The sequence below is a fragment of the Cervus elaphus genome, chromosome 2 (assembly GCF_910594005.1).
Source record: "Cervus elaphus chromosome 2, mCerEla1.1, whole genome shotgun sequence".
NCBI lineage: Eukaryota > Metazoa > Chordata > Mammalia > Artiodactyla > Cervidae > Cervus > Cervus elaphus.
In genome coordinates, this window is record NC_057816.1 from 9,326,610 (window position 1) to 9,398,698 (window position 72,089).

Below are 72,089 nucleotides of genomic sequence, written 5' to 3' on the forward strand. Positions count from 1 at the left end.
CTTTTCATAGCTTTCTGTCTAAGGAGCAAGCATTTTTAGTATCATGGCTGCAGTCACTGTCCACAATGATTTTGGAGACCAACAACAGAAAATCTGTCACTGCTTCCATTTTTTTCCTCTTGAGTTTGCATGAAGTGATTGGACCAGATGCCATGATCTTAGTTCTTTGAATGTTGAGTTTCAATCCAGCTTTTTAACTCTCCTCTTTTACCCTTATACTGTTCATGGGGTTCTCAAGGCAAGAATACAGAAGTGGTTTGCCATTCCCTTCTCCATAATGTCTACATTTTGTCAGAACACTCCATGATGACCCATCCATCTTGGGTGGCACTACACGACATAACTCATAGTTTCATTGAGTTAGACAAATAGGAAAAGGCTGTATATTGTCACCCTACTTATTTAACTTATATGCAGAGTACATCATGAGAAACGCTGAGCTGGAGGAAGCACAAGCTGGAATCAAGATTGCTGGGAGAAATATCAATAACCTCAGATATGCAGGTGACATGCATATCTGCATGTCACTTTCTGCATATGCATATCCTGCATATCTGCAGGACACTTTCTGCCCTTATGGCAGAAAGTGAAGAAGAACTAAAGAGCCTCTTGATGAAAGTGAAAGAGGAGAGTAAAAAGGTCGGCTTAAAGTTCAGCATTCAGAAAACTAAGATCATGGCATCCAGTCCCATTACTTCATGGCAAATAGATGGAGAAACAGTGGAAAAAGTGGCTGACTTTATTTTGGGGGACTCCAAAGTCACTGCAGATGATGACTGCAGCCATGAAACTAAAAGACACTTACTCCTTGGAAGAAAAGTTATGATCAACCTAGACAGCATATTAAAAAACAGAGACATTACTTTGCCAACAAAGGTCTGTCTAGTCAAGGCTATGGTTTTTCCAGTAGTCATGCATGGAAGTGAAAGTTGGACTATGTAGAAAGCTGAGTGCTTTTGAACTGTGGTGTCGGAGAAGACTCTTGAGAGTCCCTTGGATTGCAAGGAGATCCAAGCAGTCCATCCTAAAGGAAATCAGTCCTGGGTGTTCATTGGAAGGACTGATGCTGAAGCTGAAACTCCAATAGTGTGGTCACCTGATCTGAAGAACTGACTCATTTGAAAAGACCCTGATGCTGAGAAAGATTGAAGGTGGGATGAGAAGGGGACAACAGAGGATGAGATGGTTGGATGGCATCACCGACTCAATGGGCATGAGTTTGAGTAAACTCCGGGAGTTGGTGATGGACAGGGAGGCCTGGCATGCTGCAGTCCATGGAGTCACAAAGAGTCAGAGATGACTGAGCGACTGAAATGAACTGAACTTTTAATCTCATCAAGAGGCTCTTTAGTTCTTCTCCACTATCTGCCATTAGAGTGGTATCATATGCAAATCTGAGGTTGTTGATATTTCTCCCAGCAGTCATGATTCCAGTTCATGATTAATCCAGATTGGCATTTCACATGATGTACTCTGCATATCAGTTAAATAAACAGAGTGACAACATACAGCCTCGTTGTTCACCTTTCCCAACTTTGAACCAGTTAGAAATTGCACCACATGATACTTTAATTAAGAGCAAAGGATTGTATTTTCTTGACTAGTGTGTTGTTACAGCGCAAACAAGAAAAAACTGTTTTCTACTCCTTCCTAGAATAGTCCTTGTGTCTCTCAAGTTTCATTTTTTAGAAATGACTGAAGACTGTGTAGCGGGCTTACTTTAAGGTTATTAAGAGGTCATGTACATGACAAAGTCCTATGCCAGTTTCACAAAATCACAAAGGACAAACAGATTCAGAGAGTAAATCTTTAAACAGATTTAATGTTCATCAGATACAGATATCTTTGGTAAATAATTTTCTCCATAACTTTGCTAAAAAGAAACCAGCCCATGATTTCAAAAGGACTAGGGAAACTGATTCCATTGCTCTGTTACAGTAGTGAGGTGGATTAGACCCAGGCATGAGAAACTGGCATGAGGTCACATAGACTTAGTGTGAATTAAAGAAAACATTTTCTCCCTTTGAACGTCTCTCTGTAAAGTCATTTTGACTCCTCTTGAATATCACCTGTTCGCAATGGCCTTTGAGGAGCTCCTGGATAAAGTTGGTGGCCTGGGGAAATTCCAGATACTTCAGATGGCTTTAATTCTCCCTTCTCTCATGATAGTAGTCTGTCACTCACTGTTGGAGAACTTCACTGCAGCCGTTCCTGGTCATCGCTGCTGGGTCCACATCCTCGACAATGCCACTGTCTCTGATAATGACACTGGGATCCTCAGCCCTGATGTCCTCCTGAGAATCTCCATCCCACTGGATTCAAACTTGAAACCAGAGAAGTGTCGCCGCTTCCTCCACCCCCAGTGGCAGCTCCTTCACCTGAATGGGACTTTCCCCAACATGACTGACCTGGACACGGAGCCCTGTGTGGACGGCTGGGTGTATGACTACAGCTTGTTCTCCTCCACCATTGTGACTGAGGTAAAGACCCCACTTACTTCTTATAAGTTTAGGTGTATGCTCGATCATGTCCTAAGCATACAGTTGTGTCCTGAGTCACATCCAGTTTGAAAGTAAAAGTTACTCAGTCGTGTCTGACTCATTATGACCCCATGGACTGTAGCCCACCAGCTCCTCTGTCCAAGGAATTCTCCAGGCAAGAATACTGGAGTGGGTTGCCATTACCTTCTCCAAGGGATCTTCCCGACCCAGGGATCGAACCCAGTTCTCCCTCATTGCAGGCAGACTCTTTACCAACCGAACCACCAGGGAGTGCTCCTATCCTGTTTAGAGTAACATAAATTAATCGGGGTTCAAGTCTTCAATCATTGAGTAGATAATATAGCCAGCTTCCTTTCATACTTTTTGTATGTAGTGGTTGATTATCTTTTTAATTGCCAAGCACTTTATTCTTTTTAATTTATTTATTTATTTTAATTGGAGGATAATCACTTTACAATATTGTGATGGTTTTTGCCATATATCAGTATGAATTTGCCATAGGTATACATCTGTCCCCTCCATCCTGAAGCCCCCTTCCACCTCCCTCCCCACCCTATCCCACCAGGTTGTCACAGACCACTGGCTTTTCATGCCCTGTGTCATACATCAAACTCACACTGGTTATCTATATTACATATGGTAATAAAAAAAACACAAATATTCAAATGGGACATTAATACACTTAAAAGCTTTTGCACAAAAAAGGAAACTATAAGCAAGGTGAAAAGACAGCCCTCAGAATGGGAGAAAATAATAGCAAATGAAACAACTGACAAAGAATTAATCTCCAAAATACACAAGCAGTTCGCGCAACTCAATACCAGAAAAACAAACAACCCAATCAGAAAGTGGGCAGAGACTGAGAACTAGATGGCAGAGGAGTAGGTGGACATGGAGTACATCTCTCTCCATGGATAGATCAGGAATACACCTTCAGACACAGAAGTGCATGTAGAACACCAGCTGAGAGCAGGCAGGAGTACCTGACCAGTGGAAAAGAATATATAGAACCACACAAAACTTGGTAGAACAAAGGAACCAGGGGGAAAAACAGGAGTGTTAGTAGGACTGGACCTGCCCTCAGTGGGTGGGGGAACTGAAACAGGGGTCCAATCCCCATGGCAGGGCAATTGTCTGAGTCAGAGGAGAAACATTTAAGGCTGAGAGTGAAACAGCTGATCTGTGGCAGCCTAGATGGAATAAGAATCAGACAGTCCTTGCCATAGCCATACATACCCCAGATAGGAACGCTGGTCTTCTGGAAGGTGCAGCAGCTGGGAGTTGGAATTTAGGGATTGTGGAGCAATCCCAGGGCGAGGGCTGCTGTTGACTGTGGAGAGACAGACTGAGGGGATGTGAGGGAGGAGATCGGGGTGGGAAATGCTGGTGGAGGAAAGCCCGGCAGCCGTGGAAGCAAGGCGATACTGCTGAGTCACACGTAGGGGGTGAAGCCATCACCATAGCCTCTCTCTCCCCACATGCCAGCATCAGCAGCTGAACAGTAGACAGCCTGGCCCATCAAATGCCTGACGCACTGAACTAGATTAGGACCCCACCCAGGGTGCTCCTTTCAGTGACTGATATACCGAACTACAGAGTAGAACCCCAGCCAGGGGGGCCCCTCTATGTGCCTGACTCACTGAACAACAGAGAAGGACTCCAGGCAAGGGAGCCCTCTAAGTGCCTGAATGGGCGGAGCAATGGAGAAAGACTGGCCAAAGAGGCCTTCAGATTGCCAGCTACAAGAGTCTGGAAGAAAGACCCTGATATGGCCATAACTCCTGTGACAGAGGCAGTCCGTGTCCCTGCACACTTGGCACCAGCAGGGTCCCCACAAGCCAAGCAGCCTGTGATAACTAACCCTAGGGAATATCAAGTAGTGAGACTTCACTCAATGGAAACCACTTGAATACAAGAACCAGCATCACCCAATCACCAGTAGCACCCCGTGCAGGATGCCTCACCTAAACAACAAACAAGACAAAAATTCAAACCTAATAATCAGCAGACAGGATTATCACCTCACTCAGTATTGCCATCAGAGGAAAGACAAACAAACAAAAACTCAGCACAAATCTCACCCTATACAAAGCTCACACAATTGGTCACACTGGACCAATCTTAGGAGGGCAGAAAGTAAAAGGAAGAAAGAATTCAACCTTCTTCAAGGAAAGAATTCAACTTTCCTTGAGGCCTGGGAAAAGCAGGCCTCAAATACAATAACTTTAGACAAAAATAAAGCCTAAAGACGAATAAACATACAAAATAAATAAATAAAAATAATGAAAAGGAAGAGAAATACTGCACAAATGAAGGAACAAACTAGAAACACAGAAGCCCAAATAAATGAAGAGGAAATAGTCAAAATACCCGAAAAAAGAATTCAGAATAATGATAGTAAAGATGATCAAAAACCTTGAAAACAAAATGGAGAAAATGCAAGAATCAGTTAACAAAGACCTAGAAGAATTAAAGAATAAACATACAGAGACAAACAGCACAATTACTGAAATTAAAAATACTCTAGAAGGAATCAATAGCAGACTATCTGAAGCAGAAGAATGAATCAGGGAGCTGGAAGATAAAATGGTGGAAATAACTTCTGAAGAGCAGGATGAAGTAAAAAGAATAGAAAGAGCTGAGGACAGTCTCAGAGACCTCTAGGACCACATCGAATGCACCAGCATTCCAATTATAGGGCTCCCAGAAGATGAAAAGGAAAAGAAAGGGTATGAGAAAATTTTTGAAGAGATTATAGTTGAAAATTTCCCCAACATGGAAAAGGAAATAGTCAATCAAGTCCAAGAGGCACAGAGTCCCATACAGGATAAACCCAAGGAGAAACATGCCAAGACACATACTAATCAAATTAACAAAGACTAAACACAAAGAATATTAAAAGCAGTGAGGGAGAAGCAACAAGTAACATACAAAGGAAACACCATATGCTCAACAGTTGATCTTTCAGCAGAAACTCTGCAGGCCAGAAGGGAATGGTAGGATATATTTACAGTACTGAAAGAAAAAAATCTACAACCAAGATTACTGTATCCAGCAAGGATCTCATTCAAAATTGATGGAGAAATAAAAAGCTTTTCAGACAGGCAAAAGTTAAGAGAATTCAGTACCACCAAACCAGCTTTACAACAAATGTTAAAGGGACTTATATAGTCAGGAAATGCAAGAGAAGAAAAGAGATCTACAAAATCAACCCCAAACAATTAAGAAAAGGGCAATAGGAACATATATATCAATAATTACTTTACATGTAAATGATTAAGTGCTCCAACCAAAAGACACAGACTGGCTGAATGGACACAAAAACAAGACCCATATATATTCTGTCTACAAGAAACCCACTTCAGACCTCAAGACACATGTAGACTGAAAGTCAGAGGATGGAAAACATATTCCATTCAAATGGGAAGCAAAAGAAAGCTGGAGTAGCAATCCTCATATCAGACAAAATAGGCTGTAAAATAAAGAGGATTACAAGAGATAAGGAAGAACACTACATAATGATCAAGGGATCAATCCAAGAGAAAGACATAACAATTGTAAATATCTATGCACTCAACATAGGAGCACCTCAATACATAAGACAAACACTAACAGACGTAAAAGGAGAAATTGACAGTAACACAATAATAGTAGAAGACTTTAACACTCCACTCACATCAATGGACAGATCATCAAAACAGAAAATAAGGAAACACAAATCTTAAATGATGTATTAGATGAGATGGATCTCATTGATATCTTCAGGACATTCCATCTGAATGCAGAAGAATACACCTTCTTCTCAAGTGCACATGGGACATTCTCCAGGATAGACCACATCTTGGGTCACAAATCAAACCTCAGTAAATTTAAGAAAATTGAAATCGTATCAAGCATTTTCTCTGATGACAGCGCTATGAGACTAGATATCAATTGCAAGAAAAAGAGCGGTAAGAAACACAAACACATGGAGATTAAACAACACATTTCTAAATAACCAACAGGATACTGAAGAAATCAAAAGGGAAATCAAAAGATTTCTAGAAACAAGTGACAATGAAAACATGACAACTCAAAACCTGTGGGATGCAGCAAAAGCACTTCTAAGAGGGGAGTTTATAGCAATACAATCTTACCTCAAGAAACAAGAAAAACATCGAATAGACAACTTAACTTTAGACCTATAACAACTGGAAAAAGAACAAAAACACCCCAAAATTAGTAGAAGGAAAGAAATCATAAGATCTGAGAAGAAATAAATGAAAAAGAAATGATGGAAACAATAGTAAAGAATTATAAAACTAAAAGCTGGTTCTTTGAGAAGATAAAATTGCAAGCCTTTAGCCAGACTCATCAAGAAAAAAACAGAGAAGAATCAAATCAACAAAATTAGAAATGAAAAAGGAGAGGTTGCAACAGACAATGCCTAAATACAAAGGATTATAAGAGACTATTATGAACAACTATATGGCAATAAAATGGATAACCTGGAAGAAATGGACAGATTCTTAGACAAGTTCGATCTTCCAAGACTGAACCAGGAAGAAACAGAAATTATGAACAATTACAAGCACTGGAATTGAAGCTGTGATCAAAAATCTCCCAAAAACCAAAAGCCCAAGACCAGATGGCTTCACAGAAGAATTCTATCAAACATTTAGAGAAGAGCTAATACTATCCTTCTAAAACTCTTTCAAAAAATTGCAGAGGAAGGAACACTTTCAAAGTCATTCTATGAGCCCATCATCACCCTGATACCAAAACCAGACAAAGAGAACACAAAAAAAGAAAACTATAGGCCAATATCACTGATGAACATAAATGCAAAAGTCCTCAACAGAATTTTAGCAAACAGAATTCAGCAATACATCAAAAAGCTCATACACCATGATCAAGTTGGGTTTATTCCAGGAATGCAAGGATTCTTCAACATATGCAAATCAATCAATGTGATACACCATATTAACAAACTGAAAGACAAAAGCCATATGACAGTCTCAATAGATGCAGAAAAAGCCTTTGACAGAATTCAGCACCAATTTTGGAGAAGGAAATGGCAACCCACTCCAGTACAATTTATGATTAAAACTCTTCAAAAAATGGGCATAGAAGAAAGCTACCTCAACATAGTAAAGGCCATATATGATAAACCTACAGCAAACTGTGAGGCGAGCAGAAGTAATGCAGCTTAGATTAGGAGTAGGCCTTCCTACTTGGTAAGATTATCAGGCCACCTGGATATAACCAATTAGCCAATTAGGACCAATTAGCTTTCACTTAATACTGACCACTGGTTGCCAATTAGGAAATTAAGAACGGGGCGGAAACCCCCAGGAAAGTCCCGCACGCGCGAAAGTATTGACCAATGAAATTGCTTTGCAAACATGTAACCAATCAGCTTCTCACCCTATAAATTTGTGTAACAGCTTGGGCTCGGGGCTCTCTGACTTGCACTACTGCGTTGGTTGCGGGCGGAGAGTCCTGGCTCGAGTCAGTAATAAACTTCCCTTCCTGCAAGTTGCATTGTCTTGGAGGCCTTCTCTCTTCCCGCTCGGGGATTCGGACATCGGGCATAACATTTGGGGACTCGTCCGGGATCCCTTTACCGGGGGAAGAGAACACTTCCAGGACAGAGGGGAAGGATAGATAATAGCACCGGTGCTCAGGAAAACTCAGGGGGCCCGAAAACCCAGCGCTGTGTTGTCAGCTGTCTGTGTGTTTGTCTTTGGCTCTCTGTATTTGTGTGTGTGCCAGCATTGTCTCAGGCAGGACAGGAAGTCCAGAGTAATTCCGGGGCCCTGCTGTGAAGCAGGAAGGTATCTGGCACAGGAAGTCCAGAGTAATTCCGGGGCCCTGCTGTGAAGCAGGAAGGTATCTGGCACAGGAAGTCCAGAGTAATTCCAGGGCCCTGCTGTGAAGCAGGAAGGTATCTGGCACAGGAAGTCCAGAGTAATTCCGGGGCCCTGCTGTGAAGCAGGAAGGTATCTGGCACAGGAGAAAGCTTTCTCCAGCTGGCATAAGGCCGAGGCCAGCGAGCATGCTGGAAGGCAGCCGGCTCTGTGGGAAGGAGAGTTCTTCTCCTGATCCCGAGTCTGGTCAGGGGGCCTGAAAACCCAGTGCTGTGTTGTCGGCCGATGTTTGTCTGTCTGTGTGTTTGTCTTCAGCTCTCCGTGTTTGTCCGTGTTTGTGTATGTGCCGGCATTGTCTCTGGTCTCATTCCTACTCTTTTCAGGAGTTTCAGTGAACAGGCGAGCGGTTGTGGGGGCAATTGATGAGTCCCGACCAGGGCTACACTCTGGCGGACTCTGAAGGCCCTACAATAAGTGAACCTCAATAACTAGAGCCCGACCGGGTGAAACTCTCCTTTAAAATTCTTTGTGTGGGCACGGGTCAGGCACTTGAAGGCCATTAGGGTGCCTGCCACTTGAAGACTCCCGTGAGAGGATAAGGGGGTCACGGAAGAAGCTAGAAACCCCTAGGGTGCCCGCCCCTAGCAAGATAAACAGTTACCATTTACCATGGGTCAGGGGGAATCTACCCCACTTTCCCTCATGACTGACCATTTTTCGGATGTCAGGGCCAGGGCCCATAACTTGTCTTCTCTAGTCAAGAAAAGTAAATTAATAACATTTTGCTCTGCAGAGTGGCCCGCCTTCCAGGTTGGATGGCCTCCAGAAGGCACATTTCAACCATCCATCATACAGGCTGTGAAGGAGAAGGTTATGGCTCCGGATCCCTGGGGCCGTCCGGATCAGGTCCCCTATGTCATGGTTTGGCAGGATCTAGTGGAAGATCCGCCTAGGTGGTTAAAACCTTTCGTTCAACCTCCTAGCTCTTCTAACTCACAGGTCCTGGTGATGAAGACCCCCCCAGAGAAAACAAAAAAGAAAGAGGACCCAAAACTAGTCTTTCAGGAATCATCTTGTCCAAACCTGATAGACCTAGAAACGGAGGTGAGGCCTCCGCCATATGCGCCCTCCTTGCAAATCCCTCCGAGGAGAGAAGCTCCTACGGGTGAACCAAGAGGATTAAGAGGGCCAACAGGAACCGACCGTGAGGGGGGACCAGCATTGGGGACCCGGGGGAGAACTAGGGGAGATAGGGGTGGGCAAGATCCTGGGGACCCAGAGTTACCTTCATCCACTGTTCAGGTGCTCCCCGTCCGAGTGGGACCAGCTAACCCGGACGGAGAGTGAACCTATCAGTACTGGCCCTTTTCCACGAGTGACCTGTACAATTGGAAGACCCAAAACCCTCCTTTCTCAGAGAAACCCCAAGGCCTCATTGACCTCTTAGATTCCATTTTGTTCACTCACAACCCCACCTGGGACGATTGTCAGCAGCTGTTGCAGGTGCTCTTCACCACAGAAGAACGGGAGCGAATTCTGGCAGAGGCATGGAAACGGGTCCCGGGGATCGATGGGAGGCCAACCGCCCAGCCTCATCTCGTGGACGAGGGGTTTCCTCTGTTGCGGCCTAACTGGGATTTTGAGCGAGCAGAAGGTAGGGAGCGTCTCCGAGTGTACCGCCAGACTCTGATGGCTGGCCTGCGGGCCGCAGCAAGAAAGCCGACAAATTTGGCAAAGGTAAATTTAGTAAGGCAAGAGCCCACTGAGAGCCCAGCAGCCTTCCTAGAGAGGCTGATGGAAGCTTTCAGGCAATATACACCTATGGACCCCCAGGCTGAGGAGTCACGCGCTGCAGTCCTGTTAGTGTTTGTAAATCAGGCAGCCCCAGATATTAGGAAGAAATTACAAAAGATAGAGGGATTGGGAGAACAGACGATACAGGATTTATTGAAAGTAGCTGAAAGGGTATTCAATAATAGGGAGACCCCAGAAGAAAGGGAAGAACGAATTCGACGGGAGGAAAGGGAATTAGCTGAGAAGATCAGGAAGGAAGATAGAGAATATAGAACGAGGGAAAAGCGGAAGAACCAGAGGGAGCTAGCCCAGATTCTTTTTGCGGGGATAAAAGCTGGAACAGAATTGAGGGAACCTCGAGACCCCTGGACGGGAGAAAAACAGAAACCAAAAAGGCAGGCCCTAAAGAAAGATCAGTGCGCCTACTGCAGAGAACAAGGGCACTGGAAAAATGAGTGCCCTAAGAGGGACCTGAGGAGAGGTATGACCCAGAGAGAGAGAATCTCCCCTGGAACTCGAGTTCTATATGTGGGGGAAGACAGTGACTAGGGGAGTCAAGACTCGGCACCCCTCCCCAAGTCCTGGGTAACGAAAAGTAGAATTGCAGTCATGAGGAACTGGAAAATTCTACTGAAGATTACTCACAGCTGTGACACTTTACCTTGCTGATCAGTGGTGGGCTATTGATGATATTGTGAAAACATCTGTCCCTTCTAGAGAGGAGCTTAAGCAGGTGAGAACTCTTGGGGAGAGAGTGGTTAAAGCAGGAAATGGAGAGAAATGAGATCCCATTCCTGTGTCATAGCAGTACTGATTATGCTAAGATTCTGTGGAAGAAAGGAGAGGCCATTGGGTTTTATTCAGTTAAGCCTACAGAGCTGGGAGAATGACAGTCATGGACGGACTTGGACAGCCGATACATGTCTTATCCCTAGCCTTAAGAGATGAATAAATACCCGTTGGCCTGGGCTGAAAAGGCAGGGATGGGACTGGCCAAACAGACATCCGGTCGTCATCGAGCTAAGGGCCTAGGCAACTCCTGTGAGGGTGAGATAGTACCCCATGAGCCAGGAAGCTCGGTGGAGGATCACTCCCCACATTCGACGTCTCATGGATGCCGGAATTCTCAAGCGGTGTCAATCCCCTTGGAACACCCCCTTACTGCCGGTGAGGAAGCCAGGGGGGACAGATTACAGACCTGTCCAAGACCTGTGAGAAGTCAACAAACGGGTGAGTGACATACACCCCACTGTCTCTAACCTGTATACTCTCCTGAGCAGTTTGCTGCCTGAGTACACTTGGTACACTGTGTTGGACTTGAAAGATGCCTTTTTCAGCCTACCCCTGGCGGCCCAGAGCCAGGAGATATTTGCCTTTGAGTGGACCAAGGGGGAAGGCCAACCGGTAATCCCACAGAGATTCAAGAGGCTCTGAGTGAGGACCTGTACGAATATCGGACTTGCCACCCAGAGGTCCTTCTGCTCCCCAGCCCTTGCCCTGCCTAAAGATGGGCAAAGAAAAGCGGGAGCCACCGCGGTAGAAGAGTACAGTTGTGAATATGGCTCTGTGAAGTTTTATACACTGTGTGGCTTTGGTGAGGTCTTAAGTTGTGGTCTGACACACACTGCTGTTGTTCCTCTGGATTTAGTGAAATGCCATATGCAGGTGGACCCACAGAAGTAGAGGAGAATGCCTATCTGTGGCGCACATCACTGTATTTGGCTGCCTCTGCCAGTGCTGAATTCTTTGCTGACCTTGCTCTGGCTCCTATGGAAGCTGCTAAGGTTCGAATTCAAACCCAACCAGGTTAACAGATACCATACACCATGATGAAGTTTGCCTGCTTTGCTGTGTTGCATAAAGAGAAGGGTAGCAGTGCCTCTCAGGTCCTCAAGAGACTTGGATTTAGAGGTGTATGGAAGGGACTCTTTGCCCGCATCATCATGATCGGCACTCTGACTGCACTATCTATGATTCTGTGAAGGTCTACTTCAGGCTCCCTCGCCCTCCTAGTCTCTGAAGAAGACACTCAGTAGACAAATGATGGACTGAAACTGCATGTTGAAAATACAACTGGACGAGAGATAATCCAGGCTTGCATAGCGTGCCAGCTGATGAGGACAGGGAAAAAGCAGCACACGGGAACGAGGTACCGAGGGGAAGAGCCAGGGCAACACTGGGAGATAGATTTCTGAAGAAGACTCTCAGTAGATAAATGAAAGCACTGAGGTAAGACCAGGATCTGTTGGTTCTGGTAGATACCTTCTCAGGGTGGGTGGAAGCCTTCCCCGCTAAGGGAAAGACAGCAATAGTGGTTGCTAAAAAGATCTTAGAGGAAATAGTGCCTAGGTAAGGGCTGCCGATGACTATGGGCTCTGATAACAGACCTGCCTTTGTGAGCCAGATTGTACAAGGGCTGGCCCGAGCTCTGGGGACGAAATGGAAGTTACATTGTGAATATAATCCCCAGAGCTCAGGACAGGTTGAGAGAATGAATTGGACTCTAAAAGAAACTTTGACGAAGTTGGCAATAGAGACTGGCGGGGACTGGGTGACCCTCCTTCCCTTTGCACTCTTTCGGGTGTGTAACACCCCTTATAAGCTGAATCTTACCCCTTTTGAGATTCTGTATGGAAGACCCCCTCCTGTGTGTCCTATTTTTAAAGGAAAATGCCTGCCACCCCCTACTTTGGGACAATTCCAGCAAACTCTGATGGCATTAAGTAAAGTACATAACCATGTTTGGAAATTGATTCAAGAGATACACGAGGGTCAAAATAAGGGGGCCATCCCCTCACATGATATTGGCCCAGGTGATTGGGTTTGGGTAAAACGGCACCAATCTAAAGTATTAGAACCTAGATGGAAAGGCCCTTATGTTGTTCTCCTTACCACTCCTACTGCTGTCAAAGTCGATGGGATTGGACCCTGGGTTCACTGCAATCACGTGCGGCAAGCCACACCGGAAGAACAGGAAAAAGCGCGAGAAGAATGGAAGGCGAGTCCTCACCTGTCAAATCCTTTGAAACTGAAACTCGTCCACCGGGAGGTCTCCTAATTCTCCTGCTGATTATGGCAGGAGCTGAAGCTGTGTAACCTCTTGTGATGGGCCCTGGGAATGGGCCGTAGGAAACAGAGATTTGGTAGCCCCAAGTGTGGCGCAACCCGCAGGGCCAAGTACCTCAGATATGGGTGAACCAAGCTTTACTATCTCTGCAAGGCCAAGGGATTTCCTCCCTACAAGCTGCTGTAGATGAAGAGAATCAATCAGTCATTTAGAGAAGTCTTTGACTTCCTTGTCTGAGGTGGTCTTGATTAGAAAGAGAGAATGGGAAGCCCAGCAGAGATGGTTTGAGTCTTGTTTTCAACACTCCCCCTGGCTGACTACTTTAATATCCACCCTCCTGGGTCCACTTATAGTGTCAGTGGCCCAGGATGGAAAAGAGGAAGATTCCTCTACTTGAACAACAGATGGGGGAATGTGAGGCAAGCAGAAGTAACGCAGCTTAGATTAGGAGTAGGCCTTCCTACTTGGTAAGATTATCAGGCCACCTGGATCCAATACCAATTAGCTTTCACTTAATACTGACCACTGGTTGCCAATTAGGAAATTAGGAACGGGGCAGAAACCCCCAGGAAAGTCCCACGCGCGAAAGTATTGACCAATGAAATTGCTTTGCAAACGTGTAACCAATCCGCTTCTCACCCTATAAATTTGTGTAACAGCTTGGGCTCGGGGCTCTCTGACTCGCACCATTGCGTTGGTTGCGGGTGGAGAGTCCTGGCTCGAGTCAGTAATAAACTTCCCTTCCTGCGAGTTGCATTGTCTTGGAGGCCTTCTCTCTTCCCGCTCAGGGATTTGGACATCAGGCATAACACAAACATTATTCTCAATGGTGAAAAACTGAAAGCATTCCCCCTAAGATCAGGAAAACGAGAAGGGTGTCCACTTTTGCCACTATTATTCAACATAGTTCTGGATGACCTAGCTAAAGCAATCAGAGAAGAAAAAGAAATAAAACAAATCCAGGTCAGAAAAGAAGTAAAACTCTCATTGTTTGCAGATGACATGATACTGTACATAGAAAACCCTAAAGATAGTAACAGAAAATTGCTGGAGTTAATCAGTGAATTTAGCAAAGTTGCAGGATACAAAATCAATGCACAGAAATCACTTGCATTTCTATATACTAACAATGAAAAATCAGAAAGAGAAATTAAGGAATCCATCCCAGTCACCATTGCAACAAAAAGAATTAAATATCCAGGAATAAACTTACCTAAGGAGACAAAAAACTGCACACAGAAATTATAAGACACTAATGAAAGAATCAAAGATGACATAAACAGCTAGAGAGACATTCCATGTTCTGGGTAGGAAGAATCAATATTGTGAAAATGACCATACTACCAAATGCAATCTACAGGTTCAATGCAATCCCTATCAAATTAGCAATGGCATTTTTCACAGAACCAGAACAAAAAATTTCACAATTCGTATGGAAACACAAAAGACCCTGAATAGCCAAAGCAATCTTGAGAAAGAAGAATGGAGCAGGAAGAACCAATCTTCCTGACTTCAGATTATACTACTAACTACAGTCATCAAGACAGTATGGTACTGGCACAGAAACAAGCCCAAGCAATAAACCCATGCACCTTTGAGTACCTTATTTTTTAAAAAGAAGGCAAGAATATACAATGGGGCAAAGACAGTCTCTTCAATAAATGGTGCTGGGGAGACTGGACAGCTACATGTAAAAGAATGAAATTAGAACACTTCCTAACACCATTCACAAAGATAAACTCAAAATGCATTAAAAACCTAAATGTAAGACCAGAAATTATAAAACTCTTAGAGGAAAACATAGGCAGAACACTCGATGACATAAATCAATGCAAGATTCCCTATGACCCACCTCCTAGAGTAAGGGAAATAAAAACAAAAGTAAACAAGTGGGACCTGATTAAACTTAAAAGCTTTTGCACAGCAAAGGAAACTATAAGCAACATGAAAAAACAACCCTCAGAATGGGGGGAAATAATAGCAAATGAAAAAATTGGCAAGGGATTAATTTCCAAAATATACAAGCAGCTCAAACAACTCAATACCAGAAAAACAAACAACCCAATCAAAGAGTGTGAAAAAGACCTAAGCAGACATTTATTCAAAGAAGACATACAGATGACAAACAAACACATGACAAGATGCTCAACATCACTCATTATTAGAGAAATGCAAATCAAAACGACAATGAGATATCATCTCACACCAGTCAGAATGGCCCTCATCAAAATGTCTACAAACAATAAATGCTGGAGGTGTGGAGAAAAGAGATTGCCTTTGCACTGGAAATGTAAATTGATACAGCCTCTATGGAAAATGGTGTGGAGATTCCTTAAAAAATGAGGAATGAAACCACCATATGACCCAGCAACCCCGCTCCTAGGCATATACCCTGAGGAAACCAAAACTGAAAGAGACACACGTATCCCATTGTTCATTGCAGCACTATTTACAATAGCTAGAACATGGAAGCAACCTAGATGTCAATCAACAGATGAATGGATAAAGAAGTTGTGGTACATATACGCAATGGAATATTACTCAGCCATAAAAAGGAATGAATCTGAGTCAGTTCTAATGAGGTGGATGAACCTAGAATCTATTATACAGAGTGAAGTGAGTCAGAAAGAGAAACATAAATAAATACCGTATTCTAACACATATATACGAATCTAGAAAAATGGTATTGAAGAGTTTACTTACAGGACAACAATGGAGAAACAGACATAGAGAATAGACTTATGGACATGGGTAGAGGAGAGGAGAGGGTGAAATGTATGGAAACAGTAACTTGGAAACTTAGATTACCAAATGTAAAATAGATAGTCAACAGGAATTTGCTGTATGGCTAAAGAAATTCAAACAGGGGCTCTGCATCAACCTAGAGGGGTGGGGTGGGGAGGGAGATGGGAGGGAGCTTCAAAAGGAAGTGTATATATGTATACCTATGGCTGATTCATGTTGAGGATTGACAGAAAACAGCAAAATTCTGTAAAGCAATTACCCTTTAATAAAAAATAATTTTTTTAAAAAGTGGGCAGAAGACCTAAACAGATATTTTCCAAAGACATAGAGATGGCTAATAATACATGAAAAGATGCTCAACATTGCTCATTATTAGAGAGATGCAAATAAAAACCCCAATGAGGTATTATCTCATACCAGTCAGAATATGAAAGTGAAAGTCACTCAGTTGTGTCTGACTCTTTGCAATCCCATGGACTAAACAGCCCATGGAATTCTCTAGGCCAGAATACTGGAGTGGGTAGCCTTTCCCTTCTCCAGGGGATCTTCCCAACCCAGTCAGAATAGCCATCATCAAAAAGTCTACAAACAATAAATGCTGGCCAGGGTGTGAAGAAAAGGGAACCCTTTTATACTGTTGGTGGGAATGCAAACTGATACAATCACTATGGAAAACAGCATAGAGATTCTTTAAAAAAAAAAAAAAAAAACTAAGAATAAAACCACCATAAGATTCAGCAATCCCACTACTAGTCATATACTCTGAGGAAACCAGAAATGAAAAAGGCACTTTATTTTTCAATATTAAGTGTAGTGAAAAAACAAACTAGAAATGAATTTTAGTATCACAAAGCTTTAAATTGTGTGAAGGTGTACAGTTAGAAAAGATATAATATGTGAAAACTACCCTTGGTAGAATGTTCTTGCCTTACTTGCAAATTGGAAATACGTGTATTAATTTTTTAATTTCCATGTCCTGGCTACTTGTCAAAAAATGAAATCAGAGTGCATTTCACCCTAAACGTAAAATCCAGGCATCATAAATTTTTTTAATGTGTTTAGTGTGTCCAAAATCACTGCAGACAGTGACTGCAGCCATGAAATTAAAGGACACTTGCTCCTTGGAAGGAAAGCTATGACAAATCAAGACATGTTAAAGAGCAGATACATCACTTGTCGACAAAGGTCCATATAGTAAAAGCTATGATTTTTTCAGTAGTCATGTATGGATGTGGGCATTGGATCATCAAGAAGTCCGTGCCCAAGAATTGATGCTTTTGAATTGTGGTGCTAAATAAGACTCTGGAGAGTTCCTTGGACTGCAAGGAAATCAAACCAGTCAATCCTAGTGGAAATCAACCCTGAATACTCATTGGAAGGACTGATGCTGAAACTGAAGCTCCAGTACTTTGGCCACCTGATGGGAAGATCTGATTCATTGGAAAAGACCTTAATGCTGGGAAAGATTGAACTCAAAAGCAGAAGGGAGTGTCAGGGGATGAAATGGTTAGATAGCATCACTGACTCAATGGACATGAATTTGAGCAAACTCTGGGAGATAGTGTAAGACAGAGGAGCCTGGTGTGCTGCAGTCCATGGGATCACAAAGAGTCACACTCGACTTAGCAACTGAACAACAAAACAAAAGACAGAAACATTGATGTATGCAGTGCTAAGTGAACATGAAGATTGGCCCTGATATAACCTACGAGATTTAGCTGAGGATCTGAAAAACTCATGCCTAAGCTGTGACTGGAATGATATGGAGAAGTAAAGGTTGTAAAGGAGACCAGAGAGTAGTTCATTAAAGGGCTATTAGAGTGAACAGACATTTAAGGATATAACATACTGTGAAGCTCCTCTGTGCTGATTTCTTTCTCTTCCAGTGGGACCTCGTATGTGACCAACAGTCACAGAAACCGTTGATTCAATCCCTAGTCATGGTTGGAACACTGGTGGGGGGCCTCATCTACGGCCATCTCTCAGACAGGTGAGTATCTCCACATCACTGCTGCCCCTCCTCTGTGGTGTGTTCACAGTTTATGATTACTTAATTCATAAGGAAATGTTTCTTTAGTTCCAGGACACAATTTATGCTGTTGTGGGTTGCCTTGGTTTCCAGGGAGCTATGGATAGAAATTCAGAATTAGACTCATTGTGATGAATGCGATTTGTTGCCACAGATCTCTCTGTTTTAGCACAGAAATAACCTTTCCATAAGATTAACAGCAGGGGGTATTTTGGAACAATTTTTAGAGGCAAGTTACCATAAAATTAGAGAGATCTCATAAAGATGAGAAGGAGTTACCAATGAGATAAGAGAATGTGTTTTCAAGATAAGTGATTCAGCCTGTTTGAAGAAACAGAGTTGTAGCCCTTTGCCATGAAGTCTGTGTGTCCCTCACAGATCAGTGAGCTAAACGCTTGCAGGTTCCTACCTTGGTCCTCATGTCACGGTCTTGTGTGTGTGTGTGTTCAGTCACTCAGGGTGTCTGACTCTTTACGACCCTATGGACTGTATCCCTCCAGGCTCCTCTGTCCACAGGATTTTCTAGGCAAGAATACTGGACTTGGTTGCCATTTGCTCCTCCAGGAGATCTTCCCGGCCCAGGGATCAACCATGTCTTCTGCATTCCCACATTGGCAGGCAGATTCTTTACCACGGAGCCACCTAGGAAGCCCATATCATGGTTACCCTACTGTAATTAGTGCTCTTTGAAACCTCTGTGCTTTCTCGGATGGTACTGAAGTTGGAGTAGAAATAACTGTGTCTATAATCTGGCTGTGTGATTATGTTAAAAAGAAAAAAGAAAGAAAAAAAGAAAGAAAAAGCCTACTTACAGGTAATATTTGCCACCATACAAGGCAATTAACTAATTCATAGACCTCATCTGTCAAAATGTGTTGTGTGAGAAGTTTGGGTTATCCTGTGCCTGACAGTGATCATTCTTAAAGTACATTCTTAAAGCAATAGGACAAACATGGCAGCGGCACATTCAAGTCTCCTATAGGGGAAATGGGAGGCTTAGAGTAAGTATCCCTTGTCATTTGTAAGCCTAATATCATTTAATCTTAGAGCTGAAAATTGTGGACTCTGACAGTATCACCTCAGTGTAATTAGTCAAAGATTTCTGGATCAGAGTGCTCATTTGGATCAGCCTACTGACTGAGCCTTTTAGGACTATTCATAATAAAATGCTGATTGAGAGTTTAGATGGACATGGAGTCATAGATGTCTGGGTTGTGTGTCTGTGTGAGTTATGATAAGAGTTGAGAGTGGAATATTAGGTGAAGAGATAACATTGTAGCTAAGCTAAGGATTTTAAACTGACATAGGTAAAAAGTTTATGAGCACTGGTATCAAAAGCACAAATAAGTAAGGGAGACTATGTCAAAACAAGTCTGCTTCATAGCAAAAGAAATGATTGACAAAATAAAAAGGAAATATGTAGAATGAGAGAAAAATATTTGAAAGTCATGAATCAGATAAAGTGTTAATATCCAAAATGTGCAGGGAATTACTACAACCAATAGAAAAAAAACCATAAATAACCTGTTGCTAAATTTGGGCAAAGGAGCTCAAAAAAAAAAGACAAAGAAGTAGTCCACAGGTATATGAAGACATACTTAACATCACTGATCATCAGTTCGATTCAGTTCAGTCACTCAGTCGTGTCCAACTCTTTGTTACCCAGTGGACTGCAGCACACCAGGCTTCCCTGTCCATCACCAACTCCCAGAGCTTGCTCAAGCTCTTGTCCATCGAGTCAGTGATGCCATCCAACGATCTCATCCTCTGTCATCCCCTTCTCCTGCCTTCAATCTTTCCCAGCATCAGAGTCTTTTCCAAAGAGTCGGTTCTTTGCAGCAGGTTGCCAAAGTTTTGAGTTTCAGCTTCAGCATCAGTCCTTCCAATGAATATTCAGGACTGATTGCCTTTAAGATCAACTGGTTTGATCTCCTTGCAGTCCAAGGGACTCTCAAGTGTCTTCTCCAACACCACAGTTCAAAAGCATCAATTCTTCTGCACTCAGCTTTCTTTATAGTCCAACTCTCATGTCCATACATGACTACTGGAAGAACCATCAGTTCAGTTCAGTTCAGTCGCTCAGTCGTGTCCGACTCTTTGCAACCTCATGGATTGCAGCACGCCAGGCCTCCCTGTCCATCACCAGCTCCCAGAGTTTACTCAAACTCATGTCCATCGAGTCGGTGATGCCATCCAGCCATCTCACCCTCTGTTGTCCCCTTCTCCCCCTGCCCCCATCCCTCCCAGCATAAGGGTCTTTTCCAGTGAGTCAACTCTTCACATGAGGTGGCCAAAGTACTGGAGTTTCAGCTTCAGCATCCGTCCTTCCAATGAACACCCAGGACTGATCTCCTTTAGGATGTACTGATTGGATCTCCTTGCAGTCCAAGTGACTCTCAAGAGTCTCCTTCAACATCACAGTTCAAAAGCATCAATTTTTCAGTGCTCAGCTTTCTTCACAGTCCAACTCTCACATCCATACATGACCACTGGAAAAACCATAGCCTTGACTAGACAGACCTTTGTTGGCAAAGTAATGTCTCTGCTTTTTAATATTCCATCTAGGTTGGTCATAACTTCCCTTCCAAGGAGTAAGCATCTTTTAAATTCATGGCTGCAATCACCATCTGCAGTGATTTTGGAGCCCAAAAAATTAAAGTCTGACACTGTTTTCACTGTTTCCCCATCTATTTCCCATTAAGTGATGGGACCAAATGCCATGATCTTAGTTTTCTGAATGTTGAACTTTAAGCCAACTTTTTTACTCTCCTCTTTCACTTTCATCAAGAGACTTTTTAGTTCCTCTTCATTTCTGCCATAAGGGTGGTGTCATCTGCATATCTGAGGTTATTGATATTTCTCCCAGCAATCTTGATTCCAGCTTGTGCTTCTTCCAGCCCAGTGTTTCTCATGATGTACTCACTAAATGGACCTTTGTCGGCAAAGTAATGTCTCTGCTTTTTAATAAGCTGTCTAGGTTGGTCATAGCTTTTCTTCCAAGGAGCAAGCATCTTTTAATTTCATGGCTGCAGTCACCATCTGCAGTGATTTTAAGAAAATAAAGTTCATCACTGTTTTTATTGTTTCCCCATCTACTTGCCATGAAGCGATGTGACTGTCAGTTAAAAATGAATGTTGAGTTTTAAGCCAGCCTTTTCACTCTCCTTGTTCAATTTCATCAAGAAGCTCTTTAGTTCATCTTTGCTTTCTACCATAAGGTTGGTGTCACCTGCTTATCTGAAGTTATTGATATTTCACCGTGGCAATCTTGATTCCAGCTTGAGCTTCATCCAGCCTGGCATTTTGTATGATGTACTCCGCATGTAAACTAAATAAGCAGGGTGACAGTATACAGCCTTGACGTACTTCTTTCCCAATTTGGAACCAGTCCTTTGTTCCATGTCTGGTTCTAACTGTTGCTTCTTGACCTGCATACAGATTTCTCAGGAGGCAGGTCAAGTGGCCTGCTATTCCCATCTCTTTAAGAATTTTCCACAGTTTCTAATGATCCACACAGTCAAAGGGTTGACATAATCAATAAAGCAGAAGTAGATGTTTTTCTGGAATTCTCTTGCTTTTTCTATGATCCAGTGGATGTTGGCAATTTGATCTCTGGTTCCTCTTCCTCTGCTAAATCCAGCTTGAACATCTGGAAGTTCACAGTTCATGTACTGTTGAAACCTAGCTTGGAGAATTTTGAGCATTACTTTGCTAGAAAAATCAAAACAACAATGAGGTAGATCCTCACGCCATTTGGATGGACATCGTATCCAAAACACTGTTGTCAATTCCAGAGTCAAAGAGTTTTTTCCTCATGCTTTCTTCCAGGAGTTTACTGTTTCAGGGTAATGTTTAAGTCATAATCCATCTTAAATGATTTTTTGAATGGTATGAATAGGGATCAAAGTTCATCCTTCTGCATGTGATTACCCAGTTTCTCAACATCATTATTGAAAAAAATATTACTGGCTCCTTTATCAAATGTGATATCTGAAGAATTAATTTCTGGAATCATGATAAGAGCATTATTATGTGTCCATCTTTATGCCAGTACCATAATCTTTTTATTACTGTAGCTGTATAGTATAGTTTGAAATAAAAAATGTGATGCTTCTAAGCTGGTATCTTCTTTGTCATAATTGCTTTGGCTATTTGGGGACATGTATGATTTCATGTAAATTTTAGAATATCTTTTGCTATTTTGTGAGAAATGCCATTGGAATTTTTTTCATTTTCATTTTCATTCTTTTGGCAAGCCTGGGAAGTAAATACCACTTGTACCAGCAGTTTACAATGTCTAATAAGTTAATTAGCCCAGGGCATTTTAATTAGTAAACTGCAGAGTCAGAACTCAAACCCCAAGACTTTTTATTTAGTAAGCTTTATTTCTTAGAGTAGTTTTAGGTTCATAGCAAAATTAAACAAAAAATACAGAGATTTCTCATATACCCTTGATGTTGATAGTGGGGAAGATTACCATTGGAATTTTGATAGAGATTGCATTGAATCTATAGATGGCTTTGGGTAGCATAGACATTTAAACAATACTAATTCTTCCAATTCATGTACATGGGTTATCTTTCCATTTATTTGTGTCTTCTTCAAGTTCTTTCATCAAAGTCTTGCTGTAGTGTCTATGTATTTCATCTCTTTCATGAAACTGATACTTATTTTACAACTTTGATGCTATAGTAAGTGGAATTGCTACCTTTTAAATTTCTCAGACATTGCATTACTGGTGTGTAGAAATGCATTTGACTTCATATGTTGATTTTTGTATCTTGCAGGTTACTGAATTTGTAGACTGGTTCTAGCAAATTGTTTGGTTGAATCTTTAGGATTTTCTATTAATATATACAAGTTCATACTATCTGCAGCAAAGAAAATAAAATTCTACTTTTCCAGTATGGTTATATTTTTCTTCTTTATCTTTCCTAATATCTATAACTAGCACTTACAGAATTGTGTTGATAGAACTGGTGTGAGTGGGCACTTTTTCTTCCCTGAACTTAAAGGAAAATCTTTCAAACTGTCTCTGCTGAGTATGATGTTCTCTGAAGCGTTTTCTGTATCACATTTATTGTGTTGAGTTATATTCCTTCTATACCATCTAATTGAGTATTTTTTTATCACGAAAGGGTATCGTATTATGTCAAAAGACTTTTTCATCTTTTGAGATCAACATTTGGTATGCCCAAACTATCCCTTCCTCCCTGACAACTATAAGTTTGTTCTGTGAGTCTGTTTCTGATTTGTAAATAAGTTCATTTCTATGATATCTTTTTAGAGTCTGCATATAAGGAATGTCATATGACATTTCTCCTCCTCTGTCTGACATTTTATTCAGTGTTTCAATCTGTAGATCCATCCATGTTGTTGCAAATGCCATCATTTCATTCTATTTTATGACTCAATTATATTCCACTGTAGATACGTACTGCATCTTCCTTTATCCATTCCTTCATCAGCGAACAGTTAGATTGCTCTCATGCCCTGGCTCTTGTAAACAGAGTTGCAATGAACATTGGGATGCATGTATCTTTTTTTTTTTCTTTTTCATTTATTTTTATTAGTTGGAGGGTAATTACTTCACAACATTGCAGTGGGTTTTGTCATACATTGACATGAATCAGCCATGGAGTTACATGTATTCCCCATCCCGATCCCCACTCCCACCTCCCTCTCCACCCGATTCCTCTGGGTCTTCCCAGTGCACCAGGCCCAAGCACTTGTCTCATGCATGGGATGCATGTATCTTTTTTTTTTTTTTTTTCTTTTTTTTTTTATTATTATTTTTTTTTCCAGTGGGTTTTGTCATACATTGATATGAATCAGCCATGGATTTACATGTATTCCCAATCCCGATCCCCCCTCCCACCTCCCTCTCCACCCGATTCCTCTGGGTCTTCCCAGTGCACCAGGCCCGAGCACTTGTCTCATGGGATGCATGTATCTTAAAGCCCTCTTTTCTTGGTGCCCAATGATACAGAGAATTCACTTTTCCTTATTTTTTTGTACCTCCTTTTCCCTTCATTCTCCATCTTAGGTAATTCTTTCCGCTGAGATATTTATATAACAGCCTCTGGCTGAATTATGGTGCTCTTATATTCTGTTCTAGAAACTATATTGCTTTAGGCCAATAAAATCAGATTCAACAAAGAGTGACTCTTACCTAACCCTTCAACAACTTTCATGCATTATTCCACTGATCTTTTGCATCAGTTTAGCCTTGCCTGTGTTGTCCTAGAGACCCAAGTACACTTTTAGCTCTCTTATGTTTCAGACACTTGAGAGACTATATACCAGGTTAAATACATATGCTAATACACGACTGCTTACAGAAATGTTACAATTTCCAACACCATGGTTTCTTCTGTGAGAAGTTATTTTTATTTTTATTTTTATTTTTATTTTTGGCCATGCCACATGGCTTGCAGGATTTTAGCTCCCGGATCAGGAACAGAACCCACACCCTCAGCAGTGAAAGCATGGAGTCCTAACCACTGGAAGACCAGGGAAGAAAGTCAGAAAGAGAAAAACAAATATCATAAATTAACACATATATGTGGAATCTAGAAAAATGGTAGAGATGGACCCTATTTGCAAAGCAGAAATAAAAACACAGATGAACAGTTTCTTTCATATGGTGTCAGAGTCATCTGACAGAGTCATCTGGTGGTTGTATGATGAAGTATTTGTATTGTTTGCATATAGTCAAAGATTGTTACTTTATGGAGATTGCATTGTTGATTTAGCTTTTGTTTACCCAAGCTTTCAGGCACATGATTCTCTTGTTGAAATTTCAGAGTATGCTTTTGTTTTCTTAATTTGTTACCATAAATTATCATTACTAACATCACCTAAGCTGACTGTCTGTTTTGTAGGTTTGGGCGAAAGCTGATTCTCAGGTGGTGTTTACTCCAACTTGCCATCTCTGGGACCTGTACAACCTTTGCTCCCAACATCTTCGTTTATTGCTTACTACGCTTCTTGTCGGGCTGCTCCATTGCAGTTGTAATAGCAAACAACTGTGTTCTAAGTAAGCCAACAATTTTGATCTAATCCATCTTCTTAGCCTTGAATGTGAGCTTGAAATTTTACACTTATTTGACATGATAACACTGTCTTGATATCTTTCAGTTGTAGAGTGGACAAGATCCCAGTCGAAAGGCATGGTATTAACATTGATATACTGTGCCCTTAGTATTGGACAGATGATCCTGGGAGGACTGGCTTTTGTCTTTCGAGAGTGGCGCACCCTGCAGCTAGTGGTGTCTGTACCTTTCTTTGTCTTCTTTCTCTCCTCAAGGTATAAAGTACTCTCTCTCTCTTAAGGAAATCTGGGATAAAATGCACATTGAATTGGGATATACTGATTTTCTTATTCCCTGACACATTCTTATTTAGACCTGAAATCCATGTCTCTCACCTGTTCATTCTGGGCAATTTGAAATTTGAGAAACATAACATGGAGTAACAATAATCTTTCTGCTAGGTATTTTCTGCCATCTGGTTCCTAACTCTTTCCCAATATAAAGGTCATAGAGCTATTCCAATATTATTTTCCTTAATATAAAATACAGACTCAATTTTTTATTAAAAAAAAAGAAAGAAATACCTTTAATTCTATTTTGGCTTTGGAATGTGTCAGGTCACAGAAAAACTTTCAGTGATTTGCTCTGTTGCAGATGGAATTGGATGAAAAAGATGCAGCAAATTTATTCACAGAGCTGTTTCACAAAATAGCAACAAGATTTTCCACTAGTTAAATTTGCACGCAGATTAGATGATTTACATTATGAATTCAGCACTCCTTCTTCCCTTAAATAACTTCAAGAAATAATTATTAATGGATAACTACATTCCGACACTAAAACCAATCTAGGGAAAATCAGATTTAGGAGAACACAGAGAGATGACTACAGGTTTTATAGAGCGAGATGAGTTCAGAGAGAGAATACAGTATAATCCACGTCAGACTCATCTATGAAGTCATTCTGTATTTGCAACACTACAAGGAAGCTAGCACTACTGTACCCATGTTATTAATGAGAAAACTGAGGCAGATGTAAAGAAGTAATTAGTCATTAATTGGTATTAGGAATTGGATAATTAGTTATCAACATAACTAATAGTAGTAGGAGTAATTGTAGTCATTGTTAGGCTTTAAGCTGACATTTTGGGGGCTTCTTTTTTAAAGGAATAGACACTGTAAATATATATCATGTGCAAAAAGTTGTTTGTTCCACACCACAGTGGAAGGAAATTATCATGTGAGGGACTCTCAAGATTAAGCTTGTCAAGCTTCTTGTAAATCCTCCTGGTGAGTAAGCAGAGAGGCAATTTCACTCCAAAGTCTGTGTTCCTTACTAGTAGTACAACTTTCAAGTGCACTGGCATGGAGTGGTTGGTCTCATATTCTCCTAGTATTTGTATAATAGATCTGGAATTTCTCATATTCCCTGGTGGCTCAGACGGTAAAGAATCTGCCTACAATGCAGGAGACCTGGATTCAATCCCTGGGTCAGGAAGATCACCTGGAGAAGGGAATAGCAACCCACTCCGGTATTCTTGCCTGGATAATGCCATGGACAGAGGAGCCTGGCGAGCTACAGTCAGTGGGGTCACAAAGAGTCGTATGACTGAGCAGTTAACACTAACTAACTGATCCAACAAGTGAAGTGGTAGATTTTAGATGGAAAGCAAAATGCAACTGTTATCAATTGACATGTGACAAATAAGCAATGGCCTCCCAACTGGTGCTAGTGGTAAAGATTCTGCCTGCCAATGCAGGAGATGATGCAAGAGATGTGGGTTCAATCCCTGGGGCAGAAAGATCCCCTAGAGAAGGAAATGGCAATCCACTCCAGTTTTCTTACCGGGAAAATCCCATGAACAGAGGAGCCTGGCAGGCTACAATCCTTGGGGTCTCAAGGAGTCGGACAGGACTGAGTGACTGAGCACAACTGACTGCACTTGTGTGCTCATCTTTCATCAGGTGGCTGGTGGAATCTTCTCGATGGCTGATTATCACCAATAAACTAGATGAGGGCTTAAAGGAACTTAAAATAGTTGCACACAGAAATGGAATGAAGAACATTGAAGAAACCCTGAACTTGGAGGTGAGTGAGAAAGGGAAGGGAAGATCGTTACTTGGTTGAAGGGAAATCATAAACTGATATCTGCCTTCTCCTTCTTGAGATAGACAAGCTGCTTTTCTAACAAGGACAGCTAGTTGAAAATGGAAATTCGCTAGTCTTTCATGGGCATCTAGTAGAAAAGAAACTTTGAGCACTGTGCAGCTACTTCTTTCTTTCTTAAACTTTTTTATTTTGTGTTGGACTATTGCTCATTAACAACGTTGTGATAGATTCAGGTGAACAGTGTGGGGATTCAGGGATACATATAGGAGTATCCTCTAGCTCACTTCCTCTGAATCTAAAACTTTTCTACTCTTGAGTCACCCTACCTCCGTCTATGGCCTCTTCTTCAAAATAGCATTTTAACATTTAATTTCCTGGAGTCTCCCTTAACTCCCTGCATCTTCCTTCATTTCATGTTCACATGTGATTGTATGTATAATATGGTACACTAGAAAGAAAGAGAACACACGTCTCTTATCCTTTCGTGTGCCAGCGCACATCACAATTCCTGGTACTATGTTAGCAAATGATATGTGTTTACTGTTGTTGAAGGGTTTGAGAGCGACCATGCAGGAGGAGCTGGAGACAACACAGACTAAAACAACTATGTTTGACTTGTTCCGCACACCCAACCTGCGAAAAAGGACCTGTCTCCTGTTCTTTGTGAGGTGGGCTACACACAGTGCATGTGAGAAGAAACACGAATCTATTTATTTCAAATGTTGTAACGGTATTGTGAGAGGAAGGGCATATTTGCATTTTTTAAATTAATGTATTTATTTTAATTGGAGGCTAATTATTTTAAAATATTGTAGTGGTTTTTGCCATATATTAACACGAATCAGCCATGGGTGTACACGTGTCCCCCATCCTGAACACCCCTCCCATCTCCCTCCCCATCCCATACCTCAGGGTCATCCCAGTGCACCGGCCCTGAGTGCCCTGTCTCATGAATTGAACCTGGACTGGTGACCTGTTTCACATATGGTAATACACATATTTGCATTTAAAAGATGAGGAAAACAGGCCAAGTAAGACTCCTGTGGAACTGATTTTATGATGACGGTTCAGTCATATCACACTGTCAGTCTCTTCACTGGAGATTGAGGTTGAGAACTTCCCTCACAGTACAGATTTTGGCACTTAATTTTCTTCATTTATTCTTTGAATTTTAATTGAAGCAAGTCTGGCACACTGTAATGTGAAGAGATCACAAATAAATACTGATCAATGAGTATTCAATGTCTAACAATGTAACCAACATACAAATAAAGATAGAACAATCCTAATTCCCCAGGAGTTCTGCTCATGGAACCCATATAACCACCACCACCTCCACCACTACCCCACTCTCATCTTCTCCTCACTGCCCTCCACTGTGCACTGTTCCCATCTGCATCACTACAGATGAGTGTTGCCTGATCTTAACCTTCACATAATAAATGACAGAAGGGTTCTGTGACAGGTCTTCTTTCTTCTGGCTCACTCATGAAGATTCACCCATTCTGTTGCTTGTACCAGTAAACTGTTCTCCCCAGTGTTATAGTTTCCTTTACATGAATACACTGCAATATCTGTATGTACTTCAAACTTGGTGGACTTTATTTGTTTCCATTTTGGATACACTTTGTGTTCTAGCACAAGGGCTTCTGTAGTAAATCTTGTTTATTATTTCTTGAGGAGATGTAACTACTAACTTTGATAGAGTCAGGAGGAGAAACCTTAAATACAGTTCTGAATTTTTGAAGACTTACACACGCATAAGCCACTGGAAAATACATACCCACTGCCGATCTTAAGAAGTAACTACTAAGCTGAACAATTTACTTCTTTCCAGACATATTCTAGTAGACGTCTGCATTTAAATGCATTGTGCTGTTTCAACATTTCTTTACTCACTAGGAAACACAGATTTATGTTCCAGAATCCTACATAATCAGAATGGAAGCAAAAAGTATAGATAATGATCAAGAAAGACCTTGCTTAAAATTGCTGTGATCTGTGGTGTTTCTTCTGTTGTGAGTTCTAAGTGTAGCTCTCTCTGGTTTTAGTAGATCTTTAAAGTGGACTCAAGTCTAGATGCTTTCTGTGTAAGATGTAGATCCCCAGTGGCAATATTTCATTACATTTCTGATGGTACAGTTGGTGCACATTTGCTTTCTGAATTCTTCCATTTTCTCTTGGTGCTAAGAAATCAGATACTAAGTTTAAATTTCCCAGAATTCTGTTAGACCCCAGGACACTGCTCCCAGGTCAAGGAGACACTGGTAGTCTCTTTGCAACTTCAATCATAGTTGAGAAAAAGGGAATTCTTCCCAGTACTGGTGTTGGGGGATGAGAGGGAGGACTCTCAGAATTCATACATACATATGTACATTTATACAGACAACTCACAAAAAGAAGCCTTTCTACAATTTATAAGTTTCAATCATTCTGTATTCAATTTCTCTAAATCATTCACTTTGGTGGACTGGGCCAGATTATGTATTCCTGTCATTGTCAACTCTATGCTTAGGGACTCAGGAAAAAAATGACAGAGGGAGTTTCACTTTTATATACAGACACATAATTTTTTATTGTACCTTTTTCACCTTAAAATGAAGTATTGTAGAAATCAGACTGGGCCTTTATTCTTTAACCTTGACCATTGGCTGCCTGAATCAACATAATCATCAATGACAGCAATGGGCTCTAATCTTATGGCTTGGGTCTTCTTTTGTTCACTACAGATTTGCAGGTGCAATATCCTTTTTTGGCATTATCATCAATCTACAGCACTTTGGAAGCAATATTTTCCTGTTCCAGGTAATCTTTGGCGTTCTCACTATCTCAGTCCGATGTCTTGCACTTTACCCAATGAACAAAGTGGGCCGTCGACCAACCCAGATGCTTTTCATGTTCCTCGTGGGACTTTCCATTTTGATCAACATATTTGTGCCTCAAGGTGAGAGAAGATTGGAATTTGGGGAAAGGAAGTGCCTTTTTCAAACCACCACGGATAGTATTGGGTCACATTGTCTAGAGCCAGCAGGAAAGAATGGTCTCAATTAAAGGGAAAGAAAAAAAAAAAAAAAAAAAACTTACCACTCCCACACTTCAGGGCCTTTTAAGGTAGATCAGACAGAAACATGTTATGGAATGTGTTTCACCCAGTACAGTGCCTTATCAGAGACCCTGACCCCAAACCCTGGGGCTGAAACTCTTGCCTTCAGAGACAGCCCATACTCTGTCTATGGAGCAGATGGTGGTTTAGTTGTTAAATCATGTCTGACTCTTGCAAGTCAGACCCATGTTGTGGCCCATAAGGCTCCCCTGTCCGCTGTCCATGGAATTTTCCAGTCAAAAATACTGGAGTGGGTTGCCATTTCCTTCTCCAGGGGATTTTCCCAATCCAGGGATCAAACAAGGCTCTCCTGTATTGTAGGTGCATTTTTTACCAACTGAGGCACCAGGGAAGCCCAATTAAAGGCTAAGTCCTACCCAAACCAATCAAAGAGTTTATGAGAAATTCTAATAAGATTTTAGAAAAAGAACCAGAGATCAGCAAATGGCACTTCAGACATCTATTTATCATCATCACATAGTGAAAGTTGTCTGTAAACTGGTATTATTATTCCTGACAGTTCCTCTAGGACAGGACTTGTTCAGTTGCCATTTACATTTTTAATAACAAGGATGGAGGGGTGAGATCTTGCAATTATATCCCAGGTGAAAACATAGTATGGTCACTCCCCCTGTTTTGGCTCACTACCAGGTATGATGGGGCTAGCCTGGTAGTTCAGCTGCAATGCAGGAGACCCTGGTTTGATCCCTGGGTCAGGAAGATCCCCCAGAGGAGGACATGGCAACCCACTCCAGTATTCTTGCCAGGAAAATCCCAGGGACAGAGGAGCCTGGTGGACTACGGTCCATAGGGTTGCAAAGAGTCGGACACGACTGAAGCAGCTGAGTGTGCATGCACATGGTAGTTCTATTTTTAGCTTTTTAAGGAACCTCCATACAGTTCTCTGTAGTGGTTGTATCAATTTATATTCCCACCAACAGTGCAAGAGGATTTCCTTTTCTCCACACGCCCTCCAGCATTTACTGCTTATGTTTTTGGTTGATGGCCATTCTGACTGGTGTGAGGTGATACTTCATTGTAGTTTTGATTTTCATTTATCTAATAAAGAGCAATGTTGAGCATCTTTTCATGTGTTTGTTAGCCATCTATATGTTTATGTCTTCTTTGGAGAAATATCTATTGAGGTCTTCCACTCATTTTTTGTTGGATTGTTTGGGTTTCTTTTATATTGAGCTGCTTGTATATTTTGGAGATTAATTCCTTGTCAGTTGCTTCATTTGCAATTATTTTCTCAGATTCTGAAAGCTGTCTTTTCATCTTGTCTGTGGTTTCCTTTGCTGTGCAAAAGCTTTTAAGTTTAATTAGGTCCCATTTGCTTGTCTTCATTTTTATCTTCATTACTCTAGGTGGTGCAGCAAGGGGATCTTGCTGCCATTTACGTCAAAGAGTGTTCTGCCTATGTTTTCCTCTAAGAGTTTTATAGTGTCTGGCCTTACAGTTAGGACTTTTATCCATTTTGAGTTTATTTTTAATGGGGTTAGGAAATGTTCACATTCCATTCTTTTACATGTAGCTGTCCAGGTTTCCCAGCACCACATATTGAAGAGATTGTCTTTTCTCCATTGTATTTTCTTCCCTCCTTTGTCAAAGTTTAGTTAACCATAGGTTCATGAGTTTCTGTCTGGACTTTCTAGCCTACCCAAAGCAATCTACGGATTCAATACAATTCCCATTAAATTACCAATGGCATTTTCAAAGAACTGGAACAAAAAAGTTCATATGGAACCGCAAAGAACTCCCAATAGCCAAAGCAACCTGGAGTAAGAAAAATGGAGTTCAAGGAATCAGGATCCCTGAATTAAGACTACACTACAAAGCGATAGTAAACAACACAGTATGGTACAGGCACAAAACAGAAATATAAATCACTGGAACAGGATAGAAAGCCCAGAGATAAACCTACAATATATTTCAAAAATGCAAACAGCTTACAGAGTTTTTTTACTGACTAAATTTTGTGGGTGTTGATTCCTTCAGCCCAGATTTTTTAATCTCACTGATCTTGTTTCCAGATATGCAGACCCTGCGCGTGATTTTGGCAAGTGTGGGAATTGGCTGTGTTGCTGCCTCTCAGACCTGTTTTTCAGTCCACCAAAGTGAACTCCTCCCCACTATTGTCAGGTATGAGTTTATGAATACTCTGCCAAGCACCATAATAGAAATTTCCCAGCTAATTCGTGCTTATTCAAGGGAATAAACATAATAAGATCTGTTAATTATAAAACAATTATCAGTATTTGTTATAGTACCTTAAAAATAATTATAACCAAAATTACTGCAAATGCTGGCTTTGTGCCATGTACCATGCTAAGCAGTACTTCAATGCATCCTCTCTTAACTTTTTAGAAGATTTGTCAGACTAGTCACAATATGTAACACTCTGTTTAAGGACTAATTCATATTGACCTTGACAGAGACATCTAGCAAATCACAGAGCAAGTGACAGAAGCAAGGCTTTTTCATCAAGCTCATGATGTAATACTTGTGGAGTTTTCTGGTTCAAAATAAAGTCAAAATAATAGATCACAAATTAAGTCCAGAATTTAACTTGATTATTATATATTGTCATTTACCTTTCAGAGCAAAAGCTTCAGGATTAGATTTTTTGGCTAATAGGTTTGGGGCAGCTCTGGCTCCCCTGCTGATGGCCCTAGTGGTATATCTACCCACTCTGCCCTGGATCATCTATGGAGTGTGCCCCATCATTGCTGCTCCTGTTCTCCTTCTCCTGCCTGAAACTAAAAATCTGCCTCTGCCTGACACCATCCAGGATGTGGAAAATAAGTGAGTATACCTTCTAACCAACCCCTGGGAGGGACTGTGTGCTTTGGATCTGTGGGTGACAAAGGCAATACACTGAGTGGGTCCCTCAGATCACTGGGGAGGCTGAACCTTGCCAGGGATACTCCCATCTTGGGCCATTGCCTTCAAAGGGGCAAGGTCATTTCTATTCCCTGTGAGTTTCAATCTAGACTGCAGAGATCCCTTCTGCCCTGTTCTCTTTGGTAGTTTTAGTGCTGAAGAGAAGATATTAGCTCTACTAATATCTTAGGGCACATCTTACCTGCCCTCATGAGAGACATACATTTCTGATCATGTTTCATAATCTTTAGATCCATAAAAATTAAAGCTTTTCTTTGAAAAGATATTAGAGAGATAAATCTTATATTGGTGCCTTTAAGACTAGGCAGTTTTGCTGCCATAAATAATGGAAATATCGAGGATAAGGAAAATAAGAAACTGGTAAAAAAAAAAATATTTGTAAATAAGAAAAATCCTCTGTCATCCAGTCATGTCCAACTCTTTGCAACCCCATGGACTATAGCCCACCAGACTCCTCTGTCCATGGAATTTTTCACACAGGAATACTGTGATGGGTTGCCATTTCCTACTCCAGGGGATCTTCCTGACCCAGGGAATGAACTCCAAATTCTTGTGTCTTCGGCATTGGCAGATGGATTCTTTACCACTGCCCCACCTAGAAAACCCATTACTGACCTACAGCTTCCATAATGAAGTGACTCAAACTAAGTTACTTAAACAACAGAAATTTATTGTCTCACAATTGTACAGTCTGCAAGTCTGAGCTGTAGCTGTTGGCAGGGCCATGTCCCCGCTATAGGCTCTAGGGAAGGGTCTGTTCCAGGTCTCTCCTACATTTCAATAGCTCCTTTGCTTGTGGCAGCATCACTCCAATCTTCACATGGCATCTCCCTGCACACCTCTGTGTCCTGATGTTCCCTTTGTATAAAGACACCAGTCTTATTGGATTAGGGGCCCACCCTAGCCCAGGATGACCTCATCTTAATTCATTTTATCTGCAACTGCCCCGTTTCCAAATATGGTAATCTTACATTTGAGGTACTAAGAGTTATAACCTGAACAGGTGAATTTTAGGAGAGACATGATTCAACCCATAACAAATGGGGAACTCCCTTAGGATTTTCAGCTCACCTCTTGCCTTTCTTTCATCACTGGCCAGACCTCTAAAGAGACCAAATGATGGTAGTAACTTTCTAGGATCTCCACAGCCAGCAGAGCCTATTCCAGCATGAGTGTCAATCCCACAGGTTTTATTGAATTAAAAAAGATGATGGAGAGGATCAATTTGTATTTATATATGGAGGGCACACAAACCAATTTTCACATTTTCTTTTTTAAAGGTTGTTTTTCATTTACTTATTGGTTGGTTGACTGGTTGTTTCTGTCTTGTTTTTCCAGCAAAAAATTCTCAAAAAAAGCAAGTGAAAAAGATTTCTACATAAAAGTGACAAAGTTTTAAGGAGTTATTGGTGAAGAAAAGAAAAATATGAAGAACAAATATGAATTTTCCTTTTTATTCACAAACTAGCAAGAAAATATACTGGAAAATGTATCTCATTTATAATCATTATATTAATTTGCACTTTACCATATACTTTGTTGGAACATGTAATTTCATGAACAGTTCAATTTGAGGGGAAGTAGTTTAAAAAGTTTTGAATTTATCAATAAATTATTAATAGATAAGATGATTCAGAAACAAAGAAACACCATGGAATTAGGATCTGACTGGTTGATATAGGAAACAGCACATGGTGAACTCTGAAAAAATTTACAAAAATCAGAACACTATATCATATTCAAATAGACATTGAAAGAAATCCAGAAACAGATACCCAATATGTATATGCTTAACATAATACACTTGACATCATGAATCTCCTTCTAAAGAAAGCTTATGTAATCCTTGAATATCTTGTGTGTGTGAGCTCAGTCGTGACTGACTCTTTGCGATCCCATGGACTGTAGCCCACCAGGCTCCTCTGTCCATGGACTTTTCCAGGCAAGAATACTGGAGCAGGTTGCTCCATGGACCTTTCTTTCTCCATGGACCTTCCTGACCCAGAGATCGAACCCACATCTCTTACATCTCCTGCATTGGCAGGCTGGTTCTTTACCACTAGGGCCACCTGGGAAGCAATCTTGGAAAATACAATCATTGAAATGATAATAGTGACTTTTTTCATGGCGGGATTTAAGTGACTATTACTTTCTCTTTGGATTTTCTCTTTTCACATTTTCAACAATTAGCATATATAATTTTAGTATTTTAAGACTGTGAGGCTAGCAGAAGTAACGCAGCTTAGATTAGGAGTAGGCCTTCCTACTTGGTAAGATTATCAGGCCACCTGGATACAACCAATTAGCCAATTAGGACCAATTAGCTTTCACTTAATACTGACTGCTGTTTGCCAATTAGGAAATTAGGAATGGGGCGGAAACCCCCAGGAAAGTCCCGCGGGTGCAAAAGTATTGACCAATGAAATTGCTTTGCAAACGTGTAACCAATCCGCTTCTCACCCTATAAATTTGTGTAACAGCTTGGGCTCAGGGCTCTCTGACCCATACCACTGCGTTGGTTGCGGCAGAGAGCCCTGGCTCGAGTCAGTAATAAACTTCCCCTTTTTGCCAGTTGCATTGTCTTGGAGGCCTTCTCTCTTCCCGCTTGGGGATTCGGACATCGGGCATAACAAAGACATCAAAATTGAAGTATAAGCAACTTCAAAATGTGTATGCATTTAATAAAATCACTACAAATTAAAAGCTATACTCTCAATCTCTCAATTTATCCTTCCCCTTTCCCCCAGTAACCATAACACTGGTTTCTACGTCTGCGACTCAATTTCTGTTTTGTAAATAAGTTCATATACACACTGTGCTGTGCTGTACTTAGTTGTCCGTTGTGTCCAGCTAGACGACCCCATGGACTGTAGCCACCCAGGCTCCTCTGTCCATGGAGATTTTCCATGTAAGAATGCTGGAGTGGGGGGTCTTCCCAACCCAGGAATTGAACTGGGGTCTCTTGCATTGCAGGAGAATTCTTTACCAGCTGAGCTACCAGGGAAGCCCCATATACATACTACAAAATATAAAACAGGTAACTAATAAGGACTTACTCTATACCACAGGGAACTCTACTCAATAATCTGTAATGATCTAGATGGGTAAAGAATCTAAAAAGGATTGGATATATCTGTATGTATAACTGATTCACTCTGCTGTGAAGCAGAAAATAATATAACGCTGTAAATCAACTATACTCCAATAAAAAAATTTTAAATAACAAAATGTATGATTCAATGGGAAAAAGCTGTATTTCAAGTGTCATGGCTAATCCATATAGAAAAAGTTAATAGCAATTTACAACACAACAAGTCTGAAAAATAATCTTTCATTTTAAAAAGAACAGACTCAAAAGTAATAACAATTCTCATTGTGGTTGAGGGTACACTGCAATAGACATTCATATACAAGACAACATGGTATAGTTTAAAAAAGCAAATATGCTCTAATGCTGTCAAAAACAGTTGACATTATGTTAAGAGTTCTACTCAATTTTTAGTTTAGCAAACACTTGCGCATGAAAAGTGAAAGTGAAAGTCGCTCAGTCATGTCCAACTCTTCACGACCCCATGGACTATACAGTCAACGGAATTCTCCAGTCCAGAATACTGGAGTGGGTAGCCGTTCCCTTCTCCAGGGGATCTTTGCCACCCAGGGATTTAACCCAGGACTCCCACATTGCAGGCAGATTCTTTACCAGCAGAGCCTCAAGGGAAGCCCAAGCATACTGGAGTGGGTAGACTATCCATTCTCCAGTGGAGCTTCCTGACCCAGGAATCAAACTGGGGTCTCCTGCATTGCAGGTGGATTCTTTACCAACTGAGCTATCAGGGGAGCCCCTTGTCATGTATGTGTAACATATAAAGGACTTGACTTGTTCCTCTGGATACAGGGATTTGATGAGACAAAAAGCATAAAATCAGAACTCTCACGTAGGCCACAATGTAACCTGGGTGTCACATTTTGATTTTCTATAAGTCTGTGATTATAACTTGGAGGCTCAATTCCCTCCAATTTGGAAGGATTCCAGAATTATGTTGGGTGTATATTCTCAAAATCTCTCCACTGTGGTATCTTTATACAAAGCCAAAATTATGGATTTCAGATCAAAGGGTGGGTTTCGTTGTTCTGTTGACCTCTTGCATCTCAATCCCAACACAGGGAAGAATTTCTCTTTTATCAAATAGTGATTGAAGCTGGAAAGACACATCTGTGTCACCTTGATCTAGGAGCACAGTTTCCTAAAATCTAACACAATTCTGGGACACTGAAATTTCATTTCTGATTTCTTAGGACCAAGAGAAACTGTAAGGATATGGGAAAGCACACTTGCACCATCAGAAATGGAATCAAAGCTTTCCACTGGGTGGTCTACATTTTACCCAGAAAGCATCTAAGGGACAGAGGTCCACTTTAATGATCTACTACACCCAGAGAGAGCTACACTTAGATATTGAAACAGAAGAAGCCCCGCAGATCAGAGCAATTGCAAGCAAGGCCTCTCTTGATTATCTCTGCTTTTTCCTTGCACTTTGTCTATGATTCAGAAACATAAGTCTCTGAGTGAATACTGAAAAGGTGAAAAAGCACAATGTAACTAAATGCAAAAGGCGTCTACTAGGGTATGCCCTCAGTTCAGCCAATCAGTCATGTCCAACTATTTGAGACCCCATGAACTGCAGCAGGCCAGGCCTCCCTGTCCATCACCAACTCCAGAGTTTACTCAAACTCATGTCCATCGAATCAGTGATGTCATCCAACCATCTTATCCTCTGTCGTCCCCTTCTCCTGCTGTGTTCAATCATTTTCAGCATCAAGGTCTTTTCCAATGAGCTGGCTCTTCCCATCAGGTGGTCAGTGTTGGATCTTCAGCTTTAGCATCAGTCCTTCCAATGCATACTGAGGATTGATTGCCTTTAGGATTGACTGGTTGGATCTTCTTGCAGTCCAAGGGACTCTCAAGAGTCATTTGAACCACAGTTCAAAAGCATCAATTCTTTGGCACTCAGCTTTCTTTATAGTCCAACTCTCACATCCATACATGACTACTGGAAAAACCATAGCTTTGACTAGACGGACCTTTGTCAGCAAAGTAATGTCTCTGTTTTTTAATATGCTGTCTAGGTTGATCACAGCTTTCCTTCCAAGAAGCAAGTGTCTTTTAATTTCATGGCTGCAGTCACCATCTGCAGTGATTTTGGAGCCCCCCCAAATAAAGTCTGTCATTGTGTCCATTGTTCCCCATCTATTTGTCATGAAGTGATGAGACCAGATGCCATGATCTTAGTTTTTTTAATATTGAGTTTTAAGCCGTTTTTCACTCTCCCCTTTCACTTTCATCAAGAGGTTCTTTAGTTCTCCTTCGCTTCTGCCAGAAGGGTGGTGTCATCTGCATATCTAAGGTTATTGATATTTCCCCCAGCAATCTTGATTCCAGCTTTTGCTTCATCCAGTCTGGCATTTTGAATGATGCATTCTGCATGAAAGTTAAATAAGCAGGGTGACAATAAACAGCCTTGATGTACTCCTTTCCCAATTTGGAACCAGTCTGTTGTTCCATGTCCAGTTCTAACTGTTGCTTCTTGACCTGCATACAGATTTCTCAGGAAGCAGGTCAGGTGGTGTGGTATTCCCATCTCTTGAAGAATTTTCCACAGTTTGTTGTGATCCACACAGTCAAAGACTTTGGCATAGTCAATAAAGCAGAAGTAGATGTTTTTCTGGAACTCTCTTGCTTTTTCAATGATCCAATGGATGTTGGCAATTTGATCTCTGGTTCCTCTTCCTCTGCTAAATCCAGCTTGAACCTCTGGAAGTTCAAGGTTCACATATTGCTGAAGCCTGGCTTGGAGAATTTTGAGCATTATTTTGCTAGCATGTGAGATGAGTGTAATTGTGTGGTAGTTTGAGCATTCTTTGGCATTGCCTTTCTTTAGGATTGGAATGAAAACTGACCTTTTCCAGTCCTGTGGCCACTGCTGAGTTTTCCAAATTTGCTGGCATATTGACTGGCATATTGCTGGCATATTGGCAGCAATTTCACAGCATCATCTTTTAGGATTTGAAATAGCTCAACTGGAATTCCAATACCTCCACTAGCTTTGCTTGTAGTGATGCTTCCTAAGGCCCACCTGACTTCACATCCCAGGATGTCTGGCTCTAGGTAAGTGATCACCGTGTCATGGTTATCTGGGTCATGAAGATGTTTTTTTGTACAGTTCTTCTGTGTATTCTTGCCACCACTTCTTAATATCTTCTGCTTCTGTTAGGTCCATACCATTTCTGTCCTTTATTGTGCCCATCTTTACATGAAATGTTCCATTGGTATCTCTCATTTTCTTGAAGAGATCTCTAGTCTTTCCCATCCTATTGTTTTCCTCTATTTCTTTACAATGATCACTGAGGAAGGCTTTCTTATCTCTCCTTGCTATTCTTTGGAACTCTGCATTCAAATGTGTTTATCTTTCTTTTTCTCCTTTGCTTTTCGTTTCTCTTTTTTCACAGCTATTTGTAAGGCCTCCTCAGACAGCCATTTTGCCTTTTTGCATTTCTTTCTTTGGGGGGGAGGGGATGGTCTTGATCACTGCCTCCTGTACAATGTCACGAACATCTGTCCATAGTTCCTCAGGTGCTCTATCAGGTCTAATCCCTATAATCTATTTCTCACTTCTGCTATATAATCATAAGGGGTTTGATTTAGGTCATACCTGAATGGTCTACTGGTTTTCCCTACTTTCTTCAATTTAAGTCTGAATTTTGGAATAAGGAGCTCATGGTCTGAACTCCTTAAGTTTCCATTAGTATTCATCTTATTCATCTTAAGTTCCCATAAGTATTCATCTTATGGAAACTAAATCACTAGCAAGGAGAACATCCTACTGCTACATCAACAGAATGGATGGCTCTTCATGAATGAGCATGAGGAAAGGAGGTTGTCACAGAATCTTCTTACCATTTACATTATGTGAAGGTTAAGATCAGACTAAACTGTGATACAGTGATGGAGATCAGGACAGTACATGGGACATGACACTGAGGAGGAAGTGAGAGTGAGGCTGTGGTGGGGGTGGTTGTTAGTGTGGTTCAGAATGTAAATGAGAGGACCTTCTGAGGCTTTCAGATTTTTCTATCTTGATCAGGACCTTGGTTACATTTTAATTATTGAAATAGTCATTGACATGTACATATTCTCTATCTATTCATGACTTCGTGAACAAGATTTGCTTCAACTAAAATTCAAAGAAAAATGAATATTAAAAGACAAAATCTGTACTGTGAGGGAAGTTCTCTACATCAGTCTCCAGTGAAGAGACTGACAGTGTGATATGAATAAGGAAGTCTACACAATGTAATCAGTTCCATGTGAGTCTTATTTGGTGTGTTTCCCTCACCTTTTATCTCCAAATCAGTGTCTTCTTCTCACAACACTGTTATGAACTTTGAAATAAATAGATTAGATACATGTCCCCACTCTTTGAATGTTGTCCTGTACTGTATGACACTCACCTCACAAAGGACGGGGGCAAATCCTCTTACATAGGTTGGGTGTGCAAAACAAGTCAACAGGGTCGTTTTCATTTGTGCTGCCTCCAGTTCCTCCTCTTCTCAAACTCTTCAACAAAAAACACATATCATTTGCCAACATAGTGCCATGTTTTGCGATGAGCACTGGCACACAATAAACGAGAGATGTGTTCCCTTTCTTTCTCTATAACGTAGTATACGTGGAATCACAGGTGTGGAGGTGATATGTAGGATGGTGTAGGGAGCTAAGGGAGACACCAGGAATTTATATAGCCACACTGATATTTTGAAAATGAGAACAAAGAGGGTTACAGGGCATCCAAGTGAGCACATATACTGGAGATTCACATCAGGAAGTGAGCTAAATGAAGCAATGGTGGCACAATAGGCAAAACTTCTCCTCTATGAGCTAGACATGACAGAGAAGGGAACTGAGCTTATATTCTCAACTAACTTCTCTTGTTATTAATAGAAAAGCAGTTTGTCTGTCTCAGTAAGGAGAAGGCAGGTTTCAGTTTGTCTTCCTTCCAATCCAGTAACCACCTTCCCTTTCCTCCCCTTCTCTGTAGTCAGGGTTGCTTCACCATTCATTACTCCATGTCTGTATGCAGCTTTCTAAGTTCATTGTTAGCAAGCTAATGCTCAAAATCCTTCAAGCTAGGCTTCAACAGTACGTGCATGAAGGACTTCCAAATGTACAAGCAGGATTTAGAAAAGGCAGAGGAACCAGAGATCAAATTACGAACATCTGTTGTATCATAGAAAAAAAGCAGGGAATTTCAGAAAAACATCTATTTCTGCTTCATTGACCATGCTAAAAGCCTTTGACTGTGTGGATCACAACAAACTGTGGAAAATTCTCAACAAGATGGAAATACCAGAACACCTTACCTGCCTCCTGAGAAACCTGTATGCAGGTGAAGAAGCAACAGTTAGAAACGGAAATGAAACAACAGACTGGTTTGAAGTTGGGAAAGGAGTACGTCAAGGCTGTATACTGTCACCCTGTTGATTTAACTTACATGAGGAGTGCAGCATGCAAAATGCCAGTCTGGATGAATCACAAGCTGAAATCAAGATTGCCGGAAGAAATATCAACAACTTCATATATGCAGAAGGTACCACTCTAGCAACAGAAAGTGAGGAGGAACTAAAGAATCTCTTGATGAGGATGAAAGAGAAGAGTGAAAAAGCTGGCTTAAAACTCAACATTCAAAAACTAAGATCATGGCATCCAGTCCCATCACTTCATGCAAAGAGATGGGGAGAAAGTGGAAACAGTGACAGATTTAATTTTCTTGGGCTCCAAAAGCGCTACAAATGATCACTGCAGTCATGAAATTTAAAGATGATTGTTCCTAGGAAGAAAAGCATTGACAAAGGTAGACAGTGTTTTAAAAGGCAAAGACATCATTTTGCGAACAATTATCTGTATTTTCAAAGCTATGGTTCTTCCAGTAGGCATGTACAGTTGTGAGAGTTTGACGATAAAGAAAGCTGAAAAAAAAAAAGGGGAAGTCGCTCATTTGTGTCCGACTCTTTGCGACCCCATGGACTATAGCCTACCAGGTTCCTCCGTCCATGGGATTCTCCAGGCAAGAATGTTGGAGTGGGTTGCCATTGCCTTCTCCATGAGCTCTGAAGAATTGATGCTTTCAAAGTGGGGTGCTGTGGAAGACTCTTGAGAGTCCCTTGGGCTGCAAGGAGAACAAACTAGTCAATCCTAAAGGAAATCAATTCTGAATATTCACTGGAAGGGACTGATGCTGAAGCTCCATACTTTGGCCTCCTGATGCAAATGCTGCCTCATTGGAAAAAAACGTGATGCTGAATAAGATTGAAAGCAAAAACAGAAAGAGGCAGCAGAGGATGAGATGGTTGTATGGCATCACCAACTCAATGAACTTGAGTTTGAGCAAACTCTAAGAATAGTGAAGCACAGAGAAGTCTGCCATGCCACAGTTCATGGGGTTGCAAAGAGTCAGACACGACTTAGCAATTGAATATCAACAGCAAAGTACTCGTGAGGTTTATTGGTGATAATCAGCCACTGAGCAGATTCTACCAGCCACCTGATGAATGATGGGCACACAAGTTCAGCCGGTTGTCTCTTCAGTATTTGTCACATTATTATTGATAACAGATACTTTTTGCCTTCCATCTAAAATCCACCACTTCACTTGTTGGGTCAAAAATAGAAATTCATGTTCTGTTAAACAAATTCTAGGAAAATATGAGCTCCTAAATATTATAAATATATAATAATATATTTCATAAATGAATATTAACTCAAATATGAGTTTCTTTGTACTACATACAAAGGATCACAGACTTTGGAGTCAAACTGTCCCTCTCTTTATTCACTAGGGGATTTTTTAAGAAACTTTAAAGTTTAAACTTAGAGTTACTCACAAGCATGATTTCCTCCCAAAGTCTGGCACGTGATCGAGCAATTTTGTGCACATAGTGTATTTTCATAACACATATTCTTAAAAAAAGAAGAAGCCCTTACATTATGTAAACCCCTACACCAACAAGTATTGTAAGTAACCTGCTACTCATTACTCCACTTCCAGTGATATTGGTAACTGACTACACAAATGAGTTACTTATTTATTGGGTTGGCCAAAAATTTGTTCAGAGTTTTCACTAACATCCTACAGAAAAAAACAATTTTTTTGGCCAACCCAATATATCTCACTCAGTTCTCTCATCAATAAAGTAAGGAAAGGAACTTTTCTGGCAGTCCAGTAGTTAAGAATTTTCCTCCAAATGCAGGAAGTGTGAATTCAACCTCTGGTTGGGGAACTAAGATCCCACATGCCTGGCAGCCAAAAAAAAACCAAAAAACAAAACAAACAGAAGCAATACTGTAGCAAATTAAATAAAGTCTTTTTTTAAATGGTCCACATTTTAAAAACTTTATAAAAAAGAGTGGCACAATATATTTTAAATGATTAAAGGGGAAAATCTACAACCAATATACTCTACCCAGCAAGACTCTCATTCATCTTGGACAGAGAAATCAAAAGCTTCACAGGCAAGCAAAATCTTAGAGAGTTCAGCACCATCAAATCAGTCATACAAAAATGCTAATGGAACTTCTGTAGGTAAGGGAGGCAGAAAAGAGGCCACACTTGTATATAAGAAAATCTAAATGGGAAACCCCACAGGTAAAGGCAAACATAAAGTAATTGTACAATATCATCCACCCACAAATATGATATCAAAACCAGTAATAATTATTAAAAGAGAAGAACACAGCTGCAGGAAATGGGAACTACATTTGAAATTAAGAAACCAGAAACTTAAAAGAACCTTGTACATATATAGATTGCTATTATCTCTATTATCTTCTTGGTGACAGCTATGGATGAAAACCAATGGCCAATCAAAAGGAGAAACAGAGCATCTTTTCAAGTCAACCTGGGCACTATAATCTGGAAGACAGACTTCCAGAAAATTCCAAAGTCTGTTCTGTTTGTTAGAAGTTGAAGCCAAAGAAATAAATGTTTCAAGACAAAGAATCATACATCAAAGTGTCACATTGACATTTGTCCAGTTCTGAATGTAACAAGTGAGAATAGGTCACCATGACCCGTTTCGGTTGAGCTTGCATCCCCGATTCGGCTGAGCATGCCAACCACAGAGAAGGTCTGGTTAATGTCTAACATAGATGCACTTTAAGGAGGGACCAATTAAGGGCAGGGAATATGCTATGCTTCAATTTTCAAGGTTCTTTTAAGTTTCTGGTTTCTTAATTTCAAACGTAGTTCCCATTTGTTCAATTTTCAAGTCCAGCCTTTAAAAAAAACAATTTTATTCCATCATAGCAATTCCATCAGGTGTGACCTACCCCAGTGTAGTTTTGATTTATATTTCTCTGATGATTGATGATGTTGAGCAATTTTTCAAATACCTGTTAGCCATTTGTATCTCTTTCTTGGAGAAATGCCTATCCAATTCCTTTGCCCATTTTTCTGGTTCCATTTTATGGTGATAAGATACAATATCAATAACCTCAGATATGCAGATAATACCACCCTTATGGCAGAAAGTGAAGAGGAACTAAAGAGCCTCTTGATGAAAGTGAAAGAGGAGAGTAAAAAAGTTGGCTTAAAGTTCAGCATTCAGAAAACTAAGATCATGGCATTCTGTCCCATCACTTCATGGCAAATAGATGGGGAAACAATGGAAAGAGTGACAGGCTTTATTTTCTTGGACTCCAAAATCACTGCAGATGGTGACTGCAGCCATGGAATTAAAAGACACTTGCTCCTTTGAAGAAGAGCTGTGACCAACCTAGACAGCATATTAAAAAGCAGAGATGTTACTTTGCCAACAAAGGTCTGTCTAGTCAAGGCTATGGTTTTTCCAGTAGTCATGTATGAATGTGAGAGTTGGACTATAAAGAAAGCTGAGCACTAAAGAATTGATGCTTTGGAACTGTGGTGTTGGAGAAGACTCTTGAGAGTCCCTTTGACTGCAAGAAGATCCAACCAGTCCATCCTAAAGGAAATCAGTCCTGAATATTCATTGGAAGGACTGATGTTGAAGCTGAAACTCCAATATTTTGGCCACCTGATGGGAAGAACTGACTCACTGGAAAAGACCCTGATGCTGGGAAATATTGAAGGCAGGAGGAGAAGGGGACAACAGAGGATGAGATGGTTGGATGGCATCTCCAACTCGATGAACATGAGTTTGAGCAAACTCCAGGAGCTGCTGATGGACAGGGAAGCCTGGAGTGCTATAGTCCACAGGGTCACAAAGAGTCAGACATGACTGAGCAACTGAACTGAACTGAAGATACAAATAACATAAAATTTACATTCCAAGAATTCTAATCCAAATATTGGCTATATTCTCTCACGTTGTGTAATACATCCCCGGGTTGTTCTTGTTGCTGGTCAGTCACTAAGTCATATCTGACTCCATGGACTACAGCATGCCAGGCTCTTCTGTCCTCCACTGTCTCCAGGAGTTTGCTCAGATTCATGTCCTTTGAGTCAGTGATGCTCTCTCACCATCACATGCTCGGCTGCCTCCTTCTCCTTTGCTTTCGCTCTTTCCCAGCATCAGAATCGTTTTCAGTGAGCCAGCTCTCCGCATCAAGTAGTCACTGTATTGGAACTTCAACTTCAACATCAGTCCTTCCAATGAATATTCAATATTGATTTCCTTTAGGATTGACTAGTTTGATCTCCTTGCCGTCCAAGAGATCCTCAAGAGTCTTCTCCAGCACCACAATTCCAGAGCATCAGTTCTTTGGTGCTCAGCCTTCTTTACAGTCCAACTGTCACATCCACACACAACTACTGGAAAAACCATAGATTTGACTACATGGACCTTTGTTGGCAAAGTAATGTCTCTGTTTTTTAATACCTTGTGTAGGTTTGTCATATCTTACCTTCCAGGAAGCAAACATCTTTCAATTCCATGGCTGCAGTCACCACCTGCAGTAATTTTGGAGCCCAAGAAAATAAAATCTGTCACTGCTTCCACTTTTTAGCCTTCTGTTTGCCATGAAGTGATGGGACTGAATGCCATGATCTTCATTTTTTGAATGTTGAGTTTCAAGCCAGCTTTTCCACTCACTTCTTTCTTCCTCATCAAGAGGCTCTTTAGATTCTCTCCACTTTCTGCCATTAGAGTGCTATCATTTGCATATTGAAGTTGTTGATATTTCTCCCAGCAATTGATTCCAGCTTGTGATTCACCCAGCCTGGCATTTCACCTGATATACTATGCATATAAGTTAAATAAGCAGGGTGACAATATACAGCCTTGTCATACTCCTTTCCCAGTTTGGAAACAGAAATTGCACCACATTCCACTTTGCTTTAATTAAAAGCAAAGGATTGTATTTTGTTAATTATTTGCTGTTACAGTACAAACAATGAAACACTTGCTTTCTGTTCTTTTCTCAGAAAAATCACAGGGCATCTACTCTTTCGTCTCTCAAATTCCATTTTCTGTAAATGACTGAAGACTGTGTAGCAGGTTTATTATAGATTATTCAAAGGTCAAGTACATGGCAAAGTCCTATGCTGGTTTCATAGAATCACTGAGGACAAACATATTCAGACAGTAAATCTTTAAACAGATTTAATGTTCATCAGATACAAGTATTTTTGGTAAATTATTTTCTTTCTGACTTTACAAAAAATCAAACATCCCATGCTCCCAAAAGAACTAGGGAAACCGATTCCTTTGATCTGTTCCAGTAGTGAAGCAAGTTAGACCCATGGATGAGAAACTGTCATGAGGTCACAAAGATGTACTGTGAGTTAATGAAAGAAAATACTTTCCTTCCTTTAAGCTTCTCTCCATAAAGTCATTTTGACTCCTCTTGAATACCACCTCTTCGCAATAGTCCTTGAGGAATTCCTGGATGAAATTGGTGGTCTAGGGAAATTCCAGATAATTTAAATGGTTTCCCTGATAGCTCAGTTGGTAAAGAATCCACCTGCAATGCAGGAGACCCTGGTTCGATTCCTAGATTGGGAAGATCTGCTGGAGAAGGGAAAAGCTATCCACTCCAATATTCTGGCCTGGAGAATTCTACAGATTGTATAGACTCCCAAAGAGTCAGAAATGACTGAGCAACTTTCACTTTTTCAAATGGTTTTAATTCTCCCTTCTCTCATGATAGTAGTCTGTCATATGCTGTTGGAGAATTTCACTGCAGCTATTCCTGGTCATCGCTGCTGGGTCCACATTCTTGATAATGCCACTGTCTCAGATAATGACACTGGGATCCTCAGCCCTGATGTCCTCCTGAGAATATCCACCCCCTTGGATTCTAACTTGAAGCCAGAGAAATGTCATCACTTCCTCTACCCCCAGTGGCAGCTCCTTCACCTGAATGGGACCTTCCCCAACATGAGTGAGCAGAACCCTGTGTGGACAGCTGGGTGTATGACCTCAGCTTGTTCTCTTCCACCATTGTGACTGAGGTCAAGGCCTCATTTACCTCTTGTAACTATATAATCTCTATGTTTAGAATAACATTAAGTAAACAGGGTTCAGGTTTTCAATTACTGAGTAGATAGTATAGCCAGCTGCCTTTCATACTTTTAGTAAGTAGTGGTTATCTTTTTAATTACCAAGCACTTTATTTTTCATTACAATTGAGTATAGTGGAAAAATAAGCTGGAAATGAATCTTAGTATCCCAAAACTTTATTATTTTTTGCCAGTTTAATCGTCATTTTTATTAAAAATTTTTTGTAGAGGTACACTTTCTGATTGTCTGAAAGCTCAGTCCATTAATTTTTGTTTTTATTAGTTGGAGGCTAATTACTTCACAACATTGCAGTGGGTTTTGTCAGACATTGATATGAATCAGCCATAGAGTTACATGTATTCCCCATCCTGATCCCCCCTCCCACCTCCCTCTACACCCGATTCCTCTGGGTCTTCCCAGTGCACCAGACCCGAGCACTTGTCTCATGCATCCCACCTGGGCTGGTGATCTGTTTCACTATAGATAATATACATGCTGTTCTTTTGAAACATCCGACCCTCACCTTCTCCCACAGAGTTCAAAAGTCTGTTCTGTACTTCTGTGTCTCTTTTTCTGTTTTGCATATAGGGTTATCATTACCATCTTTCTAAATTCCATATATGTGTGTTAGTATGCTGTAATGTTCTTTATCTTTCTGGCTTACTTCACTCTGTATAATGGGCTCCAGTTTCATCCATCTCATTAGAACTGATTCAAATGAATTCTTTTTAACGGCTGAGTAATATTCCATGGTGTATATGTACCACAGCTTCCTTATCCACTCATCTGCTGATGGGCATCTAGGTTGCTTCCATGTCCTGGCTATTATAAACAGGGCTGCGATGAACATTGGGGTGCATGTATCTCTTTCAGATCTGGTTTCCTCAGTGTGTATGCCCAGAAGTGGGATTGCTGGCTCATATGGCAGTTCTGTTTCCAGTTTTTCAAGAAATTTTCACACTGTTTTCCACAGTCGCTGTACTAGTTTGCATTCCCACCAACAGTGTAAGAGGGTTCCCTTTTCTCCACACCCTCTCCAGCATTTATTGCTTGTAGACTTTTGGATAGCAGCCATCCTGACTGGCGTGTAATGGTACCTCATTGTGGTTTTGATTTGCATTTCTCTGATAATGAGTGATGTTGAGCATCTTTTCATGTGTTTGTTAGCCATCTGTATGTCTTCTTTGGAGAAATGTCTGTTTAGTTCTTTGGCCCATTTTTTGATTGGGTCATTTATTTTTCTGGAATTGAGCTGCAGGAGGTGCTTGTATATTTTTGAGATTAATCCTTTGTTTCTTCATTTGCTATTATTTTCTCCCAATCTGAGGGCTGTCTTTTCACCTTACTTATAGTTTCCTTTGTTGTGCAAAAGCTTTTAAGTTTCATTAGGTCCCATTTGTTTAGTTTTCCTTCTATTTCCAATATTCTGGGAGGTGGGTCATAGAGGATCTTGCTGTGATTTATGTCAGAGAGTGTTTTGCCTATGTTCTCCTCTAGGAGTTTTATAGTTTCTGGTCTTACATTTAGATCTTTAATCCATTTTGAGTTTATTTTTGTGTATGGTGTTAGAAAGTGTTCTAGTTTCATTCTTTTACAAGTGGTTGACCAGCTTTCCCAGCACCACTTGTTAAAGAGGTTGTCTTTTTTCCATTGTATATCCTTGCCTCCTTTGTCAAAGATAAGGTGTCCATAAGTTCGTGGGTTTATCTCTGGGCTTTCTATTCTGTTCCATTGATCTATATTTCTGTCTTTGTGCCAGTACCATACTGTCTTGATGACTGTGGCTTTGTAGTAGAGTCTGAAGTCAGGCAGGTTGATTCCTCCAGTTCCATTCTTCTTCCTCAAGATTACTTTGGCTACTCGAGGTTTTTTGTATTTCCATACAAATTGTGAAATTATTTCTTCTAGTTCTGTGAAAAATACCGTTGGTAGCTTGATAGGGATTGCATTGAATCTATAGATTGCTTTGGGTAGAATAGCCATTTTGACAATATTGATTCTTCCAATCCATGAACACGGTATGTTTCTCCATCTGTTTGTGTCCTCTTTGACTTCTTTCATCAGTGTTTTATAGTTTTCTATGTACAGGTCTTTTGTTTCTTTAGGTAGATATACTCCTAAGTATTTTATTCTTTTTGTTGCAATGGTGAATGGTATTGTTTCCTTTATTTCTCTTTCTGTTTTCTCATTGTTAGTATATGGGAATGCAAGGGATTTCTGTGTGTTAATTTTATATCCTGCAACTTTACTATATTCATTGATTAGCTCTAGTAATTTTCTGGAAGAGTCTTTAGGGTTTTCTATGTAGAGGATCATGTCATCTGCAAACAGCGAGAATTTCACTTCTTCTTTTCCTATCTGGATTCCTTTTATGTCTTTTTCTGCTCTGATTGCTGTGGCCAAAACTTCCAACACTATGTTGAATAGTAGTGGTGAGAGTGGGCACCCTTGTCTTGTTCCTGATTTCAGGGGAAATGCTTTCAATTTTTCACCATTGAGGGTGATGCTTGCTGTGGGTTTGTCATATATAGCTTTTATTATGTTGAGGTATGTTCCTTCTATTCCTGCTTTCTGGAGAGTTTTGATCATAAATGAGTGTTGAAGTTTGTCAAAGGCTTTCTCTGCATCTATTGAGATAATCATATGGTTTTTATCTTTCAATTTGTTAATGTGGTGTATTTCATTGATTGATTTGTGGATAGTAAAGAATCCTTGCCTTCCTGGGGTAAAGCCCACTTGGTCATGGTGTATGATTTTTTTTAATATGCTGTTGGATTCTGTTTGCTAGAATTTTGTTAAGGATTTTTGCATCTATGTTCATCAGTGATATTGGCCTGTAGTTTTCTTTTTTTGTGGCATCTTTGTCTGGTTTTGGAATTAGGGTGATGGTGGTCTCATAGAATGAGTTTGGAAGTTTACCTTCTTCTGCAATTTTCTGGAAGAGTTTGAGTAAGATAGGTGTTAGCTCTTCTCTAAATTTTTGGTAGAATTCAGCTGTGAAGCCGTCTGGTCCTGGGCTTTTGTTTGCTGGAAGATTTTTGATTACAGTTTGGATTTCCTTGCTTGTGGTGGGTCTGTTAAGATCTTCTCTTTCTTCCTGGTTCAGTTTTGGAAAGTTATACTTTTCTAAGAATTTGTCCATTTCATCCAAGTTGTCCATTTTATTGGCATAGAGCCGCTGGTAGTAGTCTCTTTGTATTTCAGTGTTGTTTGTTGTGATCTCTCCATTTTCATTTCTAATTTTGTTAATTTGGTTCTTCTCTCTTTGTTTCCTAATGAGTCTTGCTAATGGTTTGTCAATTTTGTTTATTTTTTCAAAAAACCAGCTTTTAGCTTTGTTGATGTTTGCTATGGTCTCTTTAGTTTCTTTTGCATTTATTTCTGCCCTAATTTTTAAGATTTCCTTCCTTCTGCTAACCTGGGGTTCTTCATTTCTTCCTTCTCTAATTGCTTTAGGTGTAGAGTTAGGTTATTTATTTGACTTTTTTCTTGTTTCTTGATGTAAGTCTGTAATGCTATGAACCTTCCCCTTAGCACTGCTTTTACAGTGTCCCATAGGTTTTGGGTTGTTGTGTTTTCATTTTCATTCATTTCTATGCATATTTTGATTTCTTTTTTGATTTCTTCTATGATTTGTTGGTTATTCAGAAGCGTGTTATTTAGCCTCCATATGTTTGAATTTTTAATAGTTTTTTTTCCTGTAATTGAGATCTAATCTTACTGCACTGTGGTCAGAAAAGATCACTGGAATGATTTCAATTTTTTTGAATTTTTCAAGACCAGATTTATGGCCCAGGATGTGATCTATTCTGGAGAAGCTTCCATGTACACTTGAGAAAAAGGTGAAGTTGATTGTTTTGGGGTGAAATGTCCTATAGATATCAATTAGGTCTAGCTGGTCCATTGTGTCATTTAAGGTTTGTGTTTCCTTGTTAATTTTCTGTTTAGTGGATCTATCCATAGGTGTGAGTGGGGTATTAAAGTCTCCCACTATTATTGTGTTACTATTAATTTCCTCTTTCATACTCATTAGCGTTTGCCATACATATTGCAGTGCTCCTATGTTGGGTGCATATATATTTATAATTGTTATATCTTCTTCTTAGATTGATTCTTTGATCATTATGTTGTGTCCTTCTTTGTCTCTTTTCACATCCTTTATTTGAAAGTCTATTTTATCTGATATGAGTATTGCAACTCCTGCTTTCTTTTGGTCTCCGTTTGCGTGAAATATTTTTTTCCAGCCCTTCACTTTTAGTCTGTATGTGTCTCTTGCTTTGAGGTGGGTCTCTTGTAGACAGCATATATAGGGGTCTTGTTTTTGTATCCATTCGGCCAGTCTTTGTCTTTTGGTTGGGGCATTCAACCCATTTACATTTAAGGTAATTATTGGTTGGTGTGGTCCCGTTGCCATTTACTTTGTTGCTCTGGGTTCACATTTATACAACCTTTCTGCATTTCCTGTCTAGAGAAGATCCTTTAGCATTTGTTGAAGAGCTGGTTTGGTGGTGCTGAATTCTCTCAGCTTTTGCTTGTCTGTAAAGCTTTTGAATTCTCCTTCATATCTGAATGAGATCCTTGCTGGGTACAGTAATCTAGGTTGTAGGTTATTCTCTTTCATTACTTTCAGTATGTCCTGCCATTCCCTTCTGGCCTGGAGGGTTTCTATTGATAGATCAGCTGTTATCCTTATGGGAATCCCTTTGTGTGTTATTTGTTGTTTCTCCCTTGCTGCTTTTCATATTTGTTCTTTGTGTCTCATCTTTGTTAATTTGATTAATATGTGTCTTGGGGTGTTTCGCCTTGGGTTTATCCTGTTTAGGACTCTCTGGGTTTCTTGGACTTGGGTGGCTATTTCCTTCCCCATTTTAGGGAAGTTTTCAACTATTATCTCCTCGAGTATTTTCTCGTGGCCTTTCTTTTTGTCTTCTTCTTCTGGGACTCCTATGATTCGAATGTTGGGGCGTTTCACATTGTTCCAGAGGTCCCTGAGGTTGTCCTCATTTCTTTTTATTCTTTTTTTCTTTTTTCCTCTCTGCTTCATTTATTTCTACCATTTTATCTTCTACCTCACTTAGCCTATCTTCTGTCTCTGTTATTCTACTCTTGGTTCCCTCCAGAGTGTTTCTGATCTCATTCATTGCATTATTCATGTTTAATTGACTCTTTTTCATTTCTTCTAGGTCCTTGTTAAACATTTCTTGCATCTTTTCAATCTTTGTCTCCAGGCTATTTATCTGTAACTCCATTTTGTTTTCAAGATTTTGGATCATTTTTATTATCATTATTCTAAATTCTTTTTCAGGTAGATTCCCTAGCTCCTCCTCTTTTGTTTGACTTGGTGGACATTTTTCATGTTCCTTTACCTGTTGGGTATTTCTCTGCCTTTTCATCTTGTTTAGATTGCTGTGTCTGGAGTGGGATTTCTGTATTCTGGAGGTCTGTGGTTCCTTTTTATTGTGGAGGTTTTACCCAGTGGGTGGGGTTGGATGATTGGCTTGTCAAGGTTTCCTGGTTAGGGAAGCTTGCGTCGGTGTTCTGGTGCATGGAACCTGATTTCTTCTCTCTGGAGAGCAATGGAGTGCCCAGTAAAGAGTTTTGAGATGGGTCTATGTGTTAGGTGTGACCTTGGGCAGCCTGTATGTTGACGTTCAGGGCTATGTTCCTGCGTTGCTGGAGAATTTGCGTGGTATGTCTTGCTCTAAAACTTATTGGCTCTTGGGTGGTGGTTGGTTTCAGTGTAGGTATGGAGGTTTTTGGACGGTCTCTTATTACTTAAAGTTCCATGTAGTCAGGAGTTTTCTGGTGTTCTCAGGTTTGGGGCTTAAGTCTCCTGCCTCTGGATTTCAGTTTTAGTCTTCCAGTAGTCTCAGGACTTCTCCAACCATACAGCACTGATAAAAAAACCTCTAGGTTAATGGCGAAAAGATTCTCCCCTGTTAGGGACACCCAGAGAGGTTCACAGAGTTACATGAAGAAGAGGAGAGGGAGGAGGGAGATAGAGATGAGCAGGAGGAGAAAAAGGGGGACTCGAGGAAAGAGACAGATCTACGCAGTTGTCTATTCCCAGAGTGTTCTCCGTAGCCCAGACACCCCCAAAGATTCACAGAATTGGATTGGGAAGAGAAGGGGAAAGGAGGAAATAGAGGTGTTCTGAGGTAGAAAATGGAGAGTCAAGATTGGGAGAGAATAATCAACACACTCCTGAATAAAAATGGGAACTGAATATTGGATTCTTAAATGTTCACAATTTATATCATATACTGAAAAACAAAAATTAAAAATCTAGAGTAGAGGTTAGACTCTTAAAAATACTATATTAAGAACAAAAACCAAAACACACACACAAAATTTTAGAAATATATATGAAGTTCAGTTTAAAAATAGGGCTTCTCTCTTTTTTATTTTTTGTAAGGTTATAGTATATTGAAAATGAAAATTAAGTAGTCGTAGAGGAGTAATAGAGGACTTTAAAAAGAAATAAGAGAAAAAGAAAAGTAGAAAATAGAAGAGAAAAAGGAAAAAAGAAAGAAAATAAAAGAAAATCAAAAATTTTCCTAATTAAAAAAATCATAAAAATCTATGAAAATGAAAGTTAAGGAGTAATGGGGGAGTAATAGGGAATTTTAAAAGGAAATAAAAGAGAAAAAAGAAAGAAAAAAATGTTTTTTTCCTTACTTGAAAAAAAAAAAGTAAAAATATATCTAGGAATTTCTCTGGAGCTGTTGCGGTCAGTGTGGGTTCGGTTCAGTTTCAGATAGCTCCTCATTCCAGCTTACACTTCTCGATATCTACAGGCCCCTTCTGGTGTAGTCGGTGTTTTCTACAGGGATTTTAATCTGTTGCACCGGTCCCTTCTGAAGCGGTTCCCTTTGTTTATTTGGCTTCTGTTTGCCGGTCTCTTCAGTGCCTCATTTCTCGCCCTGACACAGGCAGGCGGAGGTGGTCTCTTATTCAGGTAGCTAGTTCCGTCGCCCTGCGAGGAGGGGCTGGTGCTGCGGGGAGGGGCTGGCGCTGCTTTCCCCTCTACGCTGCTCAGGCTCCTGGCTGCTCTATATGGAGCGTGCCCTGCGCTGCACGCGGTTTCAGCCCTCGGGTGTTCCACAAAAGCGCGGAATAAAAAGCTGCGCCTGCTTTTTGTGCTTTCCTTTCAGAGCGGTCCAGGCAGCCAGGAGCTTGCCGGGCGCACTCTCCCCAGGTGCGGTGCGCCCACTCCCTTCCGCGGTCCCAGTCTCAGTTTCCGCCGGCGCCAGTCAGGTGCGTGCACCTTCTGCCCTCCGCGTCCCCAGCCCCAGTCCCCGCCTCCGCCAGTTGGGTGCCTGCGCCCTGTGTCTCACGGCGACCCTCCCGACAGATGTCGACCATCCAGAATCTCAGGAGGTCTTTGATTAGAAACTGGAGGCCTGTTTGCAGTGCGGCAGGGGATGTGGTCCTTGGGGCCGATCCTGCCCCTTCCCCTCCCCCCTGCCTCCTGCCTCCGGCTGGGCTGGGCTGGTCCACCGCCTGTGAGCTCTTCTCTGGACTTTCTTGGTCCCTTTGTTCTGCGAACAGCCAGCAGTGTGTTCAGGCTGGTTAATTTTCTCTCTCTCTTTTGCTGTCCCACAGTTTAAGTTGGTAACTCACAAAAGCTCCCTCCGATTGTCCTCAGGGCACTCAGGCCCGGTCCTTACCCTAAGCAATGCTGCCTACTCCTCTCCGTTCCGCCCCCACTTGCTGGTGGCGGATGCGGGTATCTGGGGTATTTTTCTGCTGGAAGTTGCTTTTAGGCTCCTAATCTGTGGGTTTTATTTATTGTTCCCCTCTGAGTCAGGTTGCCTTCCGAGATTCAAACACTTCCCCCAGACCCGCCAGTGCGAGGGTTTCTTGGTGTCTGGAAACTTCCTCTATTGAGACTCCCTTCCCGGCACGGATCTCCGTCCTTAGCTCTTTTGTCTCTCTTTTTATCTTTTATATTTTGTCCTACCTCCTTTCGAAGACAATGGGTTGCTTTTCTGGGCGCCTGATGACCTCAGCTAATGATCAGAAGTTGTTTTGTGAAGTTTGCTCTGCGTTCAGTTATTCTTTTGATGAATTTGTAGGAGAGAAAGTGGTCTCCCCGTCCTATTCCTCCGCCATCTTGGCTCCTCTCCCCCAAAACTTTAAATTCTGTTAAGATATACAGTTAGACAAGATATAATGAGTGAAAAATTTTCCTCGGTCAAATGTTCTTCACCTACTTGCAAATTAGGGTATAGTTCCTACTTGGAAATCTTGGTATTAATTTTTTTAAATGCTCATGTTCTGGCTCCTTCTCAGAGAAACATATCAGAGTGCATTTCACTCTAAGTGTAAAATCCAGACCTCATTAATGAAAAGCATCTTTAATATTTTTAATGTGTGGCAAAGATTTAGAACCACCGAGGAATGCAGTGTTAAGTGAATATGAAGATTGGCTCTGATATAACCTAAAGGAGATAGCTGAGGGCTTCTAGAGAAAGCTAACTTGGATGATACAGATGAGTAAATGTGGTAAAGAAACCAGAGAGTGTGTTCACTGAGGGCTATTGAAGTGAGTGAACATTGAGGGCTATAAGATGCTGTGAACCTGCTCTGTTCTGACTTCCTTCTCTTCCAGTGGGACCTTGTATGTGATTATCAATCACAGAAGTCAGTGGTTCAGTGCCTATTCATGGCTGGAATGCTGGTGGGAGTCCTCATATATGGCCATCTCACAGACAGGTGAGTGTTTCCATATTACTGTTACCCTTCTTCTGTAGTATTTTCACAATTTGTTTTTAATTATTTCATGAAGAAGTCTTTACTGAGTTCCAGTATGTAATCTATACTGTTAGGGGTTGCCTTGATTCCCAAGGAGCTATAGATGGAAGTGCGGAATTAGACTCATTTTGATAAATGTGATTTTGTTGCCACAGAGTTCTCAGTACTGGATACAGAAATGACATCTACCTAAGATCTGGGGGTATTGCAGAGAAGTTCTTAGAGGCAAGTTACCAGAAACATTAATGTATAAAGTTGAGGAGTTACCATTGGGTGATAAGAAAAAAGTGCCTCAAGATAGGCGATTCAGCCTGTTTGAAGAAACAGCACTATAGCCCTTTGTCATAAATTCTATTTTAAGTCCCTCACAGATTCAGTGAACTAAATACTTTCAGGTTCCCACCTTGGTCCTCACGTCATGGTTAACCTCACTGTAATTAGTATTCATTTCTATGAAACCTGTGTGATTTGTAAGATGGTACTGAAGTTCAGTTTAAGAAATAGTTGAAAGTCTACAAGCAATAAATGCTGCAGAGGGTGTGGAGAAAAGGGAACCCTCTTACACTGTTGATGGTAATGCAAACTAGTACAGCCACTATGGACAACAGTGTGGAGATTCCTTAAAAAACTGGAAATAGAACTGCCATATGACCCAGCAACCCCACTCCTAGGCATACACACCAAGGAAACCAGAACTGAAAGAGACACGTGTACCCCAATGTTCATCGCAGCACTGTTTATAATAGCCAGGACATAGAAGCAACCTAGATGCCCATCAGCAGACGAATGGTTAAGAAAGCTATGGTACATATACACAATGGAATATTACTCAGCCATTAAAAAGAATACATTTGAATCAGTTCTAATGAGATGGATGAAACTGGAGCCCATTTTACAGAGTGAAGTAAGCCAGAAAGATAAACACCAATATAGTATAGTAACGCATATATATGGAATTTAGAAAGATGGTAACGGTAACCCTATATGCAAGACAGAAAAAGAGACACAAATGTATAGAACAGACTTTTGGACTCTATGGGAGAAGGCGAGGATTGGATGATCTGAGAGAATAGCATCAAAACGTACATTATCACGTGTGAAACAGATCGCCAGTCCAGGTTGGATGCATGAGACAAGTGCTCAGGGCTGGTGCACTGGGATGACCCAGAGGGATGGGATGGGGAGGGAGGTGGGAGCGGGGATCGGGATGGGGAATACATGTAAATCTAAGGCTGATTCATATCAATGTATGACAAAACCCACTGAAATGTTGTGAAGTAATTAGCCTCCAACTAATAAAAAATAATAATAATAAATAAAGTGCCATTTTCTAAGTAAAAAAAAAAAAAAAACCTAATTAGGGGTAATACTTGCAACCATATACAGTAATTAATCTATAGGCCTCATGTGTTTTAATTTGTCTTGTGAGAAGTTTGGGGTGTCCTGGGCCTGGCAGTGGTAATCCTCAAAGTACGAGAACAGGCAGCTGCACGCTCAAGTCTCTCATAGGGGAAATGAGAAGCTTAAAATATCCCTTGTCGTCTATAAGTCTAATTTCAGCTGAAAATTATGAACTCTGAATGTATCACCTGAATGTAATTTATAAAAGATTTCACACTCAGAGTGCTCGTATTGACCAGTCTGAGCCCTTTATGATGATTCACAATAAAATGCTAATTGATGAGTTTAGATGAGCATAGGGTAACAGATGTGTGTGTCTGTGTGTCTATGTGAGTTAGGATAGGAGATGAGAGTGGAAAATTCGATGAAGAGAGAACCTTGCAGCTAAGCTAAGTATTTTAAACTAAAACTAGGCAAAAAGCTTATGAGAATTGACATCAAAAGCAAAAATAGGCGAAGGGGACTATGTAAAACCAAAAGTCTTCTGCACAGCAAATAAAATGATCAACAGAATAAAAAGGAAGCCTCTTAGCCTCGTCCACCAGAGGGCAGACAGAAGAAGCAAGAAAAAATACAGTCCCACTGCCTGCAAAACGAAAACCGCAATAACAGAAACTTAATCACATCTCTAACAGAAATCACAGCAAGATCCTCTAGGACCCACCTCCCAAAGTAATGGATATAAAAACACAAATAAACAAATGGGACCTAAGTAAACTTAAATGCTTTTGTACAATGCAGGAAACTATAAGTAAGGTGAAAAGACAGTCCTCAGAATGGGAGAAAACAATAGCAAATGAGACAACTGACAAAGAATTAATCTTCAAAATATACAAGCAGCTCATGCAGCTCAATTCCAGAAAATTTAACAACCCAATCAGAAAGTGGGCAATAGACCTAAACAGATATTTCTCCAAAGAAGACATACAGATGGCTAACAAACACATGAAAAGATGTTTAACAGCATAGCATATGCAACTGGACGTTGAAAGAAATCCGGAAGCAGAAACCCAATGTGTATATGCTTAGATACAAGGACTGATGTTGAAGCTGAAACTTCAATACTTTGGCCACCTGATGTAAAGAACTAACTCCTTCGAAAAGACCCTGATGCTGGGAAAGATTGAAGGCAGGAGACAGGGAGGACAGAGGATAAGACGGTTGGATGGCATCACTAGACATGAGTTTGAGCAAGCTTTGGGAGTTGATGATGGACAGAGAAACCTGGCATGCTGCAGTCCGTGGGGTCGCAAAGAGTCCAACATGACTGAGAGACTGAACTGAACTGAACATGATACTTTTGACACCATACCCCCATGCATGGGTGCAGTCAGTCCTGTCCAATTCTTTGCAACCCCATGGACTATAGCCCATCATGTTCCTCTGTCCATGGAATTTTTCAAGCAAGAATACTGCAGTGGGCTGCCATTTCCTACTCCAGGGGACCCTCCAACCCAGGGATAGAATCCACATCTCCTGTAGCTTATGCTTTGTCAGGCGGATTCTTTACCACCAAGCCAACTGGGAAGTTCTTGACATCATAAATCATCTGCAAATACAAAGATTATGTAATCTTTGGAAATACATTCATTGAAATGATAACAATGGTGACCGTTTAATGGTGTGTTTCTAAGTGATTATTACTTTGCAATTTTCTCTTTTCATATTTTCAACAATTACCATATATAACTTTAACATTTTTAAGATGTCAAAATTGAAGGGTACGCAACTTCAAAATGTGTGTGCATTTTGTAAAATCACTACAAATTAAAAACTGTACTCCCAAGCTCCTAATTTATTCCTTCTCCCTTTTCCTCCTTAGTAACCATAATATTGTTTTCTACATCTTTGACTCAATTTCTGTTTTGTAAATAAGTTCATATATATACTACTATGTATAAATAGATAACTAACAAAGACCTACTGTATAGCAGCACAGGGAAATCTACTCATTACTCTGTAATGAACTAGATGAGAAAAGATTCAAAAAAAGAGTGAATATATTTTTCCATATATCTGATTCACTTTGACGTGCAGCAGAAAGTAGCACAACATTGTAAATCAACTGTACTCCAATAAAAAAATTTTAATAATAAACTGTATGATTCAGTGGGGGGGAAACTATATTTCAAGTTTCATAGCTAATTCAAACAGGATAAGTTGTTAATAATAGTTTAAGACAAACCTAGTTTGAAACGTAAGTTTTCATTTTAAAAACAACAGACTCAAGAGTACTAATAATTTCATTGTGGGTGAGGGTACACTGCAATGGACATTCATATACATGAAAACATGGTACAATTTTTAAAAATCAAACATGCTGTGAAGCTGCCCAAAACAGCTGACATTATATTAAGAGTTTTATTTCACTTTTTGTTCAGCAAACCCTTGTTGCGCATATATAACATACAATGGACTTGGCTTGTTCCTGTGGATAGATTTGATGAGACAAAAAGCATAAAATCAGGCTATCAGAGAGTTCACAAATGCAGTTAAGGTGTCACGTTATGATTTTCTACAAGTCTGTGATTTTAACATAGAAGCTCAAGTCTAAGTTGGCAGGATTCCAGAATTATTTTGAGTGCATATATCTCAAAATGTTCATTGGAAGGACTGATGCTGAAGCTGAAACTCCAATACTTTGGCTACCTCATGCGAAGAGTTGACTCATTGGAAAAGACCCTGATGCTGGGAGGGATTGGGGGCAGGAGGAGAAGGGGACGACAGAGAATGAGATGGCTGGATGGCATCACTGACTCAATGGACATGAGTTTGAACTCCGGGAGTTGGTGATGGACAGGGAGGCCTGGCGTGCTGCGATTCATGGGGTCGTAAAGAGTGGGACACGACTGAGTGACTGAACTGAACTGAACTGAGCTGATCTCAATATCTCTCCATCTGAGATATCAGAATTCTTTATACAAAGCCAGAGTAAGAGGTGAGACATTAAAGAATGGGCTTTCATTTTTCTGCTCAAAAAGATTACTAGGTCTCCTGAAGAGCATCCTTTGTTCCTGTCCACTTTGCAGTTCTACAAGTCTTTGCTTCTCCCAATAGATTTTGTCTAACATATTGAGATTAACGGATAGTTTTTCTTGTTTACTCTGTTGAAATGGTGAATTACATTGATATATTTTACAGTGTTAAACTGATTTGCCACTATGATAAGCCTATACGTTCAAGATATAGTAATCTTTTTTAACACATTGTTTTATTTGATTTGCTAAAAATTTTAGTGAGAAGCTCTGAATCTATGTTAATGAGAGTTACTGTTCTCTAGATCACTTCTCAGTTTATCTTCATCTGCATTGGCATCCCAGTAATGTTACCCACATAGAACGTTAAGAAACATTTTCTCCTCTATTCCTGAAGGAGTACGCGAAATTAGAATTATGTCTTCCTTAAGTATTTGGAGAAAATTTTCAGTGAAGATACTTGTAGTTTTCTTTGTGGGAGGATGTTTAACTGTAAACTTAAAAAATTTGTGCCATGTGTGTGTGCTTAGTCACTCAGTCAAGTCCAACTCTTTGAGACTCCATGGACTGTAGCCTGCCAGGCTCCTCTGTCCACAGAATTTTCCAGGCAAGAATACTGGAGCAGGTTGCCATTTCCTTCTCTAGAATTATCTTTTGGATCCAGGGATCAAACCCATGTCTCTTGTGTCTCCTGCATTGGCAGGCAGGATTCTTTACCACTGAGCCACTGGCAATAGATATAGACTATTTAGTTTATGTCTTTATGAATAGTTTCTCTCCTCATCATAGATCCCATTTTCTTTACTTACTTGTTAATTTTTGACAGAAGCCAAGCGTTGTGACTTTCAACTTCTTGGGTGCTAAATATTTTTCTACTCCTGAAAATTTCTCTGAGATACACCTATGATACTTGGAAGCACTGGTCTTTTGGGGTCTCAGAAAGTTCAGGAAACTGCATAACCGGCAGCCGTTTGGACTCACTAACAGGTTATCAATACTGGCAAGGGGTTAAGGAACCACAGGCAAATCTGGACTTCTCTCCTAGCTTGTTGACCAAGTCTGTAAACAAACCAGGCTTGTTTGCTTGTATCACAGCAAGACAAACACTGAGGTTTGCAACAGAGAAAGATTTTTTTCATGAGGCAGACAACTAAGAACACAGGAGAACAGATCTCAGAACTGCATCCCCAAAGGCCAAAGGCTTGAGATATTTATGATATAAAGAAGCAGAGTGGTCTCAGGCATTTGGAAAGGGGATTGGAGGTGAGGTGAGGTCATTCATTTCTCTGCAGGCCCAGGTTTAGGGTTAGTGAGCTCAACTAGTTTTAGCCAGGTGTGTTGGGTAGGAGTTGACTCCAAAATTTTGGAAAACAACTTAAGCCCCCATTACTACAGTGACTCATGCATCAGAAGCATGATTTATAGGGGTGGTTAGAAATCTGATGATAAATTATCTAGGGTTCATGAAGTTTGGAGAATATGAATTAGAGAAAGGAGGGGAGGGGGGAATCAGCTAAAGTAGGTTTAATCAGTAAAGGCAGGTTACAAGCAGAGGGGTTTGTGAGAAGTTGTTCCCTTATCTGCTGTTCTATAAGACACACTCAATGAGTTCTGCTAAGTGCCACCTTCCATTGGTTTCATAATTTTTCCCTCTTCATCTGCTTTTTCTTTCTAGTACCAAACTTTAAGTGTTTCTCTGCTTCCTATCCACTTTCCTTTTGTCCTATTCCTTATTTTATCTTTTAAAAAACTTAATTATCTACAGAAAACAGCTTTTAAAAGGCACTCATATGTACACCTTGTATACTAAAATTAAATATATATTACTAGTTTGCTGTGGTACAGAGCTTTCCATAGGAAAGGAGGAGGGCTCTGATGCTAGGAAAGATAGAGTAAGCATACTACATTTGGGCTCTTTCACTAAATGCACATTGAGAACTGGGGGAAAAAAATGTATGAAACAACTATTTTAGACTGTGAAAGTATATTACAGTAGTATATTTATATGTCTAAAATCAATAGCAAAAAGTAGATGAGAGGGCTTCCCTGGTGGTCCACTGGTTAAGAATCTGCCTTGCAATGCAGGGGACACTGATGCAACTCCTACTCCTGGAAGATCCCACATGTTGACGGGCAGCTAAGCCTGTGCCCCACAACTACTGAAGCTGTGCTCTGGAGCCCACAGGCCACGACTGCTGAAGCCCCGGGGTTTAGAGCCTGTACTCCACAACATGGGCTTCCTTGGTAGCTCAGCTGATAAAGAATCCACTTGCAATGCAGGAGAACTTGGTTCGATTCCTGGATCGGGAAGATCTGCCGGAGAAGGGATAGGCTACTCACTCCAGTATTCTTGGGCTTCCCTGGTGGCTCAGTTGGTAAAGAATCCACCTGCAATGTGGGAGACCTGGGTTTGATCCCTGGGTTGGGAAGATCCGGTGGAGAAGGGAAAGGCTACCCACACCACTCAGTGTTCTGGCGTTGAGTATTCCATGGACTGTATAGCCCATGGGATTACAAAGAGCTGGACACAACTGAGCGACTTGCACTCTGCAACAAGAGAAACCACTCCAGTAAGTGGTGGTAGCTCACTGTGGTTTTGAGTTTTATTTCCCCAGTGATTAGTGATGTTGAGCATTGTTTCATATATTTTTTGGACATCTGCATGACTTTTTGGAAGAAACTCTGCTTTGTTCTTCTATTTCAGGTGTTTTGTTATTGTTATCATTGAGTTGTGTGAGGTGTTTTGCGTATTTTAACTCCTTCTCTGATGTGCTGTTTGCAAATATTTTCTCTCATTCCATAGTTGCCTTTTCATTTTGTTGACAGTTTCAGGCCAATTTCTTTTGGGATGTGAATGCAAAAATCCCCAATAAAATACTAGTGAACTAAATGTACCAACTAATAAATGATTATTATATAAACACAACCAAGTATTATTAATCCCAGAAATACAAAATTGATTTAGCTAACATAATTAACTAATACTATATCAATAGATAGATAACTCAAAACTATTTAATTATGTCAATAGAAAGAAAAATATTTCTTAACATGCAAAACCCCTGCATGGTAAATGCTCAATAAATGCACAATAGAAGGGGACTTCACCCTGATAAAGAGCATATATGCCTCTTCATTTTGTTGATTATTTCCTTTGCTGTGTAGAAGCTTTTGAATGTGGTGCAGTCCCAGCTTTCTATCTTGGTTTTACCACCTGTGATTTTGGTGTCTTCTATGAAACCATGGCCAAGACCAATGTCTAAAAAGTTTTCCCCTGATTTCTTTGAGATGTTTTATGACACGATTCTGTTTGTCTTGCTAACAAATAGAATGTTATTTGGCCTTTAAATGAAAGCAAATCCTGTCATTTGGGACAATATGGATAAGCATACAGACATTAAGATACCAAACAAGTGAAATAATCCAGTTACAGAAGGACAAATACTGCATGATTCCAATTATCTGAGGTCCTAAGAGAGTCAAAATCAAAGAAGCAGACAGTAGAATGAACGGTAGTTGTCAGAGGCTGTGGGGAGGGAGGAATTGTTCTTCAATGGGTATAGGTTTATTTTTTCAAGATAAATAAGGCTATAGTTAACACTATGGTATTACACATTTTAAAATATGTCGAAGGGGAATTTCCAGGAGGTATGGTGGATAAGAATCCACTGCCAATGCATGGGACACGGGTTCAATCTATGGTTTGGGAAGACTCACATGCCTTGGAGCAACTAAACCTGTGTGCCAGAACTACAGAAGCCCGTGCACTCTAAGGCCCAAGAGCTGCAACTACTAAACCCATGTGCTGCAACTGCTGAAGCCCATGCACCTAGAGTCTGTGCTGCACAAGAGAAGCCACTGCAATGAGAAGCCTATGCACCACAATGAAGAGTAGCCCCCACTTCCTGCAACTAGAGAAAGCCCACATGCAGCAATGAAGACTTATTGCAACCTATATATCTATACATATGTTGAAAGGATGGATTTTGTATGAAGTGTTCACTGAAAAAACTACATATAGTTGCTGATAATAGTCTCTTATGATCCTTTGTATTTCTGTGTTGTCTGTTATGATCTCTCCATTTTCATTTCTAATTTTGTTGATTTGATTTTTCTCCCTTTGTTTCTTGATGAGTCTGGCTAATGGTTTGTCAATTTTATCTTCTCAAAGAACTAGCTTTTGGTTTCGTTGATATTTGCTATGGTTTCTTTTGTTTCTTTTGCATTTATTTCTGCCCAAATTTTTAAGATTTCTTTCCTTCTACTGACCCTGGGGTTCATAATTTCTTCCTTTTCATGTTCCTTTAGGTATAGAGTTAGGTTATTTATTTGACTTTTTTCTTATTTCTTGAGGTAAGCCTGTATTGCTATGAACCGTCCCCTTAGCACTGCTTTTACAGTGTCCCATAGGTTTTGGGTTGTTGTGTTTTCATTTTCATTTGTTTCTATGCATATTTTGATTTTTTTTTTAATTTCTTCTGTGATTTGTTGGTTATTCAGCAGCGTGTTGTTCAACCTCCATATGTTGAAATTTTTCATAGTTTTTCTCTTGTAATTGACATCTAATCTTACTGCATTGTGATCAGAAAAGATGCTTGGAATGATTTCAGTTTTTTTGAATTTACCAAGGCTAGATTTATGGCCCAGAATGTGATCTATCCTGGAGAAGTTTCCGTGTGCACTTGAGAAAAAGGTGAAGTTGATTGTTTTGGGGTGAAATGTCCTATAGATATCAATTAGGTCTAGCTGGTCCATTGTGTCATTTAAGGTTTGTGTTTCCTTGTTAATTTTCTGTTTAGTTGATCTATCCATAGGTGTGAGTGGGGTATTAAAGTCTCCCACTATTATTGTATTATTATTAACTTCCTTTCATACTTGTTAGCATTTGTCTTACATATTGTGGTGCTCCTATGTTGGGTGCATATATATTTACGAATGTTATATCTTCTTCTTAGATTGATCCTTTGATCATTATGTAGTGTCCGTCTTTGAGTCTTTTCACAGCCTTTGTTTTAAAGTCTATTTTATCTGATATGAGTATTGCTACTCCTGCTTTCTTTTGGTCTCTATTTGCATGGAATATCTTTTTCCAGCCCTTCATTTTCAGTCTGTGTATGTCCCTTGTTTCCAGGTGGGTCTCTTGTAGACAGCATATATAGAGGTCTTATTTTTGTATTCATTCAGCCAGTCTTTGTCTTTTGGTTGAGGCATTCAACCCATTTACATTTAAGGTAATTATTGATAAGTATGATCCCGTTGCCATTTATTTATTGTTTTGGGTTCGAGTTTATACACCCTTTCTGTGTTTCCTGTCTAGAGAAGATCCTTTAGCATTTGTTGGAGAGCTGGTTTGGTGGTGCTGAATTCTCTGAGCTTTTGGTTGTCTGTAAAGCTTTTGATTTCTCCTTCATATTTGAATGAGATCCTTGCTGGGTACAGCAATGGAGACAAAGAGAAAGCAGAGTAGCTCATAAAGTTTGGTAGCAAGAGAGAGAAATATAATGAAGAGGAAGAAATTGAAGATATTTGTAGAAGCCAAGTCTTTCAGGAGATATGAGGAAATGAGATTCCTTGTAAAAATGAAAGGTTTGGCTCTGGGCAGGAGAAGGCCATGCTGTGCAGAAGGAAAAATGCAGAGTTTGGGGATGAAGATACAGGGGAATAAAAAATGAGATCTCCACTGTGATTTGTCCTTTAACTGGCGTAAGTAACAGGGTTCCCAGCAGGAGTACACATATGAGAGGCAGTGTTGTAAGTTTGAGGAGAGAGGACTGGGTACAAAAAATGGATGACTGGTCCCTCCCGCAAAGACACAGCATATATCAACCTGCAAATATAGTACAACTGCCAGGGAATTCCACGGATTCACTTGGTAGTTACTGTAGGGTAAGGGAGTTAGAGAAGGCAAGGTTCAGAAAAAGAACGAGACTGACAATGAGGCAAGAAGGGGCAGCAGTCAGATTAGCGAGCTGCTGCACTAACCCAAGAAAAGAGTAAGTATATATAGGCATATATGTGGAACTCTACTGTCTTAAGGGGGCCTGTTCTTCTCCAAGGTTGTTCGGAGTAGTTATCTCTTAAACGGCTGGGGCAAGGTATTCTGGAGATCAGCCAGAGGCTGGACCGGCTGGGAGCTGGGCGTAATCAACCTTAATGTCCATTTGTTTTCCCCTCTGGGTGAGAGAGATCTTTGTTTTGCATAGAATGGTGGGGAGGACCCAGGCGAGTGTTAACTCCAGGCTATTTTGAGCCATGTAACTTTCCTTCATTCCAGACCCTAAGGAATATATACAAAAAGAGAAAGAGAGGTGGGCGCCGTTATTGTTCAGGGCTTCTTCGTGCTGATGAACGAGGGTCAGGGGTTTGTGGTCTGGGAGGAAGGAAGTCTAAGGCCCGTAGTGTTGATTTTCTATTCTAGCCTTCAGGGTCTCTAGCAAAAGAACAGTCTTGACTTGGTCTCGGGAAATGGCACGGATTCGGTCTTGGAGGAATCCCTAGAAAAGATTAAACAAACAAGGCCCAAGGTGAGTAGGAGGATGATAAAAATGAGTGGTCCGAGAAGGGGTGAAACCCAAGGCATCCAGTTCCAATTAGTTAACCATGACTGCCAGGAGTTGCTTAATTTCTGGCGGATTCATGAGGCTCGATCTGTAAGGTTTTTTGTAACTCCTTGGACAGTACTAGACTGGTTGGCATAGAAACAGCAGGATTCATCTAGAAAAAGGCACAGACCTCCCTTCTCTGCAGTGAGTCGATCTAATCCCCTTCTATTTTGTAATACTACAGCCGTCAAGGAGTTGAGTTGATTTTGGAGTTATTAGGCCTTGAGCTGTTTCATGGAGACAGATGGGTCTTTAGATAGTGTCTGGTAGTTTTGGATGGAGGTGGTTAAGCCAGGGGTTCCTGTTCCAATTCCAGCAGCTATTTCTAGTCCTACAAAGAGGGGAATGAAATGAATGGCTCGTTTTATTCACTTGTGGATAAGAGGAATAGGCAAGGGTTGATCATCGGGGGCTATTAAAATATTTGGACTGGAGTATACCAGGGTGCAGGTTCCGATCCAATTAGTAGGTAGACAGAGGTATGTAGACGTCCCACACAAGAAAAATAGGCCAGATGTCATAACACAACAGCTGAAGTTGATGGCGAAAAGGAGTCGGGGCAGGGGCTGGGGTTTGATCATTCGTTCAGGTACACTCAGAGACCCCGCTAAGGTGGCCCCTACCGTGGGAGAAGTGGAGGAATATGCTGAAGGAAACCGTCCTGTAAAGGTTAAAGAGTGTCCTGTAGGACCAGAAACATAATATATATGGGGCTTTGGGGTCAGTAGTGGGCTAATCAGTTATGTGTTCAAAGGGATTAAGTGTCATATCTAAGATCTGAACACAGTCATGAGATAGGTGTTCTGCTTCTGGATCTGGTGTAGGGAGTAAGCTGGCAGGATTAAGAGGTTTAAAAGGCATAAAAGAAAGGGGTGGGTCAAGGAGGTGTGCATGTAGGATTTGTAGTCAAGCAGGGGGCAGAAAAAGGGAAGCCCAATGAGAGAGTAAATCTTTGAAGGAATGAGGTGAGCATACATTTAGAGGAGCATTTTGTGTTAGTTTGGGGGCTTCAGGTATTAAGAGGGTGGCTGCAGCTAAGGCCTGGAGACAAGGTGGCCATCCAAGCATGATGAGATCAAGTTGTTTAGATAAGTAAGCTAGAGGCCCCCATACGTCCCCCCCTTTTTGGCACAGAATCCCTAAGGTATGTCCTTGTCTAGAATGTACAAAAAGGAAAAAAGGCTTGGTGTGATCAGGTAAGTAAAAAGAAGGGACCTGTAGTAAATGTTTGATAAGAGTCTGTATTGGGGTGTGGAGAGAGATGGGGGCCAATAAGGGTTCATCTAAGTTTCCTCGAGTAGCTTGGTAGAGAGGTTTTGCGTGAAGGGAAAAATTTGGAGCCCATATTCAAAAGAAGTTTAATAGACCTAATAGAGAAAGAAGTTCCCTCTTGGCTTGGGGCTTGGGGGTCTGTCTTAAGGCTCGAAGTCTCTGAACTGGGATTATTTTGGATGTGGGAGTAAGAAGTAATCCCAAGGAATTGACAGTGGTGGAAGCAATGTGTGCTTGGAGAGCAAGACTCTGTAGCCCCAGTTGCCTAGGGCATTTAATACTATGCAGTGTGGACTAGGCTGTTGTGGTGAGAGGAACTACATAACAGTAAATCATCTACATATTGGACTAAGATAGTACAGCCTAGGTCTAAAGTTTGTAGGTCTCTTTGGAGGGCTTGACCAAAAACATGAGGGCTATCTCTAAACCCTTGTGGTAAAATGGTCCAAGATAACTGTTGAGACTGATATGTGTCTGGATCCATCCAGGTGAAGGCAAATAGGAGCTGTGAGGAGTGGTGTAGAGGTATAGTAAAGAAAGCATCTTTGAGGTCTAATACCATGGAATAGAGTATGTCAGGGGGAATATGTGAGAGAAGGGTGTAGGGTTAGTGACCACAGGGTGTACAGGTATTACGGCCTCATTGATCTTGCGAAGATCTTGGACTAGACGCCAGGAGTGCGGTCCCTTTTTGACTGCCAGTATAGGAGTATTATGAGGAGAACAGATAGACCGCAAAAGGCTGGCTTTAAGCAGTCGGGAGATTATTGGTTTAAGTCCTTGTCAGGATTCTGTGGTCAGGGTATATACCTCTCTGAGAGGAAACAAGTGTTTGCCTTGGGTCCTGGCCGATGGAAGAGGGGTGAAACTCTCTTTTGGGGTATCGGAGTCATCGCTTCCTGTTTTGGAGGAGGAAGGGCTAGAGGATGGGGTTTTGTCTCTGGAAGTTTTCTCTCCAGGGCAGTAGGGAGGAGGCTCATCTGCCGGGTCAAAATTGGGGGCTGAGGGTTTAGGGGGCCTTTTAGGGGCTTTAGATTTGGATTCTTTTGTAATGGAGGGGGAGAGAAAGCAGAGGAGGATTTGATAGGTAGAACAGTCCTTGCAGAGAGACGGATGGCTTCTAAGGTCCTAGAAGGCTTGAATACAGGGGACCTCTGACCATTTGCCATTCCATTTGAGGAAGTTTATGAGATCTGATAAAATATTGAAATTGAAAGTCCCAAACTCAGGCCAGCGGTTTTGGTTATCCAGTTTGTATTGAGGCCAAATTTGAGTGCAAAAGTGACTCAAGTTTATGAACCTTAAGATCGGTCAAGAGTAGAGGTTGGAAGTTTTGTTTTACGCAGGCAAGGGGAGAGTCCCGTGGGACAGATTGGCTTAACCCCATAGCAAATGGTTAGCGACTGTCTGGTTGAGAGAAAAGGTCGTCACCTAATCTTTTGACCAGGCAAAGAGAGAGAGATGCTCTGGAGGAGGAAGGGGCGTCCCCCAAGTACCTCCCCAGAGGGCCTTCTGGCCAGAAGGTTCCCAGGGCACCCGAAAAGGATGATAGTCTATGGCGTACCATAGGCTACCTAGATGGTACCTAGAGTACCATCTGAGCTCACCTGGGCAAGAATTCGTGGTGGATGGAGGGAGGTCAAATGGCAAAAGACCTCTGTCCTGGAGTTGGTCAGTCTCACAGAAAAGAAAGTGTAGAGAAAGGAGAGAGAGACCAATATTCCTCGGGTTAAGTGGAAAACCAATAAAGCCCTTACTCCAGACTTACACCACACACGAAGGCACAGGGCGTCCTCTGGAGGAGGTCTTGAAAGCCCGGACGGGCAAGTGAACTCAGCAGGCTTCCATGCTCCAAAGAGTTGTCCGTGGAGAACGAGAAGGAACCTCAAACTCCCGGGTTTTGGCACCAAAAAATGTAGGGTAAGGGAGTTAGAGAAGGTGAGGTCGGAAAAAGAACAAGACCGGCACTTTACAGGAACAGATCAACTTTAATGAAGCAAGAAGGGGCAGCAGTCAGATTAGTGAGCTGCTGCACTAACCCAAGAAAAGAGTAAGTACATATCGGCATATGTGTGGAACTCTACTGTCTTAAGGGGGCCTGTTTTCTCCAAGTTTGTTCGGTGTGGTTATCTCTTAAACAGCTCTGGCAAGGTATTCTGGAGATCCGCCAGAGGCTGGACTGTCTGGGAGCTGGGCGTAATCAACCTTAATGTCCATTTTGGGGGGGGGGGGGGGGGGAGGAGGTGAGAGAGTTATTTGTTTTGCATAAAATGGTGGGGAGGACCTGGAGGGGAGTTTTAGCTCCAGGCTATTTTGAGCCAGGCAGCTTTCCTTCAGTTACAGTCTCACATTTACTGAGAAAAGTGAGCAATCACATTCAGTGACTTGAGTCCAAAGTGCAAAATGGAAAAAAGTTACTTCCAACCACATCTCTAAGTGCACAGAGCTGTGTAGGTGACACATGACAGTTTCCAGGTGCATGAATGGGGCGGGATTGGCTCTTGTTCAGCACCCTCCTCCCCTGCCTGCCCACTTGCATGCACTTCCCAGTCTCACAGAGAAGGACCTTGTGTAGGGAAAGGCCAGTCTATTCAGAATATGTTCTCAGGAAGGAAGGCTATTCAGGGAGCCTGCAGGTGATCCTTGGCCTTAGAGTTGGTGTCCCCAGAGGGTCTCTATGGCAGGGTAAGTTGTGGGAGCTTGATTCAAGGAGGGCTCTGATGAGTGCCTAAGGAAGAGGGGCTGGGGTTAGGAGGGGCTGCTGGGCCTCCACAAGATGAAGTGAAGAGCCTTTGGAAAGGGTGGGCCCATGGCCAGCTTAGTCAGGTCTTGTAAACTGGTGCCTAGGGGGTTCCACCTTTAGCTTCATGGAGATGAGAGGAGGTGAGAAGGGATAGTGAGACGGGCTCCTGTAAATCCCACAGCCCCAAAGCCCCTGCCATGGAAAATTGCTTCTTCCTTCCTGCCGGGACAAGGAAATTTGCAAATAACACGAATAATGTTCCCCTATAGAGAAAGTGTTTTTATTTCCTATCACCATAGAATTTAAAGTTTTTTACATAATATGTTAGAAATACAGAAATTTGCTTCATAAAATCTCTGGACAGTAGTAATACACATGGATACTAATGCTAATATTCTGGCTAAATACACCCAACCTTTACTTTTCCCCATAAGAATAGTGTCGTATTCCACACTTTGTTTCATCCTGCTTTCCTAAGTTATGTTGGGGTTTTTTTCTATCTTTGATGCATACTGCTATGTTCATCCTTTCTAATGGCAGTCGTGGAAGCAGGCTTGCTGGGTGGATATATTCCTAATTTACTTAATCAGAAAATTGAGGTGGTTTCCAGTTTTCTTGTCTTTTTTTTAATTTTACCAACAGAGTTTATTATCAGGCTTTTCACATTTT

General features: G+C 40.9%; 1 protein-coding gene across 2 annotated transcripts; it reads left to right on the plus strand.

Annotated features, from left to right (window-relative positions):
• Positions 1 to 1,903: 1,903 nt before the first annotated feature.
• Positions 1,904 to 35,422, plus strand: LOC122673415 (solute carrier family 22 member 10-like). Of its 2 annotated transcripts, XM_043871178.1 has the most exons (10): positions 1,904 to 2,480; positions 17,843 to 17,946; positions 24,870 to 25,024; positions 25,126 to 25,294; positions 26,984 to 27,107; positions 27,681 to 27,796; positions 29,858 to 30,072; positions 32,265 to 32,373; positions 32,833 to 33,036; positions 34,474 to 35,422. In XM_043871178.1, the coding sequence occupies exons 1-10, from the start codon at positions 2,079 to 2,081 to the stop codon at positions 34,532 to 34,534; spliced, it is 1,659 nt and encodes a 552-aa protein (XP_043727113.1). In that variant the 5' UTR covers positions 1,904 to 2,078; the 3' UTR covers positions 34,535 to 35,422. The 2 variants fall into 2 exon arrangements, with proteins under 2 accessions (XP_043727113.1, XP_043727123.1); XM_043871188.1 differs by lacking the exons at positions 24,870 to 25,024; positions 25,126 to 25,294.
• The last annotated feature ends 36,667 nt before the right edge of the window (positions 35,423 to 72,089 follow it).

Excerpts from the sequence above, each read along its gene's own strand:
- LOC122673415 (XM_043871178.1), top strand. The coding sequence starts at position 2,079 with ATGGCCTTTGAGGAGCTCCTGGATAAAGTTGGTGGCCTGGGGAAATTC. Across the intron at positions 2,481-17,842 it reads CCTCCACCATTGTGACTGAG|TGGGACCTCGTATGTGACCA; the intron begins GTAAAGACCCCA and ends TTTCTCTTCCAG. Across the intron at positions 25,295-26,983 it reads GTCTTCTTTCTCTCCTCAAG|GTGGCTGGTGGAATCTTCTC; the intron begins GTATAAAGTACT and ends ATCTTTCATCAG.